Source organism: Pelophylax lessonae, assembly GCF_965119305.1.
Source record: "Pelophylax lessonae genome assembly, chromosome: 11".
NCBI classification, from domain to species: domain Eukaryota; kingdom Metazoa; phylum Chordata; class Amphibia; order Anura; family Ranidae; genus Pelophylax; species Pelophylax lessonae.
The window spans coordinates 1,847,286-1,919,374 of record NC_138778.1 but is presented as its reverse complement, the minus strand read 5'-3'; the positions used below and the strand labels follow the sequence as shown (position 1 = coordinate 1,919,374).

The 72,089-nt window shown below is 47.2% G+C and overlaps 1 protein-coding gene across 1 annotated transcript; it reads right to left on the bottom strand.

Moving 5' to 3' along the window:
* Positions 1–46,077: 46,077 nt before the first annotated feature.
* Positions 46,078–47,259, bottom strand: LOC309566353 (urotensin-2 receptor-like). The gene has a single exon (XM_082271477.1). It carries the CDS (start codon positions 47,199–47,201, stop codon positions 46,116–46,118), a length of 1,086 nt encoding a protein of 361 aa, XP_082127603.1. The 5' UTR covers positions 47,202–47,259; the 3' UTR covers positions 46,078–46,115.
* Between the last annotated feature and the right edge of the window lie 24,830 nt (positions 47,260–72,089).

The window sequence follows — 72,089 nt, the reverse complement described above, 5'->3', positions numbered from 1 at the left end:
GACGTTTGTTTGGCGTTCGCACCACTCTGCTTGATTACCATTTAATGAGCCGACCAATACAGCGGAATCCTAACGATCGGATCAATGAATTATTCTGATGAAGCCATTCGGCGCTCCCATTACCTGCGCGCTAATTGCAGCTGGAAGCGGGAGCAGTGAAGAGTCTCGGGGGGGGGGGGCGCCTCTCTCCGGGTCATTAAATCGCACATCGCTGTGGACAGGCGGCCCGCAGGGAATAGGGCGATATTCATAGGAATTCTATTATAGCCAATTCATTCTTTTATAGGTAAACTTCTAATTAAAGAGAGAGGGGAGAGCGAGGGGGGAGAGAGAGAAAGGAGGAGAGAGAGGGAGAGACAGATAGAGGGGGAGAAGGAGAGAGAAGGAGAGAGGGGGAGAGGGAGAGAAGAGAGAGGGGGAGAGAGGGGGGGAGAATAGAGGGCGGAGGGAGAGAGAGGGGGGTGAGAGGGGGAGATAGATAGGAGGGGGAGATAGAGAGGGGAGAGAGAAGAGAGAGGGGTGAGAGAGAGAGAGTGGGGAGGAGAGAGAGGAGAGAGAGGGGGGAGGAGAGAGAGGGGGAGAGAGAGGAGAGAGGGGTGTGAGAGAGAGAGTGGGAAAGAGAGGGGGAGAGAGATAGGAGGGGGAGATAGAGAGGGGGAGAGAGAGGGGTGGGAGAGAGAGAGAGTGGGAAAGAGAGGGGGAGAGAGATAGGAGGGGGAGAGAGATAGGAGGGGGAAATAGAGAGGGGGGAGAGAAGAGAGAGGGGGGGGAGAGAGTGGGAAAGAGAGGGGGGAAGAGAGAGGAGGGGGAGATAGAGAGAAGAGAGAGGGGGGAGAGAGGGGTGGGAGAGAGAGAGAGTGGGGGGAGAGAGAGGAGAGAGAGGGGGGAGGGAGAGAGGGGGGAGAAAGAGAGAGAAAAGAGAGGGGTGAGAGAGAAGAGAGAGGGGTGGGAGAGAGAGTGGGAGAGAGAGAGAGTGGGAGAGAGAGAGAGGGGGAGAGAGGAGAGCGAGTGGGGGGGAGAGAGAGGAGAGAGGATGAGAGAGAGAGAGGGGGAGGGGAGAGGGGGAAGAAATAGAGAGAGAAGAGAGGGGTGAGAGAGAGGATGGAGAGAGAGGGGAGAGAGAGAAGGGGAGAGAGGGGAAGAGAGAGAGAGGAGGGGGAGAGAGGGGAGAGAGAGAAGGGGAGAGAGAGGGGGGGGGAGAGAGGGGAAGAGAGAGAGAGAAGAGAGAGAGTGAATAGGAGGGAGATAGAGAGAGGGAGAGGGGAGAGAGAGACAGAGATGGGTTATTCCTGTCGGGGGTCCCGCTGATAATTCTCATTCCGCAGGCAGAATGGAGGAACTCTCCTCCAGGTACAATATATACATTGCAGATTCTTGCCCGCTTCTGTCCTGTATGAAGGGTACAATTTGGTATGTTTGCCCGGGGCTCTGGATGACTGTGTCCTGTCTGTTAATGATGTCCGTCCTGTTTTACTCCAGCCAGAGGCGTAACAACAACCTTCAACCTTCCCGGTGCAAGAAACCATGAAGGGCCCCTCTGGCCCCCAATCAGGGCCCTTTACTCCCATCATGGGACCCTTTATTACGCAGCAGGCCCCCTTTCTGCGGTCTTAGGATCCCCCCACAGTGGCGGAACGCCAGAGCTCAGTCACAAGTGCGACTTTCGCGAACCTGGTAGTTCTGCCACTGGTGTTAGTAGTATTTTATTTTTATTTTATTTTTTTTAATTATTTTTTACCATTTTTTTTAAATATGTAAAATTTAATGCAAAAAAATTGGAAAAAAATAAATGTTTTCAATTTTTTTACAGTTAAATTGTACATTTTTAGGAGTATTTTTATCCTTGGGGTTTTTGGTGAAATATCAGAGGTCTAGGCAGACCCCTAAAGTCTCAATTTTGAAGCAGAGAAAGGGACTGAGGACTAAGGACTGATCAGTCCCTTTCTCTGGAGCCTCAGCTGCACAGAATGAATGAACGAACAGGAATAGCTCATTCATAAACTGAAACACAGTTTACTATACCTCAGTATGAATGAACAGTTTTAGTGATTGGTACAGATTAGTTACATAGTTACTCCCTGCTGATACCACTGCTTGTGGAAGAGAATTCCACATCCTTACCACTCTGACAGTAAAGAACCTCTTATGCAGTTTAAATTTAAACCGCTTCTCTTCCAATTTTAGTGAGTGGCCACGTGTCTTATTGTATCTCCTCTCTCTGAATAGTTTGTTCCTTATTCTAAGGTCGCCAGTACAGTATTTGTACATTGATATCATATCCCCCCTCAATCGTCTCTTCTCCAGAGAGAATAAGTTCAGGGCTTGTAGTCTTTCCTCATAGCTGATGTCCTCCATTCCCCTAATTATTTTTGTTGCCCTTCTCTGGACTCTTTCCAGTTCCAGCACATCCTTCCTGAGGACCGGTGCCCAGAACTGGACAGCATACTCCAGATGTGGCCGGACCAGAGTCTTGTAGAGCGGGAGAATAATCTCTTTATTTCTGGAGTGAATCCCCTTTTTTATACATCCCAGTATTCTGTTGGCTTTGCTTACGGCGGCTTGGCATTGCTGAGCTTGTCATCTAATAGGACCCCCAGGTCCTTTTTCATCTTAGATTCCCCCAGAGGTTCCCCCCTAGTGAGTAGCTTGCTTTCTGGTTTCTGGCCCCCAAGTGCATTACTTTACATTTTTCAACATTAAATCTCATCTGCCATGTAGTTGCCCCCCTCCCCCCACCCCATTATTTTGTTCAGGTCCGCTTGTAAGGTTTCCACATCCTGTATAGAAGATATTGGCATGCTTAGTTTAGTATCATCCGCAAATACTGAGATTGTACTCGATATCCCCTCCTCTAGATCATTTATGAATAAATTAAACAGGATTGGTCCCAGGACAGAACCCTGGGGGACCCCACTTTCCACACCCACCCAATCCGAGTACTCCCCATTAATCACCACCCTCTGTACTCTCCCCTGGAGCCAGTTCTCTATCCAGGTACTCACCTTATGGTCCATACCTGTGGGGAACGGTGTCAAAGGCCTTTGCAAAATGCAGATACACCACATCCACAGGCCTTCCTTTATCCAGATACACCACATCCACAGGCCTTCCTTTATCCAGATACACCACATCCACAGACCTTTCTTTATCCAGATACACCCCACCCACAGGCCTTCCTTTATCCAGATACACCACATCCACAGGCCTTCCTTTATCCAGATACACCACATCCACCGGCCTTCCTTTATCCAGATACACCACATCCACACACCTTCCTTTATCCAGATACACCACATCCACAGACCTTCCTTTATCCAGATATACCACATCCACAGGCCTTCCTTTATCCAGATACACCACATCCACAGACCTACCTCTATTTAGATGGCAGCTTACTTCTTCACAGAAGGTTAATAGATTGGTCTGACAAGAACATTTCTTCATGAATCCATGCTGATTACTACTAATAATACAGTTTTCATTACTAAAGTCTTGTATATAGTCCCTTATCATCCCCTCCAATATCTTGCAGACTATTGAAGTTAGGCTGACCAGCCTGTAGATCCCAGGGATAAAACTCTGCCATTTTTTATATATTGGTGCCACGTTGGCTTTTCTTCAATCAGCTGGCACCATACCCGTCAGTAGACTGTCCATAAAAATTAAGAATAATGGTCTAGCTATCACCTGGCTGAGTTCCTTAAGGACTCTTGGGTGTAAGCCATCTGGTCCCGGTGACTTATTTATGTTTGGTTTTTCAGTTCTGATTCTGTCTTCTGATAGCCGCGAGGGGGCATTCTGTGACGTGTTATTAACATTCCAGTCTTGGGCCCCCATTTCCTTTGAGAAGACTGAGGAGAAGAATGTATTCAAAACCTTCGCCTTCTATCTGTCTTTTGTAACCAATTTCCCTTCATCATCCTTTATGGGGTCAATATGTTCTGGCCTCACTTTCTTACTATTTATATACTTAAGGAATTTCTTTACTCTCCTCTGCCACGTGCCTTTCATGTTCTATTTTAGCCGCCTTGATTGTGCTTTTACATTTCTTATTGCATTCTTTGTTATGTTGGAATGCTGACAATGACCCCTCAGCCTTGTATTTGTTGAAGGCCTTTTCTTTTGCTTTTATATTCATTTTTACGTTGGATTTTAGCCACCCAGAGTTTATTTTAGCTCTTTTAAACCTATTTCCCGTTGGAATGCACTGGCCAATCCCTTTATTTAGTTTGCTTATAAAGCATTTTTTCTCCGTGTTCTTTGTTCCTAGGATATTATCCCAATCAATATTCTCTATCAAAGAGCGCAGTTGAGAGAAGTTGGCTCTTTTGAAATTCTTGTATTACCCTTGTGCTTCCTATTTCTGTGATTTATGCAGAAACTAATTGACCTGTGGTCACGGTTTCCTAAGTTGGCCCGTATTTCCACATCCGCGATCAGGTCTGTATTGTTAGTATTCAGTAGGTCTAGTAATGCGTTCTCTCTTGTTGGTGCGCTCTGACCCATGAAATTGTCCTGCAAAACATTTAGGAAATGGCGATCCTTAGACAAATGTGCGGTTCCTTCTGCCCAGTCTATATCTGGATAAATAAAATCCCCCATTATAGTGACATTTCCTGTCCTTGCCACCAAGGGAGGGGCTGGGAAATAACACATCTACCGACCCCTTCCCCATTCTCCATAATGACAAATCCACCGCAGCAAGCCGGCGGGAGGTGGGAGGGGGAAACTCAGCAGTGCTGCAGGGGGGCAGGGAAGGACACAGGGGCCCGAGGCAGCAGGACAGTTATAGAGAGGTGGTGGGAGTGGAATGTACAGTGATCGATGTCCTCCATTTACTCCTGCAGCCACAGAATGTCTGCAAGAGAGATTGGAGGGGAAAGGGGGCATTCAGGTGCTACATGGAGGGATCGCTTCCTCTACATGCTGCCGCCCCCCGCAGCCCTCCTATCCAGACGTACAGGGGGGGCCGCATGGGTCCCCTAGAGCAGTGCCGGGACAAGGTCACCTAGAGCCCAGGGTGAACATGCCAAATTATGCCCCCTCCCCAAAAAAAACAATTGAGCGCTAATCTGCATGCTTAACTCAAATACTCTCATTCCACATATGCTCCCAGCACAATTTTGCCAAAAAAAAAACTTCCCCCTTAACAAAAATCCTCTACCCCCTCAAATTTCCCCTCTGAGCATAAATCCTCTCCCTCCCCTTCCAGCACAAATTCCCCTCCCCGATCCCCCATCCTAGCACAACCCCCCCCTCCCCATTATTTCCCCTTCCAGCACAAATTCCCCTCCCTGATCTCCCATCCTAGCACAACCCCCCCCCCCCCCCATTATTTCCCCTCCTAGCACAAATGCCCCCAATGATCCCTACTAGCACAAATCCCCATCCCCCCAAAAAAATTCCCTCCAGCAAAAATCCCCTCCAAAAGGATTTGTGCTAGGGTGGGGGATTTGGGTTTTTTTGCTAGAAAAGGTAACACAAATCTCCCCCCCCCCCCAAAACCACCACTAGCACACCTCCCCAAATTTCCCCTTCTAGAACAAATTTCCTCCCCCAATCTCCTTGTGGTGCCCCCAAACCTCACATAATGCCACAGTGCCCAGGGCAGCCGTCCCTCCCGCCCACACCTTGTCCCGACCCTGCCCTAGAGCATGGGGCCGGGTCACAATGGCGACCCCTGTGACCCCCGTACATTCGCCCCTGACTCCAACATTGGTTCTGATGCTTGGGGTACATTTGCCATATTCTGGTTCCAGAGTGGAGGAAGCTTTATTTTTGGGGGGGTACCCAGACGGGGTGTCAGGCAGTCAGTCACAAAGAGAAATAGACTTCAGATCTAGAAATGCGGATCTGCTTCTATATATTCTATAAAACACTTCCTCCTACCATCTTCTATAAATTCTTTTGGCTTCCCGGAACATTATTTCCATCTGCTCCCCCATGCCTCTGCTGAGTGCTTCATGTAACTCCTCTTCCAACGAATCTCCATACCGACTTCTCCACCGGCACCCATAGCTGAGATCTGCCGGGGATCCTTCCCCACATATTAGGATCTCCTACCCTGGTTTGTTGCACCATGCCAGGCTGGGAGCATTTAAAGCATGGCGTATCAGAGTACTGCGATCCCCTGGTGTCACTGCAGACATGGTACAGGAGATGGTCAGAGACTGCAGACATGATACAGGAGATGGTCAGAGACTGCAGACATGGTACAGGAGATGGTCAGAGACTGCAGACATGGTACAGGAGATGATCGGAGACTGCAGACATGATACAGGAGATGGTCAGAGACTGCAGACATGGTACAGGAGATGGTCAGAGACTGCAGACAAGATACAGGAGATGGTCAGAGACTGCAGACATGATACAGGAGATGGTCAGAGACTGCAGACATGGTACAGGAGATGGTCAGAGACTGCAGACATGGTACAGGAGATGGTCAGAGACTGCAGACATGGTACAGGAGATGATTGGAGACTGCAGACATGATACAGGAGATGGTTGCAGACTACAGACATGATACAGGAGATGGTCAGAGACTGCAGACTTGATACAGGAGATGGTCAGAGACTGCAGACATACTACAGGAGATGGTCAGAGACTGCAGACATGACACAGGAGATGGTCAGAGACTGCAGACATGATACAAGAGATGGTCAGAGACTGCAGACATGATACAGGAGATGGTCAGAGACTGAAGACATGATTCAGGAGATGGTCAGAGACTGCAGACATACTACAGGAGATGGTCAGAGACTGCAGACATGACACAGGAGATGGTCAGAGACTGCAGACATGATACAAGAGATGGTCAGAGACTGCAGACATGATACAGGAGATGGTCAGAGACTGCAGCCATGATACAAGAGATGGTCAGAGACTGCAGACATGACACAGGAGATGGTCAGAGACTGCAGACATGAATACAGGAGATGGTCAGAGACTGCAGACATGATTCAGGAGATGGTCAGAGACTGCAGACATAGTACAGGAGATGGTCAGAGACTGCAGACATGACACAGGAGATGGTCAGAGACTGCAGACATGAATACAGGAGATGGTCAGAGACTGCAGACATGAATACAGGAGATGGTGAGAGACTGCAGAAATGATACAGGAGATGGTCAGAGACTGCAGACATGATAAAGGAGATGGTCAGAGACTACAGACATGATACAGGAGATGGTCAGAGACTGCAGACTTGATATAGGAGATGGTCGGAGACTGCAGACATAGTACAGGAGATGGTCAGAGACTGCAGACATAGTACAGGAGATGGTCAGAGACTGCAGACATGAATACAGGAGATGGTCGGAGACTGCAGACATAGTACAGGAGATGGTCAGAGACTGCAGACATGATTCAGGAGATGGTCAGAGACTGCAGACATGATACAGGAGATGGTCAAAAGCCCCGTACACACGTACCGATCGTCGGCATATAAACGTCTTTTCTCCCCGGGATGTCGGTGTCTGTTGAAAAGTGCAAAGACTGCCCAAGAATTTTGTCCGCCGACTACAGCCGACTGCAGAAGTGATGTCATGTAATGGTTAACTTTCCCTGTGTTTTTTCTTTTCTGAGCATGCCCAGTCTTGCAAATCTGCGGTCTGTCGGCAGAATTCTGTACTGACTGGCGAACAATCAGCCGATCTGGTGTCGGCATACAAAAATGCTTGCAAGAAAGACTCTTGTCCGCAGAATGTGCGCAGACAGCTGTCGGAGGCACCATAGTAACAAGCGTACAATCGGCAGATCTTTCGTCCGCCGACGTTTGTATGCCGACGATCGGTACGTGTGTACGGGCCTAGAGACTGCAGAATGTTTCGGAGATCAGCTCCTCTCCTCTGGTTGGGTTATGAAGAGATGAAGTTTTTCTCACGATACAAACAGGAGGCCAAATGTTTTCACCCTAGAAATCCCCAAAGATGATAAATCTGTGATGTCATCAGATGTGGTGATTGGAGGATACATTGTACTATAAATGAATATTATGAGTTCCGGGTATCCCAATGATAGAAGAGACATAAAAACATCTTTATTTCTTTTGCAAAAGTAGTTATAATGGTCAGAATGAAGCCGGCCACACACCTGTAGATTTGTGTGAAATTTCCTCCAGCGATTTCTCAGGACATTCGATGGGTTGATTTACGTTTGGTTCAAAAGTATTTCAAAATTTTGTTTACTGTTTTAACATTTGATTTTGAAATGAATGAATTTTCCCGAAAGAAAACCACAAACGCTACTAGAAGTTCGTTCAAGAAAAAATTTCCACCCCGCTCCTTCCAATTTTCTTGTCATTGCGTGGGAAAATAAACGTCACTTTGACTTCACTAACATTAAAAAAATGGAATGAACGTTCTAAAAACAAAATATTTAGATTTTAATTCTACCCGTATGCTGGAACCGCCCCCCATCGTCTGATTTCCATTTCATACAGCACAGCGAGGACTCAGATCAATAATCAGCCAATCAGAGCTGGTGACCACAGATACAATAATCCATCTGATTTACATACTAATGTATAATGAGGACGGAGAGCCACAATCGCTGCCGCGCCCCCAGATCTCTGTTCTGACGATTTCACACAGTTGGAGATCTTTGATTGACATTTTTATATATATTTATCAGTCACACAATCCGCGGCTTCTTTGTTTCTTGCAGCTCACAGAGATCTCGCTGTTCACAAAATCCTTTATATAAGGGGGTGTTCGGTTTTTAAAATTGCATCCCCTGAGACTTCGAGTACAGCGCCTTGTAAAAGTATTCAAACCCCCTGAAATTTTCCACATTTTCTCATGTCACAACCAAAAACATAAATGTATTTTATTGGGATTTTATGTGATAGACCGACACAAAGTGGCCATAATTGTGAAGTGGAAGGAAAATGATAAATGATACAAATAAATCTGTGAAAAGTGTGGCTGCATTTGTATTCACCCCCCTTTACTCTGATACCCCTAACTACAATCTAGGGTAATTAATAGCCTTCAGAGGTCACCTAATTAGTAAATAGAGTCCACCAGGGGCGGCCCGTCCATTGGGGGCGCAAGGCCCCCCCTATCCATGCGTCCAGCCCCCTAATCTGCAGGGCGCCCAACGCATGGATTCCAATGGGGTTTTTTTTTTTGATTGATTGGAGCCAGAGGCTCTAATAGGCTTCATAAAAGGGTGGGCTCGGGGCGCAGAGCACTGTGCCCTGAGCCCACCCAGTTGTGTGACAATAGTGAATGAATATTCGCTATTGTCACACAGATTCTTCTCCTAGCCAATCAGGAAACGGGTCCAAAGCCATTGGCCGAAGAGGATGAGGGAGGAGACGCAGGAGACCGGGCCAGGGGGAAGCCGCAGACTGCTGACTGCCCTCCACATGACCAGGGTGAGTGAGCCGGCGACCAGTGTTCAGACTGATGTGGCCCGTCTGCCGCCCCCCCGGCCCATGGAGCACCAGCCGCCACTGGAGTCCACCTGTGTGTCATTTAATCTCAGTATAAATACAGCTGTTCTGTGAAGCCCTCAGAGGTTTGTTAGAGAACCTTAGTGAACAAACAGCATCATGAAGGCCAAGGAACCCACCAGACAGGTCAGGGATAAAGTTGTGGAGAAGTGTAAAGCAGGGTTAGGTTATAAAGAAATCCCCCAGGCTTTGACCATCTCACGGAGCGCTGTTCAATCCAGTATGCCCAATTGTTGGTGTCATTGGGAAGAATAGAGACAAGCACGGGTTATCATGCAGCCTTCTCCTTGTTAGCTGCGTTGCCGGATGGGGGAGGGGGTATCGGGGAGGGGTGGGGGGGGTCGCCCTGTCCATCCTCAGAGCTTGTCTGACAACACATGCAGGAACACGGGACAAGCTATTACCTGTACGTTGTCCCCTGAAATAAAAATTGAAGTGAGAGTTCTTCTTTAGGCTCTGATTGGTTGCCTCATGAATGGGCATTATTGGATTGCTTAGAAACCATAAAAAGACGCGGCGGGAGTCCCTGGAGCGCAGCGTCAGTCGCCGTCAGTCATTGGCTGTGACGGGCGCTGACAGGCAGACATTTCCCCTCACTAAGCGAGATGAGAAAAGTTCAAGAGGCATAAAATCCTATTAGATTTATTATCGATCGGGAAAAGTGCGAGCAGCGGGACGCAAAACGCGCTGAGACGTCGGGATTTACTGCCACCATAAAAACCCTTTCAGCTGATATGAGGGACGGCTCTCATTTCCTTCCCGAGGAGCGCTTCTGGCTGCCGGACAAGAAGTAATATGGAAGTACGAGGAAGGAATGGCGGCTGAGTACACGCTGGAGGCGGAGCACCATTTATACCTCCAGGAGAAAAATATGGCGATCTTTACAGTGCAGCCATCAGATAATTCATACAAAGTATAACCCTTCCGGGTATTTATTACCTCCCATAGAGATCACACTACTCCCCCCAACACTGCCTTCATCTTTGTACCCCATTGTTGGTGTCGGTGGGAGGAATAGTGCCCCATCATTGGTGTCAGTGGGAGGAATAGTGTCCCATCATTTGTGTCAGTGGGAGGAATAGTGCCCCATCATTGGTGTCAGTGGGAGGAATAGTGCCCCATCATTTGTGTCAGTGGGAGGAATAGTGCCCCATCATTGGTGTCAGTGGGAGGAATAGTGTCCCATCATTGGTGTCAGTGGAAGGAATAGTCCCCCATCAATGGTGTCAGTAGGAGGAATAGTGCCCCATTATTGGTATCAGTGGGAGGAATAGTGTCCCATCAATGGTGTCAGTAGGAGGAATAGTGCCCCATTATTGGTATCAGTGGGAGGAATAGTGCCTCATCATTGGTGTCAGTGGAAGGAATAGTGCCCCATCATTGGTGTCAGTGGGGGGAATAGTGCCCCATCCTTGGTGTGGGAGGAATAGTGCCCCATCATTGGTATCAGTGGGAAGCATAGTGTCCCGTCATTGGTGTCAGTGGGAGGAAGAGTGCCCCAACATTGGTGTCAGTGAGAGGAATAGTGCCCCATCATTGGTGTCAGTGGGAGGAAAAGTGCCCCATCATTGGTGTCAGTGGGAGGAATAGTGTCCCATCACTGGTGTCAGTGGGAGGAAAAGTGCCCCATCATTGGTGTCAGTGGGGGGAATAATGCCCCATCATTGGTGTCAGTGGGGGGAATAGTGCCCCATCATTGGTATCAGTGGGAGGAATAGTGTCCCATCATTGGTGTCAGTGAGAGGAATAGTGTCCCATCATTGGTGTCAGTGGGAGGAAAAGTGCCCCATCATTGGTGTCAGTGGAAGGAATAGTGCCCCATCATTGGAGTCAGTGGGAGGAATAGTGCCCCATCATTGGTGTCAGTGGGAGGAATAGTGCCCCATCATTGGTGTCAGTGGGAGGAATAGTGTCCCATCATTGGTGTCAATGGGAGGAATAGTGCCCCATCATTGGTGTCAGTGGGAGGAATAGTGTCCCATCATTGGTGTCAGTGGGAGGAATAGTGCCCCATCATTGGTGTCAGTGGGAGGAATAGTGCCCCATCATTGGTGTCAGTGGGAGGAATAGTGTCCCATCATTGGTGTCAGTGGGAGGAATAGTGCCCCATCATTGGTGTCAGTGGGAGGAATAGTGCCCCATCATTGGTGTCAGTGGGAGGAATAGTGCCCCATCATTGATGTCATTGGGAGGAATAGTGCCCCATCATTGGTGTCAGTGGGAGGAATAGTGCCCCATCATTGGTGTCAGTGGGAGGAATAGTGCCCCATCATTGGTGTCAGTGGGAGGAATAGTGCCCCATCATTGGTGTCAGTGGGAGGAATAGTGTCCCATCATTGGTGTCAGTGGGAGGAATAGTGCCCCATCATTGGTGTCAGTGGGAGGAATAGTGCCCCATCATTGGTGTCAGTGGGAGGAATAGTGCCCCATCATTGATGTCATTGGGAGGAATAGTGCCCCATCATTGGTGTCAGTGGGAGGAATAGTGCCCCATCATTGGTGTCAGTGGGAGGAATAGTGTCCCATCATTGGTGTCAGTGGGAGGACACATGCCCAATTGTTGGTGTCAGTGGGTGGAATAGTGGCCTGTGTAAAAGCAAGCAATGGGCTGCATTTGGCCCCCGGGACACAGTTTGGAGACCTCTGGACTAGAGGCGTGTTAGGTGGCTGCAGTCCTGCCCAGAGGCACTCTGAAAGCCCTTCTTGCAGTGGGCCATAATAATTTTATCACCCAAGTATAAAAAGAATGAAGTGGCCATCCAGATTTCAGCGCGGAGTCCCGGGGAGCTGGGCGTTGCGGTAAATGATACTTTATTGTTACCCAGAGCTGCACATATTAGCAATCACTGCGTGTTTTGTAACAATTCTCCGTGTGAAAATGCTATAAAAAGAGACAATAAAACGCATCGTCAGTCACAGCGCAATAAGATTCATAAAGCGTAACAGATACGACGATTGGAGACAACTTCTGATGTTATTCAACTCATAAAAGATGTTTCTTCTAAAAATATAAATGACGGCCAGCAAAGAAAAGTCACTTTTTATGGACTTACAATGGCCGATGCCGGCTGCTATTATCTCTTCTGTTATATTAGTATATTTTTACTATCTATGTGTACGGCATTGACGCTGTGTGACGGCCGGCGGGACGCACGGTATGACTCGTCTAGCATTGGTAACACTTCTTATAATTGTTTCATTGTCCTTCCCACGTTACCAATCCACCAGATTTTCTCTTTTTCAGAACCATAACTTTTTTCTTTAATATTACCCAATCAATTGATTACCTCTTCTAGTATGAAATAAATATAATTTGGCAAATGCCACATTCACAGACATAACTGCACCGTGCATACTGTACATTCACATCAGTCTGCGCCCTCAAGGAGCTTACAATCTAAGGTCCCTATCTCACATACATAAATATATTGGGGCCAATTGAGACCGGGGCCAGTTAACCTACTAATATGTCTTTGGATTGTGGGAGGAAACCATGCCCTGGACGACGTAACTATATGACAAAACGCGTAGGGCGGAGCGACGTGCTGACATCATTGCGGTCCTCGAGTCCCGGAAGAATAGGCTGCTGCTTTTCTGCCAGCTGCCGCATTTGTTTTTAAATGTGATAATTCATGTTCTTTGATGTAAGTGCAATATTTTTGAGCATCTATAATAAAGTTTTAAAGATCTTATGCTATAGTGAGCCTTTTATATTTTGGGGATTACATCTGACAACGCCTCCTGGACAGTTGGTTGCGTTCAGTAGAGTAACCAAGGTTCCTCCTGAGGTTGCTAGGGGTTCCTCCTGAGGGTGCTAGGGGTTCCTCCTGAGGTTGTTAGGGGTTCCTCCTGAGGTTGTTAGGGGTTCCTTGAGAAATGGGCAATTTCTGCCTCTCAGATAAGTTCCCAATGACACCATTGTTCCATTTTAGCTATCTGTAAGGGGGGTAATTCTTCCCAATGATGACAATAGTAAGGAGCATTCTTCCCACTGACTGTCACACTAATGTGTCATGAGTTGTAGATTTTTATTTTTAGCAGGGGTTCCCCAGGACCAGAAATTTATTCCAAGGGTTCCTCTGTATTGAAAAGGTTGAGAAAGGCTGCCGTCAGGGCCGGTGCGTCCACTAGGCAAACTAGGCAGCTGCCTAGGGCGCATTGCCATCTAGGGGCGCAGCCACAAGTCAGCACTCACTCTCCGTCATGAATGATCCTTGTGAGCTGAGGAAAGGGGCGGCAGTGGGGGGAGGAAGAAGGGACAGAGGAAGATGCCAGGTGTCTGGAGCAGTGGCAGAACTACCAGGCCCTGGCTTTCCACCATTTTTGGGGGATCCCCAAGGGGCAGGAAAGGAGCCCACCGGAGTGCTAACTGCATAATGATCCTCTTCCTCTGGAGCTGAGCGGCCTAATCCCTGGGCGGGAAGTGACTCTCTAATCTGAGCTGGTAGGTAGCCGTTCATTTCCCTGGGTCGGTATTAAGCAGGGAGTGGAGGAGAGCTGAACCTGAGCCGGAGCTTGGCACTGGAGGGCGGCACCTTTACTGGAGCAGAAGCGACGAGGCAACGGAATGGTCTGAGGATGTTGGTGATGAAGGAGGTGCGGAGCTCTCTGACTGCTGCTTCTCCCTCCACCAGGAGCCGGTTGGATCTGTGGTGAGCACTGTGGTCCAGGAGAGGAGCATCCTGGGAGAAGGAATCAGCAGGATCATGGTGAAGGAGGGCAGAGTGCAGGCCACTCTCTTCATACAGCCCAGTAAGTGTCCCCAGAACAGGGAATCAGGGTCCCTGGGTGTGACATGGAATATCCCTGGTGTGAAAGAGAATTGGGGTCACCAGGTATGCCATGGGGAATTTGAGTCACCAGGTGTGACATGGGGGAGAGGGGTCACAAGTGTAACAGGGGTTTGGGGTCACCAGGTGTGCCATGAGGAATTGGGATCCCTGGGTGTGCCATGGGGGATTGAGGTCCCCAGGTGTGACATGGAGGAACATCAGTGTCCCCAGGTGTGACATGGAGGAACATCAGTGTCCCCAGGTGTGACATGGAAAAATATCAGGGTCTCCGGGTATGACATGGAGGAACATCAGGGACCCCTGGTGTGACATGGAGGAACATCAGGGACCCCAGGTGTGACATGGAGGAACATCAGTGTCCCCAGGTGTGACATGGAAAAATATCAGGGTCTCCGGGTATGACATGGAGGAACATCAGGGACCCCTGATGTGACATAGAGGAACATTGGGATCACTGGGTATGACAGCATTACATGGAGGAACCATCGGATCAGGGTCACTGGATATGACATAGAGCAGTTTTTAACCCCTTCCCTTTTTATTTTTTTTTGGGGGGGGCGCAAGTAGCTGATCTTGCCTAGGGCGTAAAACAGTCTAGCACCGGCCCTGGCTGCCGTAGAAAAACCCCTGATGGTGTTTAAAGGCCCTGGCTGGGTTTAAGCCACAAGTGTCACTGACCTTCCATAATTGGTTGGTAAGTCGGCACTTTGTCTATGGTGTAGATCGGCCTTTCTCAACCTTTTCAACACAGAGGAACCCTTAAATAAATTTCTGGCTTTGCAAAGCAGTATGGTAAAATCAGCTTTGTTGTTCAGTTGATGCATCTCATTCGGCTTTTTTTTTTTTTTTTTTTTGGGGAGGGGGGTAAGTCTGAAGAGCAATTCATCATATTGGGATCCATTTCAGAAGTGGTGATCCACTTGGTGTATTTTTGTTTGAAATCTGCTTTCTAAGAGAAGTGAACAAAACTATATACAGGTTTAAGGAATTTTGTTTTATTTATTGAAGAGAATCTCCTACTTTAGTGGTGGGAGCCTTTTCCTTAAGGTTGGTTCTGGATGAGTTATTGAAACGTTTCCCAATATGTTTGCTAGCTATGGGCCAAAGAGTATGGAATTGTTGCCCATTATGTGGGGTGGGGGGTGATAGTAACCATTTGTCTGTCAGTAGATGGCTGCAGTAGAGCTGTTATCTGCTGGTAGGCAATTGGACAAATGTACCCCGATCTTCAGGCAGGCCTGTGTGGCTGTAACAAACAATGCTCTTGGCCATACTGTTTAATATAAATATAGAACAGTAAAAGTGCTGAAAATGGTTACTAAAACTGGTGCACTAGGCTTTCTCTGATGCCGACCATATGAACAAATGCTGATCTTTTTGGTTTCATAATCTTCAGCGAGCCATTGACTGGGCTATCGTTGGACTCTTACACTCCCCTTCAACAGAGAATGTGATTGACATCAGACCGAGAGTAGATCACCAGGTTCTGTGACAAGTTTCTGCTTTAACTGGTTATGCATTAAAAGGTCAGGATGGCCAGGTTGGATCAAGAACTGTTCATTCAGTATATAGGTCTACTTTCACCTTTTTAATGCCTTTTCAAATCCGGACCACAACAATAAAAGGTAAAATGCCATTTTCTAATGTTTCTGCATAGATAGCTTAGTTGCAGCCAGGGCTGCTGTTAGAAATCACGGGGCCCCGTACAGACTACCCGGCAGGGCCCCCTCAAGAAAATATTAAAGATACATTTAGCTAAAATTACAACAAAATCACTATTATCAGACACAAATATAACATAACTCACATAATTCCTGCTAAATCTAAAAAAAAAAACTATGTTAAATAAAAAAGAAGATGAGATGAGAAAAATATACAGGCTGGGCAGTTGGAGCTCAGAGATCAGAGAGACAGAGAGAGAGAAACAAAGTTACAAATAAACTCCTGAGCAGAGATAACATTAGAGCCAGTGCTGGGAGGGGGGCCCACACAGGGAGGGGGATTAGTGAGGGACGACTGTCTCTTTCTCAGCAGATAAAAGCTGATAGCAGGGAGAGGGACAGATCAGATTCAGGCGCTGGAGGAAGATTTCTGTAATTGTTGTCCATCACTAATCCCCCTCTCTGTGTGGGCCCCCCTGTGTGCTAGGGCCCCCTACAAGAGGGCTGGTGGTCCCCCCCTATCAGTGGCCCTGGTTGCAGCCACCAAAGATTGCAAAGATTAAGTGAATACTACAGTGATGGTGGTGCAGTTAAGCTGTTGGAATTTGGCTTAATAAATTTTAAGAAAATGGCCCAGTGGAAACTTTTTTTCCCCCCTCAGTTTGTAGTTGGTGGTTATTACCAGTAAGTATGGGAGATGAATGGTAAAATCTTGATGGTTTTTTTTTTTTTTTTTTTTAATAAATTCCCACTGAAAACTGAAAAAAATAAATAAATACATTTCTGGTCTCCGGGAACCCCTGCTAAAAATTAGAAATCTACAACTCATGACCATTAGTGTGACAGTCAGTGGGAAGAATGCTCCTTACTCTTCTCATCATTGGGAAGAATTACCCAATTACAGATAGCTAAAAGGAACAATGGTGTCATTGGAAACTTATCTGAGAGGCAGAAATTGCCTATTGCTCAAGGAACCCCTAGGAACCTCAGGAGGAACCCTAGTTGAGAAACCCTGGTGTAGAAGTATCTGCTCTGGCATGAGCACTGTTTCTTCAAGGCAGGAGTGCCAACCACATTGTCCTGCGCACACCCAGATCGTTGGTGCTCCCACACATATTTGGTGTACACCTGACCATTGGACATATGAGTTTGTTGACCATCCCATTCCAAAACCATGTCCATCATGGCAATATGGAGTTGCCTCCCTTTTGGGACTGTAAGCCTCTACAGCTTTCACTCTTCTGGGAAGAATTCCCACAAGGTAGTGTGGAGTTTGTGTGAGGTCAGGTACTGATGTTTGAGGAGAAGACCTGACTCACTATCGGTGTTCCTTATCTTCTCAAAGGTGTTCAGTAGGGTTGATGTCAGGTACTAATGTTGGAGCAGAAGATGTGGATTCCTTCTGGGGTGACAGCCATGCAGACCAATTTGATGCAGTGTGCGGCGTATGGTCTGAGCACTGACAGGCTGGCCCCTCCCCCACCCCTTCAACCTCTGCAGCAATGCTGGCAGCACTCATACCTCTATTTCCCAAAGACAACCTCTGGATATGACGCTGAGCACGTGCACTCAACTTCTTTGGTGGACCATGGCGAGGCCTGTTCTGAGTGGAACCTGTCCTGTTAAACCTCTGTATGGTCTTGGCCACCATGCTGCAGCTCAGTTTCAGGGTCTTGGCAATCTTCTTATAGCCTAGGCCAGTGATGGTGAACCTTAGCACCCCAGATGTTTTGGAACTACATTTCCCATGATGATCATGCACTCTGCAGTGTAGTTGAGCATCATGGGAAACGTAGTTCTAAAACATCTGGAGTGCCAAGATTTACCATCACTGGCCTAGGCCATCTTTATGTAGAGGAACAATTATTTTTTTCAGATCCTCAGAGAGTTCTTTGCCATGAGGCGCCATGTTGAACTTCCAGTGACCAGTATGAGAGAGTGAGAGCGATAACACCAAATGTAACACACCTGCCCCCATTCACACCTGAGACCTTGTAACACTAACGAGTCACATGACACCGGGGAGGGAAAATGGCCCAATTTGGACATTGTCACTAAGGGGGTGTACTGACTTTTGTTGCCAGCAGTTTAGACATTAATGGCTGTGTGTTGTCACTTAGGGGTGTACTCACTTTTGTTGCCAGCGGTTTAGACATTAATGGCTGTGTGTTGAGTTATTTTGAGGGGACAGTAAATTTACACTGTTATACAAGCTGTACACTCACTACTTTACATTGTAGCAAAGTCTCATTTCTTCAGTGTTGTCACATGAAAAGATAGAATAAAATATTTGCAAAAGTCTGAGGGGTGTACTTACTTTTGTCAGATACTGTATATGATCAGATTAAAGGTAATTGTACAATAAATTATAACTTGCGTGTCTGGTTATGCTTTGAAGAATGAGACACAATTTTCTGAGTCTAAAAATAGTAATGTGTGTAATTTTGTGTCTCCCCCCCCCCCCACCTCTTCTGTGCTATGCGGCTGCAGTTCTGCAATCTGTGCCACTGCCCCGCCCCCTGACTCTTCAATCTCTCTCCTGTCACAGGGTAAAGAAATTGACATTAATTATAAAATCTCTTTCATCTAGTTGCAGAATGAGATTGCTGCCTGGGAAATGTGTAATCTCATAAATATTTATAGTGACATAAGCAGGTGAAATATCCTTCAATACTGCAGGCTGCCATGTGACACGAATTTCCCGGCCTCTATGTGTCCTCCGACACGAGACATTGACCTTTCCTGGAGGATACAAATGTTCCCGATACCGATGTCTGGTGCCTAAAGGAATTGTCCTTTTCAATATAAGTATGCATGCGTTGTCTTTACTGAGCCGTGTGAACCTTCTAGGAGGAATTTAGAAGCATGAAGTTGTCTGCTGTCACATGGTGACCCCGGAGAGGAGATCATAGAGTGCCATGACCCCGGAGAGGAGATCATAGAGTGCCATGACCACGGAGAGGAGATCATAGAGTGCCATGACCACGGAGAGGAGATCATAGAGTGCCATGACCCCGGAGAGGAGATCATAGAGTGCCATGACCACGAAGAGGAGATCATAGAGTACCGTGACCACGGAGAGGAGATCATAGAGTGCCATGACCACGAAGAGGAGATCATAGAGTACCGTGACCACGGAGAGGAGATCATAGAGTGCCATGACCACGGAGAGGAGATTATAGAGTGCCGTGACCACGGAGAGGAGATCATAGAGTGCCATGACCCCGGAGAGGAGATCATAGAGTGCCATGACCCCGGAGAGGAGATTACAGAGTGCCGTGACCACGGAGAGGAGATCATAGAGTGCCATGACCACAGAGAGAAGATCATAGAGTGCCATGACCCCAGAGAGGAGATCATAGAGTGCCATGACCACAGAGAGGAGATCATAGAGTGCCATGACCCCAGAGAGGAGATTATAGAGTGCCATGACCACGGAGAGGAGATTATAGTGTGCCATAACCACGGAGAGGAGATCATAGAGTGCCATGACCCCAGAGAGGAGATCATAGAGTGCCATGACCCCGGAGAGGAGATCATAGAGTGCCATGACCCCGGAGTGGAGATCATAGAGTGCCATGACCCCGGAGAGGAGATCATAGAGTGCCATGACCCCGGAGAGGAGATCATAGAGTACCGTGACCACGGAGAGGAGATCATAGAGTGCCATGACCCCGGAGTGGAGATCATAGAGTGCCATGACCACGGAGAGGAGATCATAGAGTACCGTGACCACGGAGAGGAGATCATAGAGTACCATGACTCCGGAGAGGAGATCACAGAGTGCCATGACCCCGGAGAGGAGATCATAGAGTGCCATGACCACGAAGAGGAGATCATAGAGTACCGTGACCACGGAGAGGAGATCATAGAGTACCGTGACCACGGAGAGGAGATCATAGAGTGCCATGACCCCGGAGAGGAGATCATAGAGTGCCATGACCACGGAGAGGAGATTATAGAGTGCCGTGACCACGGAGAGGAGATCATAGAGTGCCATGACCCCGGAGAGGAGATCATAGAGTGCCATGACCACGGAGAGGAGATTATAGAGTGCCGTGACCACGGAGAGGAGATCATAGAGTGCCATGACCCCCGAGAGGAGATCATAGAGTGCCATGACCCCGGAGAGGAGATTACAGAGTGCCGTGACCACGGAGAGGAGATCATAGAGTGCCATGACCACAGAGAGGAGATCATAGAGTGCCATGACCCCAGAGAGGAGATTATAGAGTGCCATGACCACGGAGAGGAGATCATAGAGTGCCATGACCCCAGAGAGGAGATTATAGAGTGCCATGACCACGGAGAGGAGATCATAGAGTGCCATGACCCCGGAGAGGAGATTATAGAGTGCCATGACCCCGGAGAGGAGATCATAGAGTGCCATGACCCCGGAGAGGAGATCACAGAGTGCCATGACCACGGAGAGGAGATTATAGAGTGCCATGACCACGGAGAGGAGATCATAGAGTGCCATGACCACGGAGAGGAGATCATAGAGTGCCATGACCCCAGAGAGGAGATCATAGAGTGCCATGACCACGGAGAGGAGATCATAGAGTGCCATGACCACGGAGAGGAGATTATAGAGTGCCGTGACCACGGAGAGGAGATCATAGAGTGCCGTGACCATGGAGAGGAGATCATAGAGTGCCATGACCACGGAGAGGAGATCATAGAGTGCCATGACCACAGAGAGGAGATCATAGAGTGCCATTACTCCGGAGAGGAGATCATAGAGTGCCATGACCCCAGAGAGGAGATTATAGAGTGCTGTGACCACGGAGAGGAGATCATAGAGTGCCATGACCCCAGAGAGGAGATCATAGAGTGCTGTGACCATGGAGAGGAGATTAGTAGGCAGCGGACGGTGTCAGTAGGGCAGTGGATGGTGTCAGTAGTTTTTCATTTTTTTTGTTTTATATCACAGGGGGGAGGGGGCAGGGATCTTGGGGCCCTCTTGTTAAAGGGGGCTTCCAGATTCCAATAAGCCCCCTGTCCGCATACCCCCCCCCCACAACCACTGCCCAGGGTTGTGGGAAAGAGAACCTTGCCCCCATTAATATGGGGACAAAGTGCTTTGAGGTAAGGCCTGCCGGGTTGCATGCTCGGATAAGGGCCTGGTATGGATTTTGAGAGGACCCATACTGTTTTTTTTTTTTTTTAATTTTGGCATGGGGTTCCCCTTGAAATGGATTGGGGGGGGGGGCTGGCATGGATTGGGGGTGGACCTCCACGCCCTATTTTTTATGAATTTTCTATTGTCGGCATTCGTTTGTTTAGATTTCAGCTCTAAATGGGGAAGCCCACTGACAGCTGATAAGTCATCTGTTGTTACGGACGTGGCGGCCGGCTTCCTGTCCCACCCCCTAACAACCAGCTACTCTTTACACAGAATTCAAATCGTCGATCATTTATCGACTGATCAGAAATCGAATTGTTACGAAAATATGGAATTCGTTAGAAAACAAATATACGAAACTAAATTAAAAGAATTTCAACGAAATTCATTACTATTTCATTCAGAGATTCGAAAAAATCCAAATAACCAAACATGAGTCAGAATTTACATTCGGACCGAAACAAATTGCACGTCTAATTTATCCTACATAGCTACAAAGCCTCCTTAGATGTGTGACGTGCCTATCCTAGGAGGTTTCCTCACCAAATGGCAAAAATATGTCTTGGGGGTGGGGATTTTGGCTGCACCCCCAAAACATATTGTTGCAATTGGTGAGGAGGAGGGGACATGTATTGAAAAAGCAAAAGCGAGTAAAGGCCCACTTTATGCAGTGAAGGGAAGGTGAGTAAAATGGAGAGCTCCCTCTAGTGGTTAATCTGACAATCTCTATTATAATATACAGAATTAAAAATATGGAAGACAGCAAAAAGGGGTTTGCACCGCTCAAGGCAGACCATTAAAAGTTACACCACCATAGGTGGAACCAAGTAGCTGTCTCTAGAGCGATGGGTGCCTGCCAGGGTCCGCAACCATGGAATGGAGACAAAAGAGAGCAAAGGCAGCGGCATATCCAGCTAAAAATCTTGATGTTTATGTATAAATCCATGAAAATAAATTAAATGACACGCACTCACAGTTCAAAGAACAATTAATTTGACGCGTTTCACACACCTGTGCTTAGTCATTGCTGATTACTGGTAGGTATGGCACTGGCTTATACTTGTGAAGCTACGGGGGGGGTCCATCAAATCCTAATGATTCCATGCCCACAGCTCCACAACCAAGCAAGGCTTAACAGGACAGGTTCCACTCAGAACAGGCCTCACCATGGTCCACCAAAGAAGTTGAGTGCCGTGCTCAGCGTCATATCCAGAGGTTGTCTTTGGGAAATAGACGTATGAGTGCTGCCAGCATTGCTGCAGAGGTTGAAGGGGTGGGGGAGGGGTCATCCTGTCAGTGCTCAGACCAAACGCCGCACACTGCATCAAATTGGTCTGCATGGCTGTCATCCCAGAAGGAAGCCTCTTCTAAAGATGATGGACAAGAAAGCCCACAAACAGTTTGCTGAAGACAAGCAGACTAAGGACATGGATTACTGGAACCATCTCCTGTGGTCTGATGAGACCAAGATAAACTTATTTGGTGTCAGATGGTGTCAGGCGTGTGTGGCGGCAACCAGGTGAGGAGTACAAAGACAAGTGTGTCTTCCTACAGTCAGGCATGGTGGTGGGAGTGTCATGGTCTGGGGCTGCATGAGTGCTGCCGGCACTGGGGAGCTACAGTTCATTGAGGGAACCATGAATGCCAACATGTACTGTGACATACTGAAGCAGAGCATGATCCCCTCCCTTCAGAGACTGGGCCGCAGGGCAGTATTCCAACATAACGACCCCAAACACCTCCAAGATGACCACTGCCTTGCTAAAGAAGCTGAGGGTAAAGGTGATGGACTGGCCAAGCATGTCTCCAGACCCAGCGCCGGGACAAGGCCATCCAGCGCCCAGGGCAAAGATGCCAAACTGCGCCCCCCCATTCCCTTAGGGTTAGGTTCAGGGTGCCCCCATCCCTGCAATAAACTATTGCACCCAGGGCAGCCGTCCCCCCTGCCCACCCCTTGTCCCGGCCCTGTCCAGACCTAAACCCTATTGAGCATCTGTGGGGCATCCTCAGACAGAAGGTGGAGGAGGGGAAGGTCTCTAACATCCACCAGCACTGTGATGTCATCATGGAGGAGGGGAAGAGGACTCCAGTGACAACCTGTGAAGCTCTGGTGACCTCCATGCCCAAGAGGGTTAAGGCGGTGCTGGAAAATAATGGCGGCCACACAGAATATTGACACTTTGGGCCCCAATTTGGAGATTGTCACTTAGGGGTGTACTGACTTTTGCTGCCAGCGGTTTAGACATTAATGGCTGTGTGTTGAGTTATTTTGAGGGGACAGTAAATTTACACTGTTATACAAGCTGTACACTCACTACTTTACATTGTAGCAAAGTGTCATTTCTTCAGTGTTGTCACATGAAAAGATAGAATAAAATATTTACAAAAATGTGAGGGGTGTACTTATTTTTGTCAGATACTGTTTATATACCATCATCACCCTAGTGTATATAAACATAAATCCCTATACACATACGTACAAGAATAACAAATATATAAATTAAATGCTTACATGTCTCTCAAATACACCAACATGTGCATCCATAATATAAAACAAAAACACATACATCATACGTCTGAGAGTCAATGCATCAGAAAATCGACCCATTTTATTTATTAATTTTCCTTTTCTCCTTTTTGAGAGTAATACACAAATGTTTTTTTTTTGCTTTGTTTTTTCCCTTCATTTTCTCCCCTGATGTTTTGATGCGTAGGCTCTCAGACGGATGATGTATGGTTTATGGTTTTGTATTATGGATGCACATGTTGGTGTATTTCAGAGCCATGTAAGCATTTCATTTATATATATTTATATATTTGTTATATTTGTACGGTACGTGTATAGAGATTTATGTTTATACACACTGGGGTGACGCTGGTATACAGTATATATACTCTGTATTATAATATGTTTTTTCTGCTTATATTATTTTTGGTTTGTGTTCCTTACTCTCTATACAAATTATGTGTATTGTACTTTGTGTGTTTAGTGGGAATCTTTGCTTGGTTGTGGAGCTGTGGGAATGGAATCATTAAGATTTCATTAAGATTTTTCACCTGCAGCTTCAGGGCTATAAGCCAGTGCAATACCCACCAGTAATCAGCAATGACTGAGCACAGGTGTGTGAAACGCGTCAGCTGAATTGTTCTTTGAACTGTGAGTGCGTGTCATGTCATTTCTTCTCATGGATTTATAGATAAACATTGAGATTTGTAGCTGGATGTGCCGCCGGGTTTGCTCTATTTTGTCCTAAAAATATGGAAGACCAAGCATGTAAAATGAGAAATTCACATAGAAAACGACTTTTAGGGAAACATCGCAGTAATAATTCACAATCTACACAGGCCGGGAACGCGCTGTTCTTTCACTTCATCCCTGCAGCAAATCACGGGGGGTTCACGTATTTTGCTGTTTAGACAAGCGGCGTGATTGATGAATATTTATAGCGTGTATATAAATATCCGCCTTGTGTTTGTTTAATTGATGCGGTTTGGTAGCGCACTCCGACATCCAACACTGAGCGCCGATCACCGCCATGGGAGATCCTCCAAGTATAGCAGGGGTGTCAAACTCCTATTCATTGCGGGCCACATCAGCATTATGGTTGCCCTCAAAGGGCCGGTTATATCTGTAAGACTAGATGTCCAGAGCACTCCACCCCCCCCCCCCCTTACACCCTTACATGAGATGTCAAGAACCCCTCCACCATCAGAAGTCAAGAGTCACCCACCCTTCCTTACATCACAATGCACCCCCTTACCTTGTGCTGCTGCCAGGAAGAAGATGCGGGTGGATATGGGAAGAAGTGCAGTTTCTAGAGGAGAACCAGAGGAGGGTTGGAGTCGCTTCCAAAGTCTGCTGAATGCTGAGACCAGGGGAGGCAAAAGCAAGGTGGTGTTCTGGCTGCACAGAGAGGTGCAGGATCTGCCTTCCTCTCTGCTGCAGACTTCTGAAAAGGGGGGGTGGGCAAAGATGAGCCTTTCTGCAGCTGCACAGAGGAGTGCAGGATCTGACAAAGGAGTTCTGTCCTCTTTGCTGCTGACTACAGAGACAAGGTGGGGGCAGAGACCAGGGCGGTGCTGCAGTTCCAGGAGAGGTGCAAGGGCCACATAAAATGGCCTGGGGGGCCGCATTCGGCCCGCGGGCCTTGTGTTTGACACCTGTGAAGTATAGGAATCTGTGATGGTGATTCATTTAAAACACATAATTTTACATAGAGATACAATCTACCATGTTTCTCCCCTTGGGAGATAAAGGATTTGTAGCATGGAGATCCTTCCAGATAGTAAAGTGTGGGTCCACACGTTTCACGGACAAAGCCCCTTCATCAGGTCCTAAAATCTCTCATACAAATGTAGCGCCCTCCTAGGTAGGTGCTAGTGAGGACATGGCTCAGTTTGGCAGGGGGTGAGTGTAGCACCCTCCGAGGTAGGTGCTAGTGAGGACATGGCTCGGTTTGGCAGGGGGTGAGTGTAGCACCCTCCTAGGTAGGTGCTAGTAAGGACATGGCTCGTTTGGCGGGCAGTGAGTATAGCACCCTCCTAGGCAGGTGCTAGTGAGGACATGGCTCTGTTTGGCGGGGGGGGGGGGGAGGGTGAGTGTAGCACCCTCCTAGGTAGATGCTAGTGAGTACATGGCTCATTTGGCGGGGGGGGGGGGGGGAGTATAGCACCCTCCTAGGTAGGTGCTTTCTGCCTACCAGAGAGCAGGATCTGTAAGTTAGGTCTGCTCTGTGTGCTCAGTGTGTGATCCATTGAGTCTAGATAGTGGTCCAATAGTGAGACATATTGGACAGTGGGAGGAAACCTGACCAATTGGTACACAGGCTTTGATACAGTCCTGATTGGTAGAGATTGGTAGAGACCATCTGTCTGGGTGCATTCTGGGATAATGTATAAAAGCCAGGAGCACATGTACTGCTGGGTCTTTGGCTGGAGAGCCGAGTCCTGGAGGGAGGGTGGCGGCTGCCTCTTCCTCTGTAGCAGTGGCATGTGGTCGGCATGGGGACCAAAGAAACGGAGCTGAACCCAGAGGTCCAGGAGCTGACTGAGTGGGGAGACACTGGAAACCCTAGAAAAAGATTATCATAAGTACAGGGGATCATGTCAAGGGGCCTGACCTGAGGGGGGCCACCCTAAAAGTAGGATAGTCAGTGGACGGGTGTCAGCAGTCTAGAAAGGGGATAGTGAGGAGAGTGTCCCGAAGATAAATGTAATTCACCAAGTCTTCTGGCAAGAGACTTAAACCCAAATTTACCTAAGTGGCAAGGGGGATCAGCAGCCAGGCTGCATCTTCAGAGTGGAGTCCTCGCAAATTGTGAATAGTTAATTTGGAGTATCCCACTATTCCCTTCTCCCATCCCTATTTAAAATAAAACACCAAAAACAACTACATACCCCTGGACTGATCATTGACTGAGCCAAGAAGAAAGTATTAATCTGTGAATTCCAGTGTTGCTAACGGTAACCCAGGGGGACCCGAGAGTGTATTATCCAGCGGTCCTCAAGGGGGCAGTGCTACACAAATATAATTGCTCACTATAATAACTGAAAAAAAGAAAATATACATAAATGGCAATTCCAGCCACATCAGACAGAAATAATGGCCATAGTATAGCATTCAGTGTATATAATAATCATGTATATAAGTGATATGGTCTGAGGTCTCCTGTGCAGGAACATGTACTAGGTGCGCGATTCTGCACTTCTGGGTTCGGTACGCCCGCCGCCGGCGGCCTGCTTAGACACAGCAGGAGCTGATTGGAGGGTACAGTGGTTTCAATGTCCGCCGCCACCCGCCGATGCTTCAGTACACAGGCAGATCACTGTTCTGTCAGTACAGAAGGCATGGATTCTGTGTCTCTGCTAAGCAGGAACACCGATCCATGCCTTCCCCTAGTACAAGCACCTCCCCCACAGGCACACATTTAACCCTTTGATTGCCCCTGATGTAAACCCCTTCCCAGCCTGTGTCATTAGTACAGTGACAGTGCATATTTCTAGCACTGATCACTGTATTAGTGTCATTGATTCCCACAAAGTGTCAGTTAGTGTCCGACTGTCCACCGCAATATCGCAGTCCTGCTATAAGTTGCTGATTGACGCCATTGCTAGTAAAAATAAATAAATAAATAAATATATATATATCCCATAGCTTGTAGACGTTATAACCTTTGTACAAACCAATCAAGAGACATTTACTGGGATTTTTTTTACAGAAAATATGTAACATTTTTTTATGGATGTTATATAGCAGAAAGTAAAAAATCTTCTCTCACATTGTCATTATGGGGGATTGTTTGTAGAATTTTGAGGAAAATAATGAATGGAAATATAACTCCTTTTGGGACCCAATGACATCATCCCTGGTTCTGTCTGCTGCGCTTTGTGCTGAATGTGGTGGAGGGGGCTGGCGGGCTCCTGTAAACATCACAGCACCATGCCTCACATTTTCTTTCAAGAGCATTATGTGACAGAACACATCCATATTGTCCCTTTAGATGTGCATGCCTCTCCCTGTTAGCTGCTGAGTGCTAAATACTTCAGCTGTGATATCTGCTGCTCAGCTGCTTGCTTTGCAATGAAGCAAGTGATCAATAGATTGCACTGCTAAAATCTGCACCACCCAGGGAGCATGCATGTTTAAAGGGATACCAGGGATGTGTTCTTTTTTTATGATACTTGGGCACAAAATGGTTGATGTCAGAGAAAGCTAATAGCCAGAAGATGTATGCAACAGGATCAGAAGGAGAGGAGATTGATGATGACTAAAGTCCTTCAGCCAGGAATGAAGATGGGCTCCAGTTTTGAAAGGCTACATTGCGGAAATGCAAGTTTGTATGAATTGAGAGTAATTGGATTTTTTTTTGTTTTTTAACAAAACTGAAGTTCTAATTTAAAAGTGACGATCCCTTGAAGTCATTTAAATATTTGCCCTTCAGGCAGTGATGGAATGTTCATGAAAAAATCAACTCTTTATTACCTGACGAGCTCACAAACTATGTGTGCCGGCACTGCCCCACACCCATACCATGCCTTCCATAGGGGGGCATCTCTCACTGTCAGGCGGTTTACAGGCATAATCAGTCCTGGCAGTGAGAGGGTAAACCAATGAGAGAGCTGCCTGCGGAGGAGGTTGAGGATCAGTAACTGTATACAATGCGTAACTATATAAGAGGCACTTCTACAAAGCACACAACACACGTCTGCAACTTCCCTGGAAACCACAAAGCCCCGAGCAATCTATTATTTTATTACACGCAGCACGTCTACAGGCTTCATGTAGAGAAATTACTGCCTCCGAGACACCGGCCTGGTAATACAATCACTTCCTGATACTGGATATAAAAATGTACATTATAGATGACTGAGATACATCATATTCATGAGAATGTAGCCTAGAGACCAGTGACATCACGAGACCCTTCATATTCATGGGAACACAGCCTATCCAATCACTAGAGACCAGTGACATCACCGAGACCCTTCATATTCATGAGAACACAGCCTATCCAATCACTAGAGACCAGTGACATCACCGAGACCCTTCATATTCATGAGAACACAGCCTATCCAATCACTAGAGACCAGTGACATCACCGAGACCCTTCATATTCATGAGAACACAACCTATCCAATCACTAGAGACCAGTGACATCACCGAGACCCTTCATATTCATGAGAACACAACCTATCCAATCACTAGAGACCAGTGACATCACCGAGACCCTTCATATTCATGAGAACACAGCCTATCCAATCACTAGAGACCAGTGACATCACCGAGATCCTTTATATTCATGAGAACACAGCCTATCCAATCACTAGAGACCAGTGACATCACCGAGACCCTTCATATTCATGAGAACACAGCCTATCCAATCACTAGAGACCAGTGACATCACCGAGATCCTTCATATTCCTGAGAACACAGCCTATCCAATCACTAGAGACCAGTGACATCACAGAGACCCTTCATATTCATGAGAACACAGCCTATCCAATCACTAGAGACCAGTGACATCACCGAGACCCTTCATATTCATGAGAACACAGCCTATCCAATCACTAGAGACCAGTGACATCACCGAGACCCTTCATATTCATGAGAACACAACCTATCCAATCACTAGAGACCAGTGACATCACCGAGACCCTTCATATTCATGAGAACACAACCTATCCAATCACTAGAGACCAGTGACATCACCGAGACCCTTCATATTCATGAGAACACAGCCTATCCAATCACTAGAGACCAGTGACATCACCGAGATCCTTTATATTCATGAGAACACAGCCTATCCAATCACTAGAGACCAGTGACATCACCGAGACCCTTCATATTCATGAGAACACAGCCTATCCAATCACTAGAGACCAGTGACATCACCGAGATCCTTCATATTCCTGAGAACACAGCCTATCCAATCACTAGAGACCAGTGACATCACCGAGACCCTTCATATTCCTGAGAACACAGCCTATCCAATCACTGGAGACCAGTGACATCACCGAGACTCTTCATATTCATGAGAACACAGCCTATCCAATCACTAGAGACCAGTGACATCACCGAGACCCTTCATATTCATGAGAACACAGCCTATCCAATCACTAGAGACCAGTGACATCACCGAGACCCTTCATATTCATGAGAACACAGCCTATCCAATCACTAGAGACCAGTGACATCACCGAGACCCTTCATATTCATGAGCACACAGCCTATCCAATCACTAGAGACCAGTGACATCACCGAGACCCTTCATATTCATGAGAACACAGCCTATCCAATCACTAGAGACCAGTGACATCACCGAGACCCTTCATATTCATGGGAACACAGCCTATCCAATCACTAGAGACCAGTGACATCACCGAGACCCTTCATATTCATGAGAACACAGCCTATCCAATCACTAGAGACCAGTGACATCACCGAGATCCTTTATATTCATGAGAACACAGCCTATCCAATCACTAGAGACCAGTGACATCACCGAGACCCTTCATATTCATGAGAACACAGCCTATCCAATCACTAGAGACCAGTGACATCACCGAGATCCTTCATATTCCTGAGAACACAGCCTATCCAATCACTAGAGACCAGTGACATCACCGAGACCCTTCATATTCCTGAGAACACAGCCTATCCAATCACTGGAGACCAGTGACATCACCGAGACTCTTCATATTCATGAGAACACAGCCTATCCAATCACTAGAGACCAGTGACATCACCGAGACCCTTCATATTCATGAGAACACAGCCTATCCAATCACTAGAGACCAGTGACATCACCGAGACCCTTCATATTCATGAGAACACAGCCTATCCAATCACTAGAGACCAGTGACATCACCGAGACCCTTCATATTCCTGAGAACACAGCCTATCCAATCACTAGAGACCAGTGACATCACCGAGACTCTTCATATTCATGAGAACACAGCCTATCCAATCACTAGAGACCAGTGACATCACCGAGACCCTTCATATTCCTGAGAACACAGCCTATCCAATCACTAGAGACCAGTGACATCACCGAGACTCTTCATATTCATGAGAACACAGCCTATCCAATCACTAGAGACCAGTGACATCACCGAGACCCTTCATATTCATGAGAACACAGCCTATCCAATCACTAGAGACCAGTGACATCACCGAGACCCTTCATATTCATGAGAACACAGCCTATCCAATCACTGGAGACCAGTGACATCACCGAGACTCTTCATATTCATGAGAACACAGCCTATCCAATCACTAGAGACCAGTGACATCACCAAGACCCTTCATATTCATGGGAACACAGCCTATCCAATCACTAGAGACCAGTGACATCACCGAGACCCTTCATATTCATGAGAACACAGCCTATCCAATCACTAGAGACCAGTGACATCACCGAGATCCTTCATATTCATGAGAACACAGCCTATCCAATCACTAGAGACCAGTGACATCACCGAGACCCTTCATATTCATGAGAACACAGCCTATCCAATCACTGGAGACCAGTGACATCACCGAGACTCTTCATATTCATGAGAACACAGCCTATCCAATCACTAGAGACCAGTGACATCACCAAGACCCTTCATATTCATGGGAACACAGCCTATCCAATCACTAGAGACCAGTGACATCACCGAGACCCTTCATATTCATGAGAACACAGCCTATCCAATCACTAGAGACCAGTGACATCACAGAGACCCTTCATATTCATGAGAACACAGCCTATCCAATCACTAGAGACCAGTGACATCACCGAGACTTCATATTCATGGGAACACAGCCTATCCAATCACTAGAGACCAGTGACATCACCGAGACTCTAAATATTCATGAGAACACAGCCTATCCAATCACTAGAGACCAGTGACATCACAGAGACCCTTCATATTCATGAGAACACAGCCTATCCAATCACTAGAGACCAGTGACATCACTGAGGCTCTAAATATTCATGAGAACACAGCCTATCCAATCACTAGAGACCAGTGACATCACCAAGACCCTTCATATTCATGGGAACACAGCCTATCCAATCACTAGAGACCAGTGACATCACCGAGACTTCATATTCATGGGAACACAGCCTATCCAATCACTAGAGACCAGTGACATCACCGAGACTTCATATTCATGGGAACACAGCCTATCCAATCACTAGAGACCAGTGACATCACCGAGACCCTTCATATTCATGAGAACACAGCCTATCCAATCACTAGAGACCAGTGACATCACCGAGATCCTTCATATTCATGAGAACACAGCCTATCCAATCACTAGAGACCAGTGACATCACCGAGACCCTTCATATTCATGAGAACACAGCCTATCCAATCACTAGAGACCAGTGACATCACAGAGACCCTTCATATTCATGAGAACACAGCCTATCCAATCACTAGAGACCAGTGACATCACTGAGACTCTAAATATTCATGAGAACACAGCCTATCCAATCACTAGAGACCAGTGACATCACAGAGACCCTTCATATTCATGAGAACACAGCCTATCCAATCACTAGAGACCAGTGACATCACTGAGGCTCTAAATATTCATGAGAACACAGCCTATCCAATCACTAGAGACCAGTGACATCACCAAGACCCTTCATATTCATGGGAACACAGCCTATCCAATCACTAGAGACCAGTGACATCACCGAGACTTCATATTCATGGGAACACAGCCTATCCAATCACTAGAGACCAGTGACATCACCGAGACTTCATATTCATGGGAACACAGCCTATCCAATCACTAGAGACCAGTGACATCACCGAGACCCTTCATATTCATGAGAACACAGCCTATCCAATCACTAGAGACCAGTGACATCACCGAGATCCTTCATATTCATGAGAACACAGCCTATCCAATCACTAGAGACCAGTGACATCACCGAGACCCTTCATATTCATGAGAACACAGCCTATCCAATCACTAGAGACCAGTGACATCACAGAGACCCTTCATATTCATGAGAACACAGCCTATCCAATCACTAGAGACCAGTGACATCACTGAGACTCTAAATATTCATGAGAACACAGCCTATCCAATCACTAGAGACCAGTGACATCACAGAGACCCTTCATATTCATGAGAACACAGCCTATCCAATCACTAGAGACCAGTGACATCACTGAGACTCTAAATATTCATGAGAACACAGCCTATCCAATCACTAGAGACCAGTGACATCACCAAGACCCTTCATATTCATGGGAACACAGCCTATCCAATCACTAGAGACCAGTGACATCACCGAGACTTCATATTCATGAGAACACAGCCTATCCGATCACTAGAGACCAGTGACATCACAGAGACCCTTCATATTCATGAGAACACAGCCTATCCAATCACTAGAGACCAGTGACATCACCGAGATCCTTCATATTCATGAGAACACAGCCTATCCAATCACTAGAGACCAGTGACATCACCGAGACCCTTCATATTCATGAGAACACAGCCTATCCAATCACTAGAGACCAGTGACATCACAGAGACCCTTCATATTCATGAGAACACAGCCTATCCAATCACTCCCTCCATGGTCATGCATTCAGCTAGGAAGAAGATGGCTGGTTTGAGGGTCAGCACTTTTCCAGCGCCCCAACTGCACTATGGCTCCTCCCAACCTGGCTTTTTTGTAGGCAATGACCCACCCATTCCATCACTATAGGGGGGCTCTAGCTAAGAAGGACCTAACACCTGATTATAGCATTCTCTGTTACCGCACTCTCTTCTAGGACAGAACCAATCAGTGACAGACTTGCTAACTGCATCTACCTAAAAGCTGCTTTCTATAGGGACATTGGGAAGGGGGGAAGAGACAGAAGCTCTGGCAGGGGACCCCAAAGGAGGAGGATTGGGGCTGCTCTATGCACCATTATCATCCCTTTTTGTCTGTTGAATGTGTCTTGGAAAGGGTTATATCTGTTTGATAGGGGCAAACGAAGACCCATTGATCCTGCCAGAAATCCAGTACAGTCCTGTGCACTCTGTAGTATCTCAAACAATAGGACGGCGTGCTTTACCTGCTCCCAGCCTGGCATGGTGCTGAGTCTGATGCACAAACAAGGTGAGGAGATCTTCATATGTGGGGAAGGATCCCCGGCAGATCTCAGCTATGGGTGCCGGTGGAGAAGTCGTTATGGAGATTCATTGGAAGAGGAGTTACATGAAGCACTCAGCAGAGACATGGGGGAGCAGATGGAAATAATGTTCCGGGAAGAATTTATAGAAGATGGCAGGAAGTGTTTATAGAATATATAGAAGAAGATCCGCATCTGAAGTCTATTTCTCTTCCTTCCCATTTCATAGCCCATTGTTGGCCACCAATGAAAGTTATCCAAAAAAGGGGCAGACGTGACATCCGCGTCACCTTTCTACCTTGAATGGAGTTCCATTTTATGATCCCCTCATAGTGGCTAAGGCCGGTGGGCAGAACTGAGAACACACAAACTTCTTCAAATCCCCAAGAGATACAGTGCCTTGAAAAAGTATTCACACCCCTTGCAATGTTCCACATTTTCTCATGTTACAACCAAAAAAGTAAATGTATTTTATTGGGATTTTATGTGATAGACCGACACAAAGTGGCCATAATTGTGAAGTGGAAGGAAAATGATAAATGATACAAATAAATCTGTGAAAAGTGTGGCTGCATTTGTATTCACCCCCCTTTACTCTGATACCCCTAACTAAAATGTAATGGAACCAATTGCCTTCAGAAGTATCCTAATTGGTCAATAGAGTCCACCTGTGTGTAATATAATCTCAGTATAAATACAGCTGTTCTGTGAAGCCCTCAGAGGTTTGTTAGAGAACCTTATGGGCCATACACACTATAAGATTTTCTGAAGACTTTTTCCTTTAGATTTACCAAAACCAGATAATATGAGGTCAAACCTAAACACTTTCAATTTGTATGCAATCTGGCCGGCCCTTCACTACATAAAAAAGGTCAATCTGTAGGAAAAAGTCTTCAGAAAATCTTATAGTGTGTATGGCCCTTTAGTGAACAAACAGCATCATGAAGGCCAAGGAACACAGCAGACAGGTCAGGGATAAAGTTGTGGAGAAGTGTAAAGCAGGGTTAGGGTATAAAATAAATCTCCCAAGCTTTGAGCATCTCACGGAGCGCTGATCAATCCATCATGGGAAAATGGAAAGAGTATGGCACAACTGCAACCCTAGCAAGACATGGCCGTCCACCTAAACTGACCGGCCGGGCCCCTACCAAGACATGGCTGTCCACCTATACTGACCAGCCGGGCCCCTACCAAGACATGGCCGTCCACCTAAACTGACCAGCCGGGCCCCTACCAAGACATGGCCGTCCACCTAAACTGACCGGCTGGGCCCCTACCAAGACATGGCCGTCCACCTAAACTGACCGGCTGGGCCTCTACCAAGACATGGCCGTCCACCTAAACTGACCGGCTGGGCCTCTACCAAGACATGGCCGTCCACCTAAACTGACCGGCTGGGCCCCTACCAAGACATGGCCGTCCACCTAAACTGACCGGCCGGGCCCCTACCAAGACATGGCGGTCCACCTATGTGTCCATGTATATTCCATGTTATCCTATGTATCTATGTACATTGATGCAGAGGCGTAACTAGAACCTTCAGGGCCCTGATGCAAGAAACCATGAAGGGCCCCCCAGACCCCTAGCCGGGGCCCTTACCTTCAAGCCCAGGGCTCTTCCCACTAATCCTGGGGCTCTTTACACGCGTTGCATGGCCTTTTATTACGGTCCCGCAGCAGGATTCTTTCACAAGTTCTGCAGTGGGCTCCCTTCCTGCAATCTTGGGGCCTCCCCACAGTGGTGAAATGCCAGGGTCCGGTCGCAAGTGTGACCTTTGCGATCCTGGAAGTTCACCCACTGGTTTGCTACCGGGCCCCCTGGAACATGGGGCCCGGTAGCGATTGCAACCCCTGCAACCCCTGTAGTTACGCCCCTGCATTGATGAATAAATCCCTCTCATGTCACAATATATCACAACAGAATCATTGTTCAGAAAAACTCCACCTTTTATTAAAAAAACCCATTTGAGCCCCAATCCAGAAACTTTACCTAGGCTGAGATGATGTCATCAGTTTGCTGCAGGCAGGAGGGAGCATTTCCTCAGTCTCCCCTCCTCCCACTGATCAGACTGTACATTGTAACTTTGTAGTAAGTCACATGGTGAGAGGTTGCAGCACGGGGGCTGATCTGTGTCAGACATTTACAACACAGGCACCAGGATTGACACAATTGAGCTATCTCTGATGTGGCATCTCAGTTCAGGAAGTAGATGGTGACCTTGGGTGATACCTGAAGAAACATGGCACCGTCATTCTGGAGAGAAAAGCAAATGAAGGCATTATCAGGGGGGGGGGGGGGGCGTAGAGTGATGTGAGTGAGTGGTAATAAATACCGGGGAGTGTTATAGGGACTCATTTCTCAGGTACAGAATGTCTGCGGAGGGATTCTTTATACAAGTCGGAGAATTTGGCTGCCCTGGAAAATGCCGCTCACAGAGGGGAGAATTTTCCACGTGAGAGATAAAACAGGAAAAAAATTGTTCATTTTCATAAAATTGTAAAATCTTTCTTCAAGTTCATCCAAAGGCGAACGCCAGCGAGCGGATTGGGGCGATTCTCGCCCACACAATCGCCTACTGTGCCAGCTCAGCTCTGCAGAGGAAACTTCCGAGGTTGTGTCCCCATCAAGGACAATAAAATATCTCTCCAAATCCGTGCTTACTGTATACTCCTGAGAGAGACCAAAAAACAGTATATATATATATACACTATATTCATTGTATTTATTATATTATATATTATTATTATAATTATTATTATTATATTATAAATATATTACATTATATTATAACATAATATATTATTATATTTATAATCCTGAGAGAGACCAAAAAAAAGTATATATATATATACACACACTATATTAGTTGTATTTATTATATGATAAACATATAAATATATTATATTATATATTAAATTATATTATATATTATTATTATAATTTGTTATTATTATATTATAAATATATTACATTATATTATATTATATTAGATCATAATATATTATTATATTTATAGTACTGAGAGAGGTTTCTAAAACCAATTATATATATATATATATACACACACCCACACAGTACCTGACAAAAGTAAGTACACCCCTCCCATTCTATCTTTTCATGTGACAACACTGAAGAAATGAGACTTTGCTACAATGTAAAGTAGTGAGTGTACAGCTTGTATAACAGTGTAAATTTACTGTCCCCTCAAAATAACTCAACACACAGCCATTAATGTCTAAACCACTGGCAACAAAAGTCAGTACACCCCTAAGTGACAACACACAGCCATTAATGTCTAAACCGCTGGCAACAAAAGTCAGTACACCCCTAAGTGACAATCTCCAAATTGGGCCCAATTAGCCATTTTCCCTCCCCGGTGTCATGTGACTCGTTAGTGTTACAAGGTCTCAGGTGTGAATGGGGAGCAGGTGTGTTACATTTGGTGTTATCGCTCTCACTCTCTCATACTGGTCACTGTTCAGCATGGCAGGTAAGTATTAGGGGGGGAGGGGCACACAGAAGGATTTTTATCCTCATGCATAGAATGCAACTTCTGCCTTTACAACTCCTTTAACCACTTGCCTCCTGGGCAAAGTGACGTACCGGTACGTCGCTCACCCACCAACCTCTAGGGGGCGATCGCGCGTCGCTGGAGGCGTGCTCCCGCCCCCGCTCGTTCCCTGACATCCCCGCGGCTCGGATGTCCGCCGTTCACTCGCGATCTCCCGCAGGAGAGAGAGAAGGACAGACGGCTGATGTAAACACAGCCGTCTGTCATTCTCCCTAGTTCTCTGCAGGCAGCCTGTAGTGGGTGGAGCCTGCTTGGCCCCTCCTACAGCTCTTGTCTCTCTCTCTCTCCTTGTGCAGGAGTGACTGGTCTAGTCCCTGCCCCCTGCTGTATTTCTCTGTAGTGGGTGGAGCCTGCTCGGTTCCTCCCACAGCTCTTCTGTCTGCACAGGCTGCATACAGCACAGTGATGATGTCACTGCTACTTTTACCAGGTAATATCTGAGTTTGCAATGGTATTTGGAGCTCACACAGAGTGTATTTACTGTAAGTCCTCTGTGACTAATGAAGAGTTTATGATTATAAAGGAAATAGGTTCCACTTTAACCTGGTAGAAGCTATATACAGACATTCTTCTATCGCCTGGGGACCCTTATTATTATCAGTGGCAGAAATAAAAAAGCCCATCTGTCTGACTCAGAGGTGTTAGAGATTGCTCAGGCGAGGTGAGAGGAAGAAGTGTTTGGTGACAACACAGCAGCGGGAGATATAACGGGAGGTGTCGGAGCTCATTCATAAAATCCAGAGTCTGTATCTCGTGTTATCCAATCAGGCTGAGGCTGAGCAACCGCACCGCAGGGAGAAATTCCAACCCGTCTGTCCCCCGGGATTCACATCACGGTGTGACAATAACAATAGCAGCCCATGCAGCTGCAATAGGGCCTGGGGGTGGGAGGGGTTACTGGTCACCACCGTTTCCCTGCAAAGCTGTAGTATTCTAGCAGCTGGTGGGTGAAAAAAAAAAAGCATGCAGCCGGGTATAAAACATTGGACACGTCAGGAAGCGTGTCACTTTTTAGTGCCAGGGTCACTTTAACAAAGCTCCCAGCTGTTCCGGATTTGGAGGGTCTGTCCCGGATTTGGAGAGACTCGCCCGGATTTGGTGGGACTGTTCCTGATTTGGAGGGACTGTCCCTGATTTGGAGAGACTCTTTCCGGATTTGGAGGGACTGTCCATGATTGGGAGGGACTGTCCCAGATTTGGAGGGACTGTCCCTGATTTGGAGAGACTCGCCCGGATTTGGTGGGACTGTCCCGGGTTTGGAGGGACTGTCCCTGATTTGGAGAGACTGACCCGGATTGGGAGGGACTGTTCCTGATTGGGAGGGTCTGTCCCTGATTTGGAGGGACTGTCTCTGATTTGGAGAGACTGACCCTGATTGGGAGGGACTGTCCCAGATTTGGAGGGACTGTCCCAGATTTGGAGAGACTGACCCGGATTGGGAGGGACTGTTCCTGATTGGGTGGGTCTGTCCCGGGTTTGGAGGGACTTTCCCTGATTTGGAGAGACTCTCCCAGATTTTGAGGGACCGTCCCTGATTGGGAGGGTCTGTCCTGGGTTTGGAGGGACTGTCCCGGATTTGGAGGGACTGTCCCTGATTTGGAGAGATTCTCCTGGATTTGGTGGGACTGTCCCGGGTTTGGAGGGACTGTCCCTGATTTGGAGAGACTGACCCGGATTGGGAGGGACTGTTCCTGATTGGGAGGGTCTGTCCCTGATTTGGAGGGACTGTCTCTGATTTGGAGAGACTGACCCTGATTGGGAGGGACTGTCCCAGATTTGGAGGGACTGTCCCAGATTTGGAGACACTGACCCGGATTGGGAGGGACTGTTCCTGATTGGGTGGGTCTGTCCCAGGTTTGGAGGGACTTTCCCTGATTTGGAGAGACTCTCCCAGATTTTGAGGGACCGTCCCTGATTGGGAGGGTCTGTCCCGGATTTGGAGGGACTGTCCCGGATTTGGAGGGACTGTCCCTGATTTGGAGAGATTCTCCTGGATTTGGAGGGATGGTTCCTGATTGGCAGGGTCTGTCATGGGGTTTGGAGGGACTGTCCCTGATTTGGAACAAAGTCCCTCTGTCCCTCTTTCCTCCTCATTTGTCGCTCATTTTGCTTTGATCTATACAGTTGTGTATAAAATGCACTTTTTTATCTTTCAAGAACAGTTTCCCAGTGATAAACCTTTCATCCAATTTCTAAATTGCCGCATTTGTAAATTTCAAAAGTCTTTATAAAAGAATAATAGTGGTAAAAAAAAAAATCACTTGTGGGTTTAACTAATATTTTTGTTTTTGGTAGAATCCTCCTTTAAGCGGGTGTGGCAGGGGGTGTGTCCTATGCCCACATACTTTTGTTAATAGGTGTCTCTTGTTCCCAGAAAGTTGGGAGGTCCCTTCTACACATCGAGATAGACCATGTGACCCAGGCTTGGAGTTACTCTTTAATTCTTTAAAGAGTAACTCCGCTTTTGTTGAGAAAAAAAATCTTCTCTGGGTGATCGATGTACATTGCAGGGATTTTAACAAACTTTAAAGGGGAAAAAAAATAGCAAAAAAAAAAAAAAAATCTAGTGTATACAATCGCTACACAAGTCAAATTGTAATTGGATGTTATTAAAAATTCCCTTTCCTTTTCAATCTGCAGCCGCTGTCATTTTCTGTAAAATGCAATATGGCCGCCTGGAGGCGCTCTGTACACGGATGGTATACAGAACCCCGCCCCCCAGAAACATCATTTCCTGTTTGTGTGATTGGCTCACTGATCTCCCCAGAAGTCTGCACTAAGATACAAGTCAGATATTGGGCATCCCCTGAAACTAATTTTTAGTGAGAGACTCCCAATAGGAAATCACGTCTAAAGGTATGCAGACCCTGCCACTGTCCCAATTACAGCCCTGCAGGTGCACAGCTGATTGATAATTATGAGACCACTCCTTTTAGACTCTCTGCATCCACTGCAATATGAATTTTAGTTTTGTTGATATACACCCAAGGGTTAAATACTTCTTAAGGGATGCAGACTCTGCATTTTTGTTGCAGGGGATACCCAATATCTGACTTGCATCTTAGTGCAGTCTTCTGGGAAAATCAGTGAGCCAATCGCACAAGCAGGAAATTACATTTCTGTATACCATCTTTGTACACAGCGCCTCCAGGTGGCCATATGGGATTTTACAGAAAATTTGGAAAGGTCATTAACCTCTTTAAAGTGGAGTTCCACCCTATTTTTATACTTACCTCCATCTTCTCGCTCCGGGTCACCTGAAAAAGAAATGGATAATCGCATATTTTTTTTTTTTTTACTTACCTCGTAGCGAAGAAAATATACTTACCTTACTTCCTTCTTCCTCCTTCCTCGGCCGCGGCCCGTCGTCACTTCCTGGCTCTGCAATGATTCCTGGGAGCTGAACGTCATCGCTCCCAGGAATCATTGCGCCTGCACCGGCCCCGACGTCAGTTCCGGGGCGTGCGTCATCCCCTTCTAAACAGCTTCTGGGCATGCCCAGAAGCTGTGGAGGGATGACGTGCGCGACCCGGAAGTGACGTCGGGGCCGTCGCAGAGCATCGTGGGACCACAGAAGGCGGAAGAAGACGCCGAAGAGGACGCGCTGGCTTCAAGCTGCCCACATCTGAGATGGCAGCGCTGGACAAGACGTTTGCAAGGTAAGTATTTCTTCTTGCAGGTAAGTGCAACCCGGGACAGATCAGAGGCTATCCATTGTGGAATGTACTATTCCTGACTGTCCCGGGGGTATTAAAAAAAAAAAAATACAAATCCAGGGTGGAACTCCGCTTTAATTCCTGGGAACACCCCCCCCCCCTTCCTGCCCAGGTCAATTTTCAGCTTTCAGTGTTGTCACACTTTGATTGACAATTGCGCGGTCATGCTGCGTTGTACCCATATGACATTTTAATCATTTTTTTAGACATATAGAGTTTTCTTTTGGTGGTATTTAATCACCGCATCTGTGGGGATCCTCAAACAGAAGGTGGAGGAGGGGAAGGTCTCTAACATCCACCAGCTCTGTGATGTCATCATGGGGGAGGGGAAGAGGACTCCAGTGACAACCTGTGAAGCTCTGGTGAACTCCATGCCCAAGAGGGTTAAGGCAGTGCTGGAAAATAATGGCGGCCACACAAAATATTGACACTTTGGGCCCAATTTGGACATTTTCACTTAGGGGTGTACTCACTTTTGTTGCCAGCTATCACATAGTACTGGCCTGTTGTGATTGGCCACAGCTATCACATGGTACTGGCCTGTTGTGATTGGCCACAGCTATCACATGGTACTGGCCTGTTGTGGTTGGCCAAAATGGCGCCAAAAATGTGTATCATCCAGAATTTGTGGCAAAAAACGTGCATTGTCACACCTCTTTTTTTGTTGATAATAATGGTAATCCCCTTGTCATGCAGTGTTACTGCAGATAGACCGATGTGTGTAAAATCGCACAGATGTGACTGGGGATTAAAGGCACAGGCCACCTTTTTAATAAACGCCTCAGCAGTGATTTTTTACAAAATTTGCAGTTATTACAATTTTGCATTCAGCTTCAGAGAGGAGGAAGCCTGCCGGAGCGAGGAATGAGGTGTTAGGCTCCATTCACACCTGAGTGCAGCGATTTGCTGGCGTTTTTCAGGGCATTTTTGCTACGTGTTTTTTCGCAGCTTTTAAGTGACATCACTGCTATGGATCCGCCCCTCATATCCAACCCGCCGCACATTCAGAAGCTGCAAACATTCCCCATTAAATGTAATATGGCGCCCTCTCCAGTCACATGCGCAAAATAGTCACTCACAGCGATTTAAAGGGCCGGCATTACGTGGAGCGTTCGCGGTGCCGTCCCTTCAACAATCTATCATTTGTTTGGTGGGAATGTTGATCTATGGGCGGGGCTCCGAATTCTTTATTACAGGGGAAACGTTGTATATTTCACAAATTTTCAAATCCCCAAAAAAAAAAAAAACATTTTTATACAATAATAAACACAATCCAAGAAATAATTTCACATCAGAAGCCCCCCATCAAAAATGTAGCCCCCCCCCCCACTTCTACATCAGATTCTCTCCTTCCTATCAGAACCCCTCCCCCCATCACATCAGAGCCCCCCCCCTCCCCCACTACTTTCACATCAGATGCCCCCCATCAAAAATGTAGCCCCCCCCACTTCTACATCAGATTCTCTCCTTCCTATCAGAACCCCCCCATCACATCAGAGCCCCCCCTCCCCCACTACTTTCACATCAGATGCCCCCCACCAGAAATTTAGCCCCCCCTCTACATCAGATTCTCTCCATCCCATCAGAACACCCCCCCATCACATCAGAGCTCCCCCTCCCCCACTACTTTCACATCAGAAGCCCCCCACCAAATGAATAGTCCCCCTTTCACATCAGAGTCTCTCCTTTTCATCAGAGCCCCCCCATCACTACCTTCACATCAGAAGCACCTCAACAAATCAATAGTCCCCCATCCACCTCAGAGGGCCCCTTTCACATCAGGCCCTCGCCCCCCCCCCCCCCAACATTACTACTTTTACAACACAAGCCCCCCACCAAATCAATAGTCCCCTGTTCACACCAGCGTCCCCCTTTTATATCAGAGTCTCTACTTAACATAAGAAGCCCCCCATATCACATCCGTAGTCCTCCTTTCAATCAGGACCCCACTTCCATCACATCGGGTTCCACTTCTTCATATCAGTCCCCCCCCTTTCACTTTAGAGCTCCCCCTTCCCATCAGAGTTAGCCTTCCACTAAGAGCCCCCCCCCCCTCCTCCTTCACACCAGAGTCCCTCCTTACAATCAGACTCCCCCACCTTCACATCAGAGTTCTCTATTTCAAGTCAGGGTTCCCCCTTCCACTTTAGAACTTCCACTTTTACTGCAGAGCCCCCCCTCCCATCAAAGTCCCCCCCCCCCCACATCCAAGTCCCCCATTTTTACTTTAGAACTTCCGCTTTCACTTCAGAGTCCCTCTGATAACATCAGGGTCCCCCTTGCACATCAGAGCCCCCTTCGCATCAGAGCCCCCTTCGCATCAGAGCCCCCCTTGCACATCAGAGCCCCCCCTCCCGCTTTACATCACAGTCCCCCCTTTTACTTTAGAACTTCCCCTTAACAACAGAGTTCCCCTTTTACATCAGAGCCCCCCTTTCACATCATAGCCACCTTACATTAGACGCCCCACATTAGAACCCCCCTCACATCAGTGCCCCACTCTTCATATCGGAGCCCCCCAACATACAGGAGAAGTTTCTGCAAGCTGGGTAAAGTCTTGTAGTTGGTCGGATGTGGCCGGGGGCAGGGCCACCTTACAGAATGGGCACGCTGGGCAGTTGCTGGGGGGCTCCACCTGCCCAGTGACCCAGCACCAGCCAAGCATTAGTCCCGATTCCCGCATGCATCCCGCCGCCAAACTTAGCAGGTGGCAAGCGCCTGTCGGCCCTCCGCTGCTGTCAGGCCATTTGGGCCGTGGAGGGGGAGCCCAGAACTACAGGAATGCCTGTCCACCTCCACAGGAACAGGCGCACACAGGACAATCGGGTCTGACTCCCGTCCGTGTGTGTGGTCACCGGACCCAGCCCCCGAACTTGAAAGCTGTCATTAGCCTGGCACTGCTGTACCAATAAATATCGCCTGATCCATAATTTGCATTTTTATTCTGGTGGGTGATTGTGTAGGCGGGGGCCCCAGTGCACTGCATTGCCCGGGGCCCTTTAATGCTCTTAAGATGGCACTGACCTGGGGTCCTAGTTTGGAGACTCCTGGTCTCTCTTATAAATCTGTGGTGTCTCCAGGGGAGGACTGGGCCAGGGGCAGGGGGGCAATTGCCCCCTGGGCCGCTCTGATGTCCTGTAAAAAGGCTGCACCGCTTCTGCCGCAAACATGCCTAAAGGATTCCTGGTGAAGAGAAGTAAAAAGTTTCTGCCACTGACCTACTGAGTGCGGGATGAAGACAAGGACAGAGTTCAGGCCTCCCCCCCATCATGGATGGTGTAAACTGTGTTTGAGCAGAGGCCGGTTCCATGCCCCACTTGAGACTCTCCTCCCCTGGCCAGCCCCAACCGAGCTGTCTCAGCTCCCCCAACCGCCCCCTGCTGGCCAGGTTGGGAACCCGGATTCAGCCTGGAGGTGAGTAGAGAGTACCTGGAGCAGGGTTTCAGCCTGGAATGGGGGTCAGGAGGGGGATGGGAAGAGGGAGAGTGGGAAGGGGAGCTGAGTTGCTGAACCATGGGCCTCTGGTTTGTTATTGCCCCCTGGGCTGAAAGTTGCCAGTCTGCCCCTGGGTGTCTCCCCTATTTTATAGCAGCAATCGCTAAAGAACAATCTGGTTATCATATTTTGCTACATTCCTTACATATCCAATCAGGGCACAGAACTCAGGCGGCATTTCCCATCAATCATTTCTCCAATACATTCAGATCATCTTCCCAAACAGACCCAAAATGATTGGATGTTGGATGGCACCCCTCTACATTGATAGGCAGCCTCTGAGTGACAGATCTGGGGTGAACCAGCGGTCACCAGGTTGGGATATTCCCGACCGGCCAATACAGGCCAATGGACCAATGCCATGATAGACGGTGAGATCTCATCTCTGTGCCCACCTTTAGCATTGCAGAGACACAGATACTGCATGCTGTGCTGATATCTCAGTCTGTCCACTGCTGTATACTGCAGAGAAAACTGCTCCTCCACAGCCAGAAAAACGAGAGAAACGAGAGAAACGTGACCACTTCAAAGGCAATCTGTAAGCAAATTAGGGCAGCAAAGGCAGCTGCCGAGGGTGCGAAGAAGAAAAGGGGCACCCTACCACATTGTCATAAAAATAAATAAAAACATGGAAAATTCTATTGAAGTGAGTTAAAGCTGCAATATTTAACCGAGAACTTCCTGCGCCTGGGGCGATATAGCATTCGAAATGGGCATGGCTTGTTTAAAATACTCAAAAAAGGGGTGTGGCCTGGAAAGCTTTTTTTGGAGAGGGGATGGCTGCAAACTTTGAACCCTACTAACTGGAATTGGTGGACCACATACATTACATTTATTTCCTACCAGTTAGGACCAATAAAGTCCCAACTGGAAGGAATTCGGGGGCATGGCTGCAAACTTTGAGTCAAGTTCATAAAATTCCTTGGTTCTGGCTTACAGAGGGTTGTTTCATTAAAGGGGAGGTTTTTGAAAGGAGCAGCAGGGGAAACCTCTTCAGTTGTCTGGGGGGGGGGGGAGGGGGAGGTTCTGCTCACCTCCTCACCCAGCTGCTCAGGAACCAGCTGATTGCAAAAGATCTCTTTATTGGCCGTAGGCTACACATAATGCTAGTGATCTGATACGTCTCTGAACCTTCCTAACCGGAATTGGTGGACCACATACATTACATTTATTTCCTACCAATCAGGACCAATAAAGTCCCAACTGGAAGGAATTCGGGGGCATGGCTGCAAACTTTGAGCCAAGTTCATACAATTCCTTGGTTCTGGCTTACAGAGGGTTGTTTCATTAAAGGGGAGGTATTAAGAAGGAGCAGCAGGAAACCTCTTCAGTTGTTGGGGGGGTTCTGCTCACCTCCCCAACCAGCTGCTCAGGAACCAGCTGATTACAAAAGATCTCGTTATTGGGCGTAGGCTACACACAACGCTAGTGATCTGATACGTCTCTGAACTCTACTAACCGGAATTGGTGGACCACATACATTACATTTATTTCCTACCAGTCAGGACCAATAAAGTCCCAACTGGAAGGAATTCGATTTATTGCCTCTGAAGCAGCGGGAAAGCAGTGAAAGAGTTAGGTTGTCATTAATTCTTACCGTGGTCAGCGGTTCCCTTCCTACGCAGTGAGCGTGAAGCCAATGCCGAACCTAAGACCTCTTCCAGTCACTTGATGTCCCTGACACAAGTCATGCCCATAGATTCCGACACGTAGTCGAAGTGGTTGCTGGAGGACATGGAACGGCCCCACGAGGAGCACTGCAGGCTGGACCCCCTTTTACGGAAGGCCGAGGTGAACCGGTAGAACTTTTTGTGGCGGTTCTTCAGGTACTCCCGGTAGTTCTTGGTGAGGAGGGTGTAGAGGAAAGGGTTGATGCAGCTGTTGCTGTAGGTCAGGCAGGTGACCAAGTAGTTAATGCACTTTTGGGTTTGGGACGAGAGCGGTGGGGACATGTCGTAGAGTCTGACCAGCTGCCAGATCCAAAAAGGCAGGAAACAAGCCCAGAAGACCAGAACAATGCTGAAGATCATAATTAGCACCTTCTGTTTGGGGGACCTCTTGTTCTCCTTCTTGCTGATGGGGTTCCGCTGAGATTCCAGGTAGGTCCTGGCCAGGCGGGTGTAGAGGTAGCCAATCACCAACCCGGGGGCCATGATGCTGGTGCTAAAAAGTACCGTCAAGTAAGTCCTGTAGGCGTCCTCGCTCCAGGTGGGCGCGCACATCCTCTTACCCCCTTTGCCCTCGGCCTCTCTCAGTGTCATCATAATCATCATGGGCAACGTCAGAAGAAGGGACAGGAGCCACACGGCCACCACTATGGACTTCCGGTAGCCCTTGGACCTCCGGACGGTGTCCAGAGGCTTGGTGACGGCCATGTACCTCTCTGTGCACATGACGGTGAGGGTGAAGATGCTGGCGTGCATGGTGAAGAGGTCAAGGCTCAGTAGTATCCTGCAGCCGATGTCTCCGAAGTACCAGTCCTTCACAAAGGAGGTGCAGACAATGAACGGGATGCTGGACAGGTAGAGAAGGTCCGCCAGGGCCAAGTTGATGATGGAGATGTACATGGACGCGGCGTACCTCATGGAGTGACACATCACCACCAAGGTGTACACGTTGCCTGCCATCCCAGCAACGTACATCAAAGACAAGATAGTGCCGAAGGTAGACGTGATGATCAGCTCCTCCGTTCTGTGGCCCCTGGGGTCCGGGCTGGACAAGTTCCCCGGGCCGGAGGAGTTGAGCTCCATGAGAGCGTTAGCGCAGCCGGCCCGGGGAAAGGACCGTCTTGTGGAGAAGACTGAAGCTTCTCATCAGTCAGGAACAGCGAAGGAGAGAGCGAGGGAGAGAGAGAGAGGAGAGGGAGGGGAAGAGGGGGCTGTGACGTTGGCTTCTCTCTCTATCCTTCTGTCTTCTTACTTTACGTATCCATTGTTTCTCCCTTCTTTGTGTCTGGCTCTTCACCGCTCTTCTCATCTTTTCCACCTTCGCTTGGCTTTGGTCTTCCCTTATTTCCGTTACGCGTCTCAAAATCTGCTGCACCTCCTTTCCTCTTCTGGTACTTCCAGCTATTTCACCTGTAAGTCTTGCCTTCTTACCTCTCCTCTTTTGCCTCTTCTTTTCTTTTTTCTTTTTCTTTTTATGCGTTTGTTTTTGTACTTTTTGTCTTATTTTCTCTTTTTGAGCTTTTAATTTTTTTTTAATTTGTTTATTTTTGTCCTATTGCCTTTTAATTTCTCTTTTTGAGCTTTTCTTTTTTTTTTTCCATTGTTTTTGTCCTTTTGCTTCTTAGTTTCTCTTTTTTCTCTTTTGTATATATATATATATACACAGTAAACCCCCGCTCCATCGCGGTTCAGTTCTTGCGGTCCCGGTATATTGCAGTTTTTTTGTAATGTTATTTTACTATATAAATCATTAAAAATGAAATATTTTTGTGTTTTCCATAGCTCTTGCTCTGTCTCTCAGTATCTTTTATGTGTTTAAATGAGTTTCTATTGTATTAAAAGTGTGTTTAAAGACCTCAAAATGTTTTTACACGCACAGTGACAGTAAAATAAACCCCGCCTACAATGCATTTTAATAGGGTTTTTCTATTTCGCGGATTTTCACTTTTCGCAGCTGGGTCCGGAACGTAACCCCCGCAACGGAGGAGGGTTTACTATATATATATACAGTGTATATTATTTGTTTGTTTTTGTCCTTTTGATTCCTATTTTCTCTTTTTGAGCTTTTGTTTTTTTCTTCTTTTTTGTCCTTTTGCTTATTTTTTCTTTTTTTTCTTTTTTTTTATGTATTTGTTTTTGTACTTTTGCTTCTTATTTTCTCTTTTTGACATTTTATTTTTCTTTTTTCTTTTTTATTGGTCTGTTTTTGTCTTTTGAGGCTTGTACAATTTCTTGTTCAACTTGAAAATGTAGCGCCAAAAAAAACAATAAATATTTCAAATTAGGTGAAAAAGTCTCTTTCGAATTTTCAACTTTAATGTATTTCCTTCTTCACCATAACATGTGCATCCAATTAAGATGCAGAAAACTTAAATCGCCCGTCAAAGTATAAACTCATTTTTTTGGCGCCACATTTTCACTTTGAACATTATTTTGTCTTTTGTAGGTCCAACCTTGATGTTAGCTGCCGAGATATCGAAACTCCTAGCGCTGACTATTATTATTTTATTTGTACAGTTTCTACAGTTTTGGAGAGGGGAGATGGCTGCAGTTGTGCCACGGGTTTACGGCCACCCCAACTGCCCCCCCCCTCCGAAAGGGTATTAAACCCCAAACCAAAATTGTAATATGTTGCAGCTTACTAAAAATTATAGAGGCTGCATTTGTTTTTGTTTTTTAGGCTTTTTTCCCCTTTATTTTCACCTGCTGATGTGGCCAGTAACACAACTCCTGTACTAGAGCTCCCCCCACTCTGGATGAAGGAGCACATGAGGCACAGCAGATCTGGGGGGAGGGGAGTGTATTGAGCAGATTTAAATACACTAACAAATTGAAGGCAAACTCTAGCTAATATTTATTATTATGTATTTATTACAGGCAGCACTTATATTGTTACGCAGCACCTTACATATATATTATACATTCAAATCAGCCCCCCTTCCCTCCCAATGAGCTTACAATCTAAAGGGACCCTGACGTTCATATATACACATATATTTGTTTCCCGTTTCTTTAAGAATTGCTGTGACCTACCAGCTCCCCGGGCCGGTATCGGCCTTCCTTGATGACTTCTCTGCTTGGCTACCCTACTTTCTCTATTCTGAAATTCCCACTATCGTTCTCTGCAAATTCAACATTCCTGATAATACAAATACTCCTCCTACTTCCAAAACCACCACTTTTGACCTGGAGCAATGGATACACAATGGATACACAATGTATACACAATGGATAAACAATGGGTACACAATGGATACATGCTTCTACCCGCTGTGACGGCAACACTATAGACCTTGTTTTCTCCTACCTATGAACTCCGTGCAATCTCTCCAACAATTCCTTCTCTCTAAACCACCTTGTTGATTTCCCTCTCTCCCTGTCTTTCACCTTCTCTCCCTCCAACCACCTAAAAATTACCCATAGAAACCTTCACCACCACAACCCTTCTCTCCTCTACTCTGGTATTGACCACCTCAATGACAAAATCTCACCCCTGTCTTGCCCCATCCTGGCCACTTCTGTGTACAACAGCTCACTGTCACCCTACCGAGACAAGCTGGTCCCCCTCACTACACACAATCAGGCCCTGACCCCTACAAGGGTGGCAAACAGATGACACCAGAAGTCTCAAATAATAATGTAGCCGCGCTCTTGAGCGTTTGTGGCGTAAGACTTAAGTCTCACAAAGGCTTCAACCAATAGAAATCTGCCTTCAAAAAATACAGTTCCTGTCTCCTCACCTATTTTATCACCCTCATTAACACCTTCTCATCCAGTCCCCATCAACTCTTCTCTACCTTTAGGTCTCTACTTCATCCCCCACCCACTAACTCACTCACTGCCCAGGAGATCGCCAATCACTTCAAAAATAAGATTGATACAATTTGTGATGAACTCTTCTTAGTGCAGATACCTCCCCCAATTATCACCCCATGTCCACAGGTACAATCATTACTTCCCTCATTCAACCCCACCACTATAGATGGGTTGCTGAACTTCTTACTAATGCCCTCCTAACCACCTGAACCCCTGGACCCAGTTCCCTCTCAAATGCTACGTTCACCCTCTGGCTCTATCCTACACTATCCAATCCACATCTTCAATCTCCCCCTCCCTTCTGGCATCTTCCCCAACTCTCTAAACCATGCACTAGTCACCCCTATACTTAAAAAGCCTTCCCTAGACCCCACCAATCTCAACAACCAATCTCTTTGCTCCCCTTTTTATCCAAACTCTTTGAACGACTGAGAACCTTCCTGATTCCCTTCAGTCTGAATTTCCCAGTCAACACTCCACAAAAACCGCTCTCCTAAACCTCACAAACGACCTACTAATGGCTAAATGCAATGGACACTTTTCTGTACTCCGACTCCTGAAATGTTGGCTGCCTTTGAGACAGTGGACCTCCCCTTCTTCTCAATAAATCTCCAGGTCTCTCTGACTTTACTCTTCACCGTTTCTTATCCAACTTATCCCACCGTACCCTCAGTGTCACCTACAATTCTACATCCTCTTCTCTTCTTCCTTTCTCTGTCGGGGTCCCCCAAGGTTCTGTTCTTGGACCTCTCCCATTCTCCATCTACATCTCCACCCTGGGTCAGCTGATCGCCTTTTTATGGCTTTTTAGATCTTTTCTACGCTGACAACACCCGAATGTATCTCTCTACCCCTCAGCTCACTCCTTCAGTCTCCTCACCTATCACTGATTTACTAACAGACATATCAGCCTGGATGTCACACCACTTCCCCAAACATAATCTATCCAAAACCGAGCTCATAATATTTCCCCCGCACATTCCCCTTCCCCTGACTTCTCTGTCAAGATCAATGGCACAACCATCAACCCATCCCTGCATGCCAGGGTGCTAGGGGTAACCCTGGACTTTGAACTCTCCTTCAAGCCCCACATCCAATCCCTGTCCAAATCATCCTGCCTCAACCTCCAAAATACGCCCCTTCCTAACCAATGACACCACAAAGCTCTTTTTTTACTCCCAGGTCACCTCTGAGGGTAAAGGTGAGGGACTGGCCAAGCATGTCTCCAGACCTAAACCCTATTGAGCATCTGTGGGGATCCTCAAACAGAAGGTGGAGGAGGGGAAGAGGCCCTGTGATGTCATCATGGAGGAGGGGAAGAGGACTCCAGTGACAACCTGTGAAGCTCTGGTGAACTCCATGCCCAAGAGGGTTAAGGCAGTGCTGGAAAATAATGGTGGCCACACAAAATATTCACACTTTGGGCCCAATTTGGAGATTGTCACTTAGGGGTGTACTGACTTTTGTTGCCAGCGGTTTAGACATTAATGGCTGTGTGTTGAGTTATTTTGAGGGGACAGTAAATTTACACTGTTATACAAGCTGTACACTCACTACTTTACATTGTAGCAAAGTCTCATTTCTTCAGTGTTGTCACATGGGAGGGGTGTACTTACTTTTGTCAGATACTGTAAATCCTGTATTACAATTATAATAAGAAAATATATAAATCCTGCATAATACTAATAATAATAATAATTTATACAGTAAATCCTGTTATAATTATAATAGTAATATATAAATCCTGTATAATAATAACTATTACGATGATAATGATTGTGAAGATATTATGTTCATGTGATGATTATATTATGTGACGATAATATTTTCAAGAAAATGACAAGTGCCTTATGTACCAACAGAGATATGGCCACTGCTGTTGGAGATCCCATCTGAAAATGCTATCTGCCTGGCTGTGCTTGAACATTTGGAAGCTCTTGGATCACTCAGGCAACTGGCATTTTATGAAGGTGAATTCAGGAATGGCTATGTACTCTCTCAGTACATGTTCGATTGAAGCTGTATAAAGTAACAGTAACTTCTTCAACAGGATCTGATCACCTAACCAAATGCCTAGGCACCGTGTCAGGCGGTCTTGGCTCTGAGTTCTGATTGGCTGATCCTCTCCGCCGTGGGACATTTGTGTCTTCCTAGTAATTTATTATTTAGTCAGAATCTCACAGCTGCATTTCTGCTCTTCCTGCGATATGAATAATTTAGAGTCGTTCTCGCAGTTTTTGTACATTTTGCACATAATTTAGCGATCCGCAGTCCCTGTGCGGCACTTTGTAAATAAAATGAGGACTGGGGGTATTCGGACGCTGCGATTTCACATGAACATTTAAAGAGGACCTGTCATGAGAAAGATATGTGGGCTGCCAAACTCATTCTGAAAATGCTCGGTACCTGGCCAGCATCTCCATCCGCTGGCTTCATTGCTCAGTCACTTATGTAAAGCAAAGTCTACAAAGCTGATAATGAGGTGTCACCTCCACAACAGACTAAAACAAAATAATAAATTGGGGTTTGGAGCACGCCGGCTGTTGCAGCGCACATAACCAGCAGCTGATTCCTGGGTGCTGGGGGGGGGCAACGGAAAACATGAGTGTGTTTTTATGTATTTTTTCACTGGAGATTCACCAAAGTTTTTTGCCGCGATTTTGCTGTGCTTTTCATTGGTCACGTGACTCAAAAACCGCATCAAAAACGTAACACAGGTGCGTTATTGATGCGTTTTTTTGTGTACATTTTCAATGCATTTTAACAGGAAGGTGCGTTTTTGGTGCAGTTTTTTTTAACTGGCAAAAAATGCAACAAGCAAGATTTTTAACACCACAATGGAAGTGCGATGGACGAGCGTAAAGACACACAGCCGCAGCCAAATCACCTGCTCTAACTCGGTCACCATGTTTGTGATCATGTCCCAGATACAGTTTTCTATACCTATTCATATCTCTGAATATCTACAGTTAAGGCTGCATTCACACCTGGGCGCAGCGCCTTTCCGCATTTTTATGATCCATTTTGGCGCATTTTTTGAGCAACTTTGGCACGTTTTTATGCATGTTTATGTGCGTTTTTGCAGCGTTTTTTTTATTAGCCAATAGATAAAAGATCATCTGTTTCATCGTTTGTTGCTATGTTATTCATCCACTTCCCGAGTCAGGAGAACTCGCAACAAAGGCAAAGTCGCACGACAAAACACGCAAAGCACATAAAAACGCATGAATCGTGCATTTCTATGTACTTCTATTGGAATTAAAACATGCCGAAATGCCCAAATCTGCCCGATTCAAGCTACAAAAGAAGATCCAGAACTTTTTTAGCTTCAGGCGACTTTGAGTGGAGATGTGAATCGTCTCCATAGAGAATCATTGATTTTTTTTCTCCTCCAGCGTTTTGTAGCTTCGAGCATCAAACTACAAAACGCTGCGGTGTGACCGGGACTACAGATTGCTAATCTGCGGATTATTGTCCAGAGTGAAATTTGCTTCACAATAAATATGGGGTGCCAATAGTTCCCCATATGGTTTGACATCGGGGTGTCTGGACTTGAACCACCATTTTTTCATTCTTTTATCCATGGTTTCTATTGGATAAAATGACACACGGGGTACAGGGAATCCTTATTGTCGGCTTGTTAGGATTACCTTTTTTCCTGTGTACCGGCCTCTGTGTCCACCTACTATCTCCCCAGTACTGAGTCCCATCTGAATATGTTTGATTTCTGGACATTTATGTCATTTGTATTGTCAGGTCACCTGTGGCCAGGTGACAACTGCACCCTGTTGGAGGCAGGGGTGCAGCGCAAGGTAGTGAACCCGATAGCAAACTGCTGTGGATGGACAGGAACGTGAGCCCAAGATTCCCCAGGGCGCGGAGTCTAAGACCCAGCAGGTGTTCACCAGAGCCTCTAGTGGTGAGGATGGACTTGCCTGCACCTGGGCCCAGGTCGTGGCCCCTGGGGTCCCCCAGATCACGCTCCGTAGGGAGAGAAGGGAAGCAGCCACTCAGGACACACGGAATGGTGATGGGTAAGCCGAGGTCGGGGTAACAGGCAGACGAGGGTAACCAAGGGACAGGCCAAAGGTCAGGGTAACAGGCAAACAGGAATAGCCAGAGACAAGCCAAAGCCGGTACACAGAAAGGTAAATCAAGCACACGGCAGACAGGAAGACAACTAACAAGCACTGTTGAACAGCAGACCTGCAGTGCACTGGTTAATATAGACTTCCTGTGATTACCTGGGGTGGGGCAGGAACAGGAAGGAGAGATGATAAAAAGAACCAGAAGTGAAGTCTGACCTCTAATACAGACATGAAGGAACAGGTAAGCTGCCAAACACTATTGCAAGTCCATGACATGTATCTCTACTTTCCCTGTGATTTCTCTCTTGTAGAAATAAAGTATTAAAAAAAGAAAGTACAGCCGTGGCCAAAAGTTTTGAGAATGACACAAATAATAATTTTCACAAAGTCTGCGGCCTCAGGGATTGTAGATCTTTGTGTCAGATGTTACTATGGGATACGGAAGTATAATGACATCATAGGTGTCAGATGTTACTATGGGATACGGAAGTATAATGACATCATAGGTGTCAGATGTTACTATGGGATACGGAAGTATGACATCATAGGTGTCAGATGTTACTATGGGATACGGAAGTATAATGACATCATAGGTGTCAGATGTTACTATGGGATACTGAAGTATAATGACATCATAGGTGTCAGATGTTACTATGGGATACGGAAGTATAATGACATCATAGGTGTCAGATGTTACTATGGGATACAGAAGTATAATGACATCATAGGTGTCAGATGTTACTATGGGATACGGAAGTATAATGACATCATAGGTGTCAGATGTTACTATGGGATACGGAAGTATAATGACATCATAGGTGTCAGATGTTACTATGGGATACTGAAGTATAATGACATCATAGGTGTCAGATGTTACTATGGGATACGGAAGTATAATGACATCATAGGTGTCAGATGTTACTATGGGATACAGAAGTATAATGACATCATAGGTGTCAGATGTTACTATGGGATACGGAAGTATAATGACATCATAGGTGTCAGATGTTACTATGGGATACGGAAGTATAATGACATCATAGGTGTCAGATGTTACTATGGGATACGGAAGTATAATGACATCATAGGTGTCAGATGTTACTATGGAAAACAGAAGTATAATGACATCATAGGTGTCAGATGTTACTATGGGATACGGAAGTATGACATCATAGGTGTCAGATGTTACTATGGGATACGGAGGTATAATGACATCATAGGTGTCAGATGTTACTATGGGATACAGAAGTATAATTACAAACATTCCATGAGTGGCAGAGGCTTTTTTTGACAATTACATGAAGTTTATGCAAAGAGTGAATATTTGCAGAGGTGACCCTTCTTTTCCCTGACCTCTGCAATTCTCACCGGCATGGCGTCACTCAACTTCTGGGCCACATCCTGACTGATGGCCAACCCGCCTCTTGGGGATTGACCACAAGTTCCTAATGGGATTAAAGTCTGGGGAATTTCCCGGGCATGGATCCAAAATTTCCATGTTTTCTTCCCCAAGCCACTTAGTTCGGAGTTTATCCTTATGGGAAGGAGCTCCACCATGCTGGAAATTGTTCCTCACCAAACTCTTCTTGGATGGTTGGGAGAAGTTGCTCTCGGAGGAGGTTTTTGTACCATTCTTTATTCATGGAAATTGTGAGTGAGCCCCTCCCTTGGCTGAGAAGCCCCCCCCACACATGAATGGTCTCAGGAGGCATGGCACAGGACTGATAGTAGCGCTCACCTTTCCTTCTCCGGAGGCCCGAAACAATGGGAAAGGGGATTGATCAGAGAAAATGACTTTCCCCAGTCCTCAGCAGTCCAATCCCTGGACCTTCTGCAGAATATCACACACACACACACTATATTGTCAAAAGTATTGGGACGCCGGCCTTTACACACACATGAACTTTAATGGCATCCCAGTCTTAGTCCGTAGGGTTCAATACTGGGCGTGTTGGAGCATGGTGTGACAGCAGTAGCTCTGAAAGCGGGCTTGGAGCCATGTTCCACTGGTTGCCAGCCACTGATCTGGGTTGTGCCTGTGAAGGGGGGAGCATGGCTTGCCATGTGTTGGCACTGTGCCAGGTGCAGCTGTCCCTCCTGATTCTCCCCCCCACATCCAGGGCTGGCCCTACCATGGGTCCCACTGGGTCCATTGGACCTAGGCAGAACTTAGAGAGGGGAAGCAAATTGACTACCAAGATTTTTTTTTTTTCAGCAGTTTTGTGTCGTCAGTTTGCGGCACGTTTCAGGTGGCATTTCCCATCTCATACTGCCGCCCATAGCACAAACTGATGAGTATGAGGAGGCAGAGCATCTCCTCCGGGGAACCTCCCTCACATGCTCGTGGTGTGCGCAATGACGTCACACATTAGCGCACTCCATCTCACGCAGGGCAGGCCGGATCTTCTAGGGTGGTGGCCATGGCAGACACAGGAGGACTGAGGACAGACAGCGGGTGTTTGGTGGACCGGTCCGGTGGTGAGTTATGGAGGAAGATAACAGTATATATAATATTTTCCACATTTTATATTTATATAAAATAATGGATGTGGGGGCCTTTTGGTGGAGGGGGGGGGGGGCAGCATTTCATTCTTGGACCCAGCCAGCACAATGCTTTGGGCCAGCCCTGCCATCATCCCATTCTTAATTCAACGCCACTCATCTTCTGCCCTGAATGACTTCCAGCATCATTCAACCCACTTCTTGGGAGCCTGGGGCGCCATAGCCCTTCCCCCCACTGTGGACTCACAGTATGATGCTGCGGAGAGAGGCGGATCATGTAATTACCTGCTCTATTTATTAAGGATTTGCCAACTGCAGGAGGAAGAAAAGGGAGAACCTGCATCCTCACCGGACTGGAAACACCCAGAAAAAGGTAAGTATAAGGGCTGCGGTGTAAGTATAGGGGCTAACCCTAACACTAAGGGAGCAGTCACACCTGAGCGACGCGTTGCGTCGTCTTTTAATGAGTTTTGATTTGCATAGGCTGCTTGTCTGGCCACAAACATGCCAAAGAAGCTCAAGTGCCATTTTGTTTGCGCTTTTTTTGGAAAATGCTTGACAAAACGCCAAGTTTGGGGTACAAGCCCGACGTGTATTTTTGCATATTTGTCATCCATTTCTGGAAATGCCGTCACAAACGCACATTTCTGTCCACTTGTCCATGTTGCTCAGGTGTGAATGCAGCCGAATCCTTTTATTTTTTGGGCTTTGCCAAGCCATGTGCATTTTACCAAAAAGTTTCCCTTAACCGTCCGTTCGATGAAAATTGTGGCAAATGTAGAAAAAATTTAAAGGAAATTCGTTTATCTCTGCTTCTCAGGACCGCTAATTACTGGACAATGGCAGAACCGTTTCACTCTGCCTTACAACACTCAATGCGGCAGAAAGGACCGGATTGGAGTCTTGAGTCTCTTAAATGCATCGGATTTTTAGGATAAAAGGTGCTGCAAAAGCAATAAAAAGAGCTGCGGAGGAAAGAGGAGTTAGAGCCAATAATGGAAAAAAAAAGGTTTAATAATTGTGGGATCAAGGGGACGAGGCGAGATAAGATCCGCGACTTTAAAGTAAACCCACAGATTTGGCCGCGAAGCTCTCCTCGCTTCTTCTGTGCTCTTCGCCATCTCCTTTCATTATAGAATGTGTTCATCACTTCCTTCATTACCGTCCAGAAAACCTTCCTTCCCTATTAGAAAATAAGAAGGCCTCATTATCATGCAGTCACGGCGCCTCTCAGAGCGCACTTCATTCAGACATGTACGCCATGTTTAAGTGGTCACATGACCAGGCAGTTGAACAACCTTTACAAAGAGCTTCAAGGTTACTTTTAAAATAGTTGTAACTGGGTGACATTTAATTTGCTATAGTGTGTGTCATAAACAACAAACAAGCCATGGGTGCGCCAGTTCATAGCCTCTCGGCAATGGCATGTGAGCACATGAGTGATGCATGTGAGCGCTTTAGCATGCACTGGTGTGTGTCCCTGATACTGGGCATGCTCACTGGCTTGGAGGGCATTTAAACACTTTGCTTTCTGATGACTGGCGGTGTGTTTTATCACCAGCTACAGCAGAACTAAATATAATGCTTACCTATTACTTGTCTGTCTGTTGCCAACCCATATTTATTTCAATACTCTCTGACTTGCCACCTGGCTTGACCCCTGCTTGGACCTGACTACTCTCTCATCTGCTGCCTTGACCTGATTACTCTCTCACCTGCTGACTGCCCTGACCTCTGCTCTGCCTGGACCTAACTACTCTCTCACCTGCTGCCCGCCCTGACCTCTGCTCTGCCTGGACCTGACTACTCTCTCACCTGCTGCCTGCCTCGACCCCTGGCTGAACCTGACTACTCTCTCACCTGCTGACTGCCCTGACCTCTGCCTGGACCTGACTACTCTCTCACCTGCTGCCCGCCCTGACCTCTGCTCTGCCTGGACCTGACTACTCTCTCACCTGCTGCCTGCCTCGACCCCTGGCTGAACCTGACTACTCTCTCACCTGCTGACTGCCCTGACCTCTGCCTGGACCTGACTACTCTCTCACCTGCTGCCCGCCCTGACCTCTGCTCTGCCTGGACCTGACTACTCTCTCACCTGCTGACTGCCCTGACCTCTGCCTGGACCTGACTACTCTCTCACCTGCTGCCCGCCCTGACCTCTGCTCTGCCTGGACCGTACTACTCTCTCACCTGCTGCCTGCCTTGACCCCTACCTGGACCTGACTACTCTTCCACCTTCCACTTGCTTTGTCCCCTGCCTGGACTTGACTACTCTCTCATCTGCCGCCTACCTTGACCCCTGTCTGGACTTAACTACTCTCTCACCTGCCACCGCCTGTGACCCCTGTCTTGACCTAACCACTCTCTCATCTGCCGCCTCCCTTGACCCCTGTCTGGACCTGACTACTCTCTCATCTGCTGCCTACCTTGACCCCATTGTCTGGAACTGACTTCTGTCTCCTCTGCCACCTGCCATGACCCCTGTCTGGACCTGGGTACTCTCTCATCTGCCGCCTAGCTTGACCCCAGTCTAGACCTGACTACTCTCCCATCTGCTGCCTGCCTTGACCCCTGCCTGGACCTGACTACTCTCTCACCTTCCATCTGCCTTGATCCATGCCTGGACCTGACTACTTTCTTGCCTGCTTTGACCTCTGCCTAGATTTAATTACTCTCTTGCCTGCCTCAGCCTCTGCCTGCACCTGATTAGTTTCTTTTCTGCTGCCTGCCAAGACCTTTGCTTGACCTGACCACTCTCTTGTCTGCAGCCTTGTGAACCATTTGGTGGGGGTGAGGGCTGTCACCTGATGCCAGTTTACAGCAAAGAAACGGCGACCACCAGAGTTCCTGGCCACCATCGGGTGAAGACAAATGTGTGTTGGCAGGGCCGCTTGTAGTATCCCCCAGGGGAGCATTTCACAGGGTGACAACACAGGAGCACAACTGGGAGGCAGGGAGAGAGCGTTGTCACCTATAACAAGGAGCCCCTGATTAAGGGCCTTCATGGCAGGATCACCAGGCATTATTTTAATGAAAGCTGCATATTTATAATGATTAAGGCCCTGTTCACTCCAGAACACGGTGCGGGAAACCCGCATTCCATGCACATTTCCGGCACTGCTTGCAAAACGCACTGCAGTTGCAATCTGCAGTAGGTGTCAATACAGTATTAATCACTTGCCTACCAGGCACTTTTACCCCCTTCTTGCCCAGGCCAATTTTCAGCTTTCAGCGCTGTCACACTTTGAATGACAATTGTGCGGTCATGTAACGCTGTACTCATTTGATATTTTTTTCATTGTTTCCACACAAATAGAGCTTTCTTTTGGTGGTATTTAATCACCACTTGGGGGGGGGGGGGGTATTTTTTGCTGAACAAATGAAAAAGGACCAAAAATGTTGAAAAAAAAATGCTTTTCTTAGTTTCTGTAATAAAGTTTTGCAAACAGGTCATTTTTCTCCTTCATTGATGTGCGCTGCAGCGGCAGTTCTGGTACCTGCAGCACTTAATGTGGCAAAGGATGCTGAAAGGTTTATTGACGTTGCTGGTTACCGGCTCTCCTCTCCTCTCCACTCCTCACCTTTCCTCTCCTCTCCTCTCCTCACACTTGCTGGTTACCGGCTCTCCTCTCCGCTCCTCTCCTCACACTTGCTGGTTACCGGCTCTCCTCTCCTCACAATTGATGGTTATTGGCTCTCCTCTCCGCACCTCACACTTGCTGGTTACCGGCTCTCCTCTCCTCACACTGGCTCTCCTCTCCTCTCAGCTCCTCTCCTCTCCTCACATTTGCTGGTTACCGGCTCTCCTCTCCTCACACTGGCTCTCCTCTCCTCTCAGCTCCTCTCCTCTCCTCACATTTGCTGATTTCTGGCTCTCCTCTCCTCACACTTGCTGGTTACCGGCTCTCCTCTCCTCACACTGTGACAGTGTAAGGAAAGGAATTTTTCATTGTGATCAGCTGTGATTGGCCCTTTACCCCAATCTGTGATCAGCTGTGATTGGCCCTTTACCCCGATCTGTGATCAGCTGTGATTGGCTCTTTACCCGGATCTGTGATCAGCTGTGATTGGCCCTTTACCCCGATCTGTGATCAGCTGTGATTGGCCCTTTACCCCGATCTGTGATCAGCTGTGATTGACCCTTTACCCCGATCTGTAATCAGCTGTGATTGGCCCTTTACCCCGATCTGTGATCAGCTGTGATTGGCCCTTTACCTCGAACTGTGATCAGCTGTGATTGGCCCTTTACCCCGATCTGTGATCAGCTGTGATTGGCCCTTTACCCCGATCTGTGATCAGCTGTGATTGGCCCTTTACCCCGATCTGTGATCAGCTGTGATTGGCCCTTTACCCCGATCTGTGATCAGCTGTGATTGGCCCTTTACCTCGAACTGTGATCAGCTGTGATTGGCCCTTTACCCCGATCTGTGATCAGCTGTGATTGGCCCTTTACCCCGATCTGTGATCAGCTGTGATTGGCCCTTTACCCCGATCTGTGGTGAATTGTGATTGGCCCTTTACCCCAATCTGTGATCAGCTGTGATTGGCTCTTTACCCCGATCTGTGATCAGCTGTGATTGGCTCTTTATCCCGATCTGTGATCAGCTGTGATTGGCCCTTTACCCCGATCTGTGATCAGCTGTGATTGGCTCTTTACCCCGATCTGTGATCAGCTGTGATTGACCCTTTACCCCGATCTGTAATCAGCTGTGATTGGCCCTTTACCCCGATCTGTGATCAGCTGTGATTGGCCCTTTACCCCAAACTGTGATCAGCTGTGATTGGCCCTTTACCCCGATCTGTGATCAGCTGTGATTGGCCCTTTACCCCGATCTGTGATCAGCTGTGATTGGCCCTTTACCCCGAACTGTGATCAGCTGTGATTGACCCTTTACCCCGATCTGTGATCAGTTGTGATTGGCTCTTTACCCCGATCTGTGATCAGTTGTGATTGGCCCTTTACCCCGATCTGTGATCAGTTGTGATTGGCCCTTTACCCTGATCTGTGATCAGCTGTGATTGGCTCTTTACCCCGATCTGTGATCAGCTGTGATTGGCTCTTTACCCCGATCTGTGGTCAGCTGTGATTGGCTCTTTACCCCGATCTGTGATCAGCTGTGATTGACCCTTTACCCCGATCTGTGATCAGCTGTGATTGGCTCTTTATCCCGATCTGTGATCAGCTGTGATTGGCTCTTTACCCCAATCTGTGATCAGCTGTGATTGGCCCTTTACCCCGATCTGTGATCAGCTGTGATTGACCCTTTACCCTGATCTGTGATCAGCTGTGATTGGCTCTTTATCCCGATCTGTGATCAGCTGTGATTGGCTCTTTACCCCAATCTGTGATCAGCTGTGATTGGCCCTTTACCCCGATCTGTGATCAGCTGTGATTGGCTCTTTACCCCGATCTGTGATCAGCTGTGATTGACCCTTTACCCCGATCTGTGATCAGCTGTGATTGGCTCTTTATCCGATCTGTAATCAGCTGTGATTGGCTCTTTACCCCAATCTGTGATCAGCTGTGATTGGCCCTTTACCCCGATCTGTGATCAGCTGTGATTGACCCTTTACCCTGATCTGTGATCAGCTGTGATTGGCTCTTTATCCCGATCTGTGATCAGCTGTGATTGGCTCTTTACCCCAATCTGTGATCAGCTGTGATTGGCCCTTTACCCCGATCTGTGATCAGTTGTGATTGGCTCTTTACCCCGATCTGTGATCAGTTGTGATTGGCCCTTTATCCCGATCTGTGATCAGTTGTGATTGGCCCTTTACCCTGATCTGTGATCAGCTGTGATTGGCTCTTTACCCCGATCTGTGATCAGCTGTGATTGGCCCTTTACCCCGAACTGTGATCAGCTGTGATTGACCCTTTACCCCGATCTGTGATCAGTTGTGATTGGCTCTTTACCCCGATCTGTGATCAGTTGTGATTGGCCCTTTACCCCGATCTGTGATCAGTTGTGATTGGCCCTTTACCCTGATCTGTGATCAGCTGTGATTGGCTCTTTACCCCGATCTGTGATCAGCTGTGATTGGCTCTTTACCCCGATCTGTGGTCAGCTGTGATTGGCTCTTTACCCCGATCTGTGATCAGCTGTGATTGACCCTTTACCCCGATCTGTGATCAGCTGTGATTGGCTCTTTATCCCGATCTGTGATCAGCTGTGATTGGCTCTTTACCCCAATCTGTGATCAGCTGTGATTGGCCCTTTACCCCGATCTGTGATCAGCTGTGATTGACCCTTTACCCTGATCTGTGATCAGCTGTGATTGGCTCTTTATCCCGATCTGTGATCAGCTGTGATTGGCTCTTTACCCCAATCTGTGATCAGCTGTGATTGGCCCTTTACCCCGATCTGTGATCAGCTGTGATTGGCTCTTTACCCCGATCTGTGATCAGCTGTGATTGACCCTTTACCCCGATCTGTGATCAGCTGTGATTGGCTCTTTATCCGATCTGTGATCAGCTGTGATTGGCTCTTTACCCCAATCTGTGATCAGCTGTGATTGGCCCTTTACCCCGATCTGTGATCAGCTGTGATTGACCCTTTACCCTGATCTGTGATCAGCTGTGATTGGCTCTTTATCCCGATCTGTGATCAGCTGTGATTGGCTCTTTACCCCGATCTGTGATCAGCTGTGATTGGCTCTTTACCCCGATCTGTGATCAGCTGTGATTGGCTCTTTACCCGATCTGTGATCAGCTGTGATTGGCTCTTTACCCCGATCTGTGGTCAGCTGTGATTGGCTCTTTACCCCGATCTGTGATCAGCTGTGATTGACCCTTTACCCTGATCTGTGATCAGCTGTGATTGGCCCTTTACCCCGATCTGTGATCAGCTGTGCGTAGCAGCAAGTGTGTTATTGGGAGGTCATCAATAGACGCCCTCCCCCCAGAACTGGACGACTGCACTGTGTCTGTCATTCGGCTATAGCGTGGTCGGAAAGTGGTTACGGTAATGACACCCCATAAGCAGGTCGCATTTTCCTGCACTGCGATCCGGCTGCAGTGCGTTTCTAAAAGTAGTGGATGCATGGAGCGGTGCAGAGTGATTGCAGCTTATTCATTTACATGGGCTGAAATCGCACTGCACTCAAGTTACAAAGGAATCGGACAGGAATGTGAGCGCAATTTACTTTAATAAATACCGTAGGTCACCTAAAACTGGCCGTCACCTAGGCGAATGTCCTTCCAAATATGGTTCTTCCTGGCCGGATATTTTCTATGGAGAGAAGGGAAAGACTTCACAGATCAGACTTGTGCTTGTAGCAATTTTCCGAGTGCAGAAAATAGCGGTCACCTTGGCTACAATGTTTCATTCAGAGTTCTGTTACAAGCGTCAGATTCTTTCTCATCTCTCGAAAAACAAAACAAAGGATTTGCATGAGGTTAACCATCTCAGTACCGACATGTTTCACCCCCTTCATTACCAGGCCACCCCTGTATTTTCAGGGTTGTGATACTTTGACTGACAATTACCTTGTAATGTAACTCTGTACCCAAAATAATTTTATATATATTTTGGGATAGAGCTCCATTTTGGTGGTATTTATTAACCGTCAAGGTTTTTATTTTGTAAACGATACAGGAAAAAAACACTGAAATTGTTTGAAAATAAAATTTCTCTTACTTTTTATTATAAAAGATATCAAAATAAAATTCTGGAAAAGTACAAACACAAAATTACCTTTTTTTGGAAAATGACCCCCCTCCCCCCAAAGGTGAGCTCACTTTTTGCAGCAATTTATTGGAAATGAAGAAATATGCTAATATTGAGGGGGTGGGGGGGTCAGAAAATAAATGAAGCCTTTAACCCTTTCCCACCCAGCCCTGTTGATTTTTGATTGACTGTCACAGTGGTCACGTGATTGGAAAACCGTGCTGCTGGCTCCCGATCATGAATAGAGGCGATAGCGGTCTATGACTGCTTGAGGGGGCGCCCGGTGAGAGAACTCTTAGCACAGAAACCGTGGTTGTCCATGGACGCACATGTGTGGTGTGTGGGTGTTAAAGCGGCATGTGCGTATAGACCTGATGTGGGTGGCAAAAGGGTTAAAGTGGCATTTTACACTAAAATTAACTAAGCTTAAACCTGCTCCCAGTCCCCCCCCCAACACCTGTACTGTCCACCTTGTAGAAGGAAGATGCTGATACCTACCATAGGCCTGAGCGAGGGGTGTGCTAGGTGTGCTTGGGCACATCCCAATTGCTGCATGCTGTGCCCATCTCCCCACCTGGCCAGGCTTTCCCATGTTTTGCCCCTCCCCCAGTAGTGCTGCTGGCTTCCCTACCCTCCTCACCCCCGGCTGTTGCAGGGAATGTCTCAGAATGGAGAACAGGGGTAGGGGCTAGTAAATATGAAATTTACCAGTCCCTTCCTTTTCTAAATAAACACACTCACTCACTCACTGTGTTCATTCAAAACTGAAGCGTAGTAAACTGTGTTTACTATACTTCAGTTTGTGAATAAACAGGAAGCCGTTCAGCACAGAGCACTTCCCATTCATTCCCTGCCCATTGCAACTGAGGCTGTGGAGAAAGGCATTAGTGTTTGAGGGTGCCCCCCCCAATGCCCACACTTTCTTAAATCACTTTACCGGCATATAAGGAAAGATGGAAGGAGCATATCATAGTGTAGTATGTCTCAATAAAATGCATTGATATAAAAAAAAAATGCACTCACTCATAGGTATTCAATATACAGCAATGTAGATGGAAACCAAAGTTTCTAACCAACAAGATGGCCGCTGCATTCCAGTGCACGATGACGTCACACGTCTCGACTCCTCCCTACGCATTTCGTCATCACTGAGGCTCCTGACGTCAGTGATGACGAAACGCGAGTCGAGACGTCTGAAGTCATTGTGCACTGGGATGCGGTGGCCATCTTGTTGGTTAGAAACTTTGATTTCCATCTACAGTACAAACACCCCTCATTAATGTAAAAACGCCAAATGTGGCTAAAAGCTTGTAACAGCATTAAGCCGCGTTTAGCAGCATTCTGCATTTTTACAACCAACAACCTCTGCTCCTGGATGCTCAAGCAGTTGTTTTTTTACTATCCCTAAATGCTTATGCCTCCAAACTCCTCTGAAAATGTATGTGTGCATGGACACATAGGCTAACATGGAGGAGGGTTCAGTTTAAAAAAAAAAAAAAGTGCCAGAGGCCCCTAAAAGCAGCTGTGCGTCCTGTGTGCATGAGCCCTTAAATGTCGCCCACTGAGGCCAAGTGCAAGTCTTCCATTATCTGTGGAAGAAAGCTGAAAGGATGAACTTGCACTGTGTGCAATGGCTAGATGTCATGGATAACATCCAGGGGAGGACTGGGCCAGGGGGCAAGGGGAAATTTCCTGCCGGGCCACTCTGATACTCCATAAAAAGGCTGCACTGCTTCTACCACAGACATGCCTAAAGGAATCCTGGTGAAGAGAATTAAAAAGTCCCCACTGCTGCCCTACTGAGTGCGGGATGAAGACAAGGACAGAGCGCAGACCCCCCCCCCCCCCCCCCCCAGCATGGATGGTGTAAACTGTATCTGGGAGGAGGCCGGTGTTCTAAAATTTTCTCGGACCCGTGAAAAAATCGGACCTCGTCACTTCCGGTGATGGGAGTCTCAAGTGCGCATGCGCATAAGACATTATCTTGGTTTGGTAAACTTATAACACATAGCGGGCAGCTGAATGAGAGGAGGCGGGGCTGAAATGGGACGCAAGACACCGCCGCGTCATCTGCAGAGCTGAATAGAGGAGGCGGGACGGAGGTGCGGCCGTGTAATAAATGCAGGACTTTAGCGACTCCTTGTTTTATTATCTTTAGCAATTATCGTATTATTTATCCTTAGGATTTCATTACATTTACTATTTATATAATACAAAATAAGAAATACTAAATGTAATGAAATCCTAAGGATAAATAATACGATAATTGCTAAAGATAATAAAACAGAAGGAGTCGCTAAAGTCCTGCATTTATTACACGGCCGCACCTCCATCCCGCCTCCTCCACCAGCTCTGCATATGTGTCCTCCGTCCTCCGTCGCACCTCAGCCCCGCCTCCTCTCAATCAGCTGTCCGCTCTCTGTTATAATTTTGCCAAACCTCGAAAAATGTCTTCTGCGCATGCGCACGGACGACTCCCATCCGCTGTTTTGTGATGCTCTATCACCGGAAGTGACGAGGTCCGATTTTTTCACGGGTCCGACAAAATTTTACAACACCGGTTCCATCCCCCACTGGAGATTCTCCTCCACCAGGCAGTCCCAACTGAGCTGTCCCAGCTCCCCCCAACTGCCCTCTACTGACCAGGTCGGGAACCCGGATTCGGCCAGATTCAGAGCAAAGCTTCAGCCTGGAATGGGGATCAGGAATAGGCTGGGAAGAGGGAGAGTTGGGAGAGAGGGGGGGGTGAGTCACTGCCCCATGGGCCCCTGGTTTTTACTTGCCCCCTGGGCCCCAAAGTTGCCAGTCAGCCCCTGATAACATCCCCCCCCCCCCCAGGCAAAGCACTTTGTTCCCATGTTGAGGAGGATAAGCGCCTCTTCCCCACAACCCTGGCTGATGGTGCAATGCTTATCAGAATCTGGAAGCCCCCTTTAATAATAAGGTGCCCCCCAGATACTGCCTTTCCCAACATAAATGATAAAAGGTATCCCTAATCATTCACAAAAAATAAGATCTGTAACCTAGAAATAAAAACAGCCAAACATTTGAAAAGTCCTTTATTAAAAAAATAAAAATCCCCCCAGAAATGTCCCTCAATGTAAATTTACCATCAATCACGAGGCCACGCCCACTGCCATAGCGCTATATAAGGGAAGGGGCAGGTGCTGGTGACATCATATGGTCATGGTCCTGCTCAATGTTATTTCCTAAATTGGCCAGTGGCAGTGATGTCACCGCTATCTCCGCTCCTTTGTTTCCCTCCAATGTCGGGGGTTCCTAGGAATGCTGAGGGTTCACCTGCTGCCTTCCTTAGAAACCAGTGGCAGCGGGAAACGGTCATATAAAGGAGCAGAAGAAGTACTGATTCTATATATGATGATCAGATCCCTACAAACAGGGGCCGAATGAGCCAATCAGAGTAACTCCTTACATCATGGTCTCCATCAAAATATCAGGGTTCCCATCGGAGTCACCCTTAACATCAGAGTCCATATTAGCGTCCCCTTTACATCAAAGCCCAATGTTACACCAAAGTCCCCCCTTACTTAAGTGTCCCCATCAGAGTCCCCCTTACATCAAAATCCCCAACACAGTTCCCCCTTACACCACAGCACCCATCAGCGTCCCTCCTTGCATCAGAGTCCTCATCAGAGTTCCCACTTACATCAGAGTCCTCATCAAAGTCCACCCTTACCTTTTACACTCACAGTGTTATTGGAAGCCCACAGAGATGGAGGGTGTGGCTGTGTGCAGACGGAGGCAGGTCTGGACAGAGGAAGTCCCATCCTCCTGTGAATGCCCAGGCAAGCATGTGATTGGTTGTTATGATGCCTGCAGTCCTAGCAACCAGCAAAGGTACAATGACAGTGGAGCCAGGGAACCTGTCCTGGAGACCAGCGGGGGGGACAGCGTTGTGCATATTGGGAAGAAACAGAGATTGGAGGCTGACCTGAAGATCTGTGTGAGAGATCACTGACCCTAGACCAGTGATGGTGAACCTTGGCACTCCAGATCTTTTGGAACTATATTTCCCATGATGCCCATGCACTCTGCAGTGTAGTTGAGCATCATGGGAAATGTAGTTCCAAAACATCTGGGGTGCCAAGGTTGGCCATCATTGCCCTAGACCCTAAAATCTTGCAGTGGGGCAGATTCGGCACGAGGACCGTAGTTTGGGGACGCCTGGAATAAAAAATGGAAAAAAGTTGAAAATTGTATTTTATGGGGAAAAAGCAAGGTAACTGGGAAGAAATGGAAATCATTGGCTGACCTGAAGACCAGTGACAGACCTGTGTGAGAAGATAAAATCTTGCAGTGGGCTGGATCCGCGGATCGCAGTTTGGAGGCGTCTTGAAAGGATGAAAAAAGATGAAGAAAGTATTTTATGGGAAAAAGAAAGATAATTGTTGATAATACACGGAGCGAAGAGCAAAGCGAATGTCACCCGGCTCTAGTTTAGGTCTACAGATGAAGCCTTTTGTGTTTTTATTACCATTCTTCTTTAGAAAATAATCAAAGCCCCTCTGAGCATCAATGGAAGACATCGAAGGCTCCTCTCCTCATTCCTTCATCTTTCATCCCCATCTCAGCCTGGTGTCTCTCTATGTCACCCGTCTCCCCGTCACCTTCTTATGTCACCCGTCTCCCCGTCACCTTCTTATGTCACCCGTCTCCCCGTCACCTTCTTATGTCACCCGTCTCCCCGTCACCTTCTTATGTCACCCGTCTCCCCGTCACCTTCTTATGTCACCCGTCTCCCCGTCACCTTCTTATGTCACCCATGCACATATTAAACAATGGGGAACAGCTGCTTTGAAACGTGAAATTCCTTCTGACTTCTTAATGATCTCTACATTATCTTTCCTCTCTTCTCCAGATCCGATCTCCCAGCGTGCAGAGAGAGAGATCCACTGATGTTCCAACCTTCAGGTCTTTGATGAAGCCGATTTCATATTGGGGATGTTTTTATATTCAGAAGATGGAGGTGAGATCAAAGAGGAACTCCGCCTTCTGGAAAGAAAGTTGATCTTGGAAGGGCATTGTGTTGACATTTGAAGCTTCTGAGTTCCATCGGAGCTTTTTCACAGCGACATTTGACCTTGTTACAGTACTTGAAGAATCCTTGCTTGGACATGCTCTCAGAATCCCTGAAAGAACTTCCAGAATCCCTGCCAGGACTACTAATGGTACTTGTAGAAGCCTTGCCATGACCAGGGCAGCCATCAGAAATTTTGGGGCCCCTTACACAGCTTTAGGCCTGGGCCCCCTGGGCCTAACCACCAAGTTACATCCTCCTCCTCTGCCTGGGCCTGTGAATGCATTTGATTGAATGCAAGGACACCAGCAACCAACCATTTTGACAGCGGCGGCCAGGGGGAGGCTGGGAGCCAGGAGCCAGTGCAATGGGTGGCACCAGCAAGAGTAGGGACTAGTTGCCAGTGTAGGGGAGGAAAGGAAAAAAGGGGAGGTGTCAACTTGGAGCCTGGGCATCCCTCGGGACTGGGCCCCCTCAGGACGACTGGGCCCCCTACATCTGTATGGGCTGTACGCCTCTGATGGCAGCCCTGGCCATGACTTCTAGAACTTCTACTCTCAGAATCCCGGCCAGAACTTCCCGAATCTCTGCCAGGACTTCCAATGGTACTTGCAGAAGCCTTGATATGAATTCTAGAACTTCTACTCTCAGAATTCCTGCCGGGACTTCCAGAATCTCTTCCAGGACTTCCAATGGTACTTGCAGAAGCCTTGATATGAATTCTAGAACTTCTACTCTCAGAATCTCTCCAAAGACTTCCAGAATCTCTACCAGGACGTCAAATGATGACAAAAGCTCCGCTAGGACTTCCAGAACTCCTACTCTCAGGATTCTCGTAAGGATTTCCAGAATTCCTTCCAGGACTTCAAATGGTACTCACGGAAGCTGTGCCAGAACTTACAGTACATCTACTCTCAGGTTCCCTTTGAGGACTTCCAGAAGCCTTGCTAGGACTTCCAATGGTACTTTCAGAATCCCTACCCAGACTCTGGATGGTAGTGAAGAATGCCAACCCAAACTTCCAATGAAGACTCCCTGCCAGGACTTCCAATGGTACTGAAGCTTCGCCAGGATCCCTGTAAGGGCTTCCAATGAAACTTGCAAAATCCCTGCCAGAAATCCCAATGATACATGCAAAATCCCTTCTATAACTTCCAGAGTTCCCTAAAACGACACTGGGTGTGTCCTCTGACAAAAAGAGTATTTAAGCTCCTGCCATTGAAGTGGCTGGTGTTGTCTTTTTGCCAGCTATCCTTTATGCAAACGAGCGATTATACCCCTTGACTGAATTTCTTGTTGCTGACCAAGGTTGACCTGACTACTCTCTTGCTTGCTTTTGACCTCTGGCTGGACCTGACTACTGTCCTGCGCGCCGCCTGCCTATGACATCTGACTGGAGCTGTCTACTCTTTTGCCTAGCATTTGATGTCCAGTCTCCATACCATAGCTATTTTGTCTCAACTATGCCCTTTGTGGGGCAATCTTGAGGGCCACAACCTAGTGACAGCTGGCAGCAATGAAATCTGGAACCTCTAAAATTTCTGGCCCATCTCCATCATCAAGAGCTCTGGTGAAGGCCAACTGTCAAGGCCTTGGGTGAGCCAGTGTCACCTGCCAGGGGGCACCATAACAGACCTGCAGTTGATGTCCTTCTGACCACCTACTGGAAAAGTCTGTGTACACATGCCATAGACAATGTGGTGAGATCTTGAAGTTCTTGCTGGGAAACAGTCAAACTTTACTTGTGCTGTCTGTATACCAGACTAGAGTTATCTGCAGTCCTCTTCATCACAATTGGATCAAAAGACTAGGGTGGCCATAGATGGTAGATAGCCCTGTCAGAGAAACAACGATCAGCGGGTCCGCGGGACCTGCTGTGTAAAGTCACAGCGGAGCGAGCCGCCGGTGGCGCTTGCTTGCAGCCACAACCTGGAAGTGCAGAATCACGTATATCTGCTATGGGGCAGTCGTAAAGCGAATAAAGATGCATGACAAGTCAAAACACATTTGTTAAAATTTGCACCGTCCTAATCAAGGTGCCTCAAGTCTCAGCAACCATAAAAATGTTCCTGCACTACTTTTCTGCAACTTTGGCTCGAATTCAGTTAAATCACAAAGGCGCAAGGAAATTGCAATCAAGACGCAAGCAAGTTGCATGACTTTCTCAGTGTGAACTGAGCCTTATGGTCCGCCAAGGGCCCCTCCATGGTAGTGGAACACCAGGGCCCAGTCACAAGTGCGACCTTTGCAACCCTGGTAGTCCTACAACTGGCATGGCCTGTAAAGCAGATCTGAACAACGAACGATTCGGAAGCCTCCACCTCTATATCTGACGTCTATCTACTTTTCATTGGAAGCGTCTCAGAGGGCACAAGTTTAGTTTCAGCAGCGATCTCTGTAATCCTTGCACCCTTGAGAGAGTGCTGGGTTTGCGCTCTCTTCCCATGCACGCAGGATTTCTACGCTTATATGACCCCAAAAGCCCCCCTAATGGGGCCCCTTCCACCCTCCATGCCCCATGGCCGCTGCGCAGGCAGCTATGGCTATTGTTCTGCCGGTGATGTGATATCGTTATCTTTGCGTCTTTCCCATCACTAAGGATGAAGTGAAGTGCGGAGGTGGAAACAGATGGACAGGTTGGATCAATCGTAGATACAAAGAGAGTGAGCCAGAGATTAAAGCGTCAATAGATAAGGGACCGAAGTTAAGGGAAATACTCATCTGTTTCCTTCCATCCCCCATCCCGTCCTCTCCTGAGTGACCCCTGGAAATCCATATTTATTATTACCCCTTCATACACCGCCATTTCTCACCGTCCTTGGCTGTCCTTCTACACAACGCTTCGCCATGTCTGTTTTAT

Excerpts from the sequence above, each read along its gene's own strand:
- LOC309566353 (XM_082271477.1), bottom strand. The coding sequence starts at position 47,201 with ATGGAGCTCAACTCCTCCGGCCCGGGGAACTTGTCCAGCCCGGACCCC.